Source organism: Lineus longissimus, chromosome 13 (genome assembly GCF_910592395.1).
Source record: "Lineus longissimus chromosome 13, tnLinLong1.2, whole genome shotgun sequence".
NCBI classification, from domain to species: domain Eukaryota; kingdom Metazoa; phylum Nemertea; class Pilidiophora; order Heteronemertea; family Lineidae; genus Lineus; species Lineus longissimus.
Genome location: NC_088320.1, coordinates 12264180 through 12336268, shown reverse-complemented (window position 1 = coordinate 12336268; position 72089 = coordinate 12264180). Strand labels below are relative to the sequence as shown.

General features: G+C 41.6%; 2 protein-coding genes and 2 long non-coding RNA genes across 4 annotated transcripts in view; all 4 read right to left on the bottom strand.

Annotated features, from left to right (window-relative positions):
• LOC135497576 (uncharacterized) overlaps window positions 1-6768 on the bottom strand; it is a 26753-nt gene extending 19985 nt beyond the window's left edge. Inside the window, exons 1-4 of the mRNA XM_064787329.1 lie at window positions 6708-6768; window positions 2540-2705; window positions 1674-1878; window positions 1-112 (exon numbers count right to left, since the gene is read on the bottom strand). The exon at window positions 1-112 is cut by the window's left edge and continues 78 nt beyond it. Of these exons, the coding sequence (XP_064643399.1) occupies window positions 1-112; window positions 1674-1878; window positions 2540-2574 (352 nt within the window). The 5' untranslated portion in view covers window positions 2575-2705; window positions 6708-6768. The remainder of the gene's footprint in view (window positions 113-1673; window positions 1879-2539; window positions 2706-6707) is intronic.
• Window positions 6769-18637: 11869 nt separating this feature from the next.
• On the bottom strand, window positions 18638-31292 carry LOC135497930 (uncharacterized). The gene is made up of 3 exons (XR_010448968.1): window positions 31207-31292; window positions 22165-22405; window positions 18638-20679 (listed from the first exon to the last, which is right to left on the bottom strand). It is a non-coding gene; the product is annotated as an uncharacterized LOC135497930 (long non-coding RNA).
• A 656-nt stretch (window positions 31293-31948) lies between these two features.
• On the bottom strand, window positions 31949-34731 carry LOC135497659 (uncharacterized). Its single transcript, XR_010448950.1, has 3 exons — window positions 34618-34731; window positions 32706-32798; window positions 31949-32006 (listed from the first exon to the last, which is right to left on the bottom strand). It is a non-coding gene; the product is annotated as an uncharacterized LOC135497659 (long non-coding RNA).
• Window positions 34732-57967: 23236 nt separating this feature from the next.
• Window positions 57968-59120, bottom strand: LOC135498250 (uncharacterized). The gene has a single exon (XM_064788465.1). The coding sequence runs from the start codon at window positions 58990-58992 to the stop codon at window positions 58264-58266; it is 729 nt and encodes a 242-aa protein (XP_064644535.1). The 5' UTR covers window positions 58993-59120; the 3' UTR covers window positions 57968-58263.
• Window positions 59121-72089: the final 12969 nt, after the last annotated feature.

Sequence of the window (72089 nt, the reverse complement as noted above, 5' to 3'; positions counted from 1 at the left end):
TGTTGACGTGTTGGCCAGTTGGCGTTCGGGGCATTTGGGTCTTTGACCTGCTTGATTGGTGATTTTTGTTTTTGGCTCTGGTTCCGTGCTGATCATTTTGTCCCGGTAATTTCTGAAAGTTAAATTTTTTTGCATATTACTCCACTTGGTTGTTTTAATATAAACTTTATAGCAAGAGCAGATAGTAGCCAACAGTGGAGATCAGTTCATTAATTCATCTGAAATAGAACTAGACGTACGTGTAATCAATTTTTTAAACACTACAGGATCAGTGTAATTATTTAACTAATTTACGATACCCCCAGTCAATTGCACTTTTTTTGACGGACGCCCACATTCAGCCTATGTCTCCTCATGGCATCTTGACCCTCAATGTATTGACATTGTTCAACTTCAAGACAACACACGTCAGTGTGGGCGAATGCTAATGGAGGCAATACCACAGAAATTCAGTATGCCCCATGATGATCAAGTTGCAACAGGCTTAATTAATCATATTATATTGCGAACACTAGCATGAAGAAGGATCATTAGACTGGTAGATTCAAAATCATTTGGCCCCTTAATACATAGTTATGGGGACATGTCCAGGAAGGGTTATATATCTCCATCAATGAAGGCATTCACAGTGTTAGAACTCTATCGTATCAAAGGGAGAACCCAGATACTGACAAACCATGACGAAGCCTGGCCTGTTTGCTCGAAAAACAACCAATTTGCATGCATGTATTCTGGCTTTAGGTGGACCAGCCTTCGACTTCTTAACGCAAGTGTGTCCACTTATAATAGAGTGAAGAGGACAGGGGTCCACTTACAGGGAAAATATGGTGAACTCTCACATTTCTTGAAAAAATGCACGTATGCTAACCATGTTGCTGGCTCCCCAGCCAAATCGCATTTTGATCTATGTTAGATCTCTTAATTCATAAATGAACTGCAGAAAAACATCAAATATCATGGGTTATCCAAAACCCAGTCGGTCATTGTACGATTTCTGCCAATTAAATTGTAATTTCCAGATCAACTGATATTCAGCTAGGTTGTAAAGTTGAAAGCAGAAGAGCTCCGAGCGGAGTAGTGACCAGATAACCTAAACACGATTCGGAAAAAGTTTCAGTTCTAGTAAGTGACAATGTTTGTTTAGCAGACACTTGAAAACATACACATTATTTTGTCTGTCTCGCTCCATGATCATGTTCTACCAATCATATTTCGGTGGGGGCACTTGCATGAAAAAATAACAACATTAGACTGGTAGTTTTAAAATCACTAATCACTTGGTCCTTCTTTATATCGAAAATGCCATAGTTATGGGGACATTTCTTTCAGAAAGAGGCATTTTCAACCTAATGTCGAACTGGAACTTTTTTAAGTGGACCGGTCTTCAGCATAGCCGATCGCACTTCGTGTCCACTTAAACGTAATTAGTTCAACGTTCAGAAAGTGCATACACAAAAAGGGGAGACCTCTCATATTCTTGGATTTTTATGCATCAATAATATCACCAGTTCTATGTATGCTAAAATGCACGAGTAGTCTGTTTAAAAGAACTTGAGTCTTCGTGACAATGAATTTGTCAGAGGTTAATTGAATCATCCAAGAACAACTGATTTTCCCTTGGTGTCATGCCACACTACGACAGGGTCTAATTATTGATAAAAAACAAAGCTTACTGGCTTGTCAGATGTTCGCCATGGTAGATCTGTAACACCATAATCGTATCGTAATTCCTCGCCAATGCCAATGTTCCTGCTGGCAAATAAAGCCAAATATGGCTTCCCTTCCTTCGCAACCATTCTCATTGAACAATTGTCCGACCCGTTCACGCCATCATTCACTAAGCGCCCAAGACTTCCATCGTCTCGTGTTGCATCGACACTGAAATTCAAACAAATAAATTAGCCATGCAAGGTAATTACCCTCAGCAATCAAACCTCGTATAAAAAAATGCATTACAATATAAAGTAATCGAAAGTTCAAAGTTCGGGTGGAACAAACTCTCCTATATAATTGATATATTGTCTGAAAGTTGTAGCATGCAAATATTCACGACATATGTTGGTAGTCCAGATTGTACCTGCCCCCTGACAAAGTCTCAGTGCATATTCAGAAGTAATTGTTTAACTCATAATATGTAGCTATGTCAGGAAGGAGCAACTGGATGACAATGGTCGAAGCGGGTGACGTTCTAGATCAAAAAACAATACAGATACTCTTTACTCATCTCCAACATTCGAATTCGAATTCGAATTCGTATGAGCAATGCATTGTCCCTCCCGCGTGTCAGTCGGTATCAAAGCAATTGATGCTTCATCAAGTCGTAAGCAAGTTCCTGAATGGCACCCTATTGCTTGCGGGCCTTATTGTCTTAATGTTTATTAGGTCTAATCTAGCTCACTGATCTGCGCCAGTTTTCAAACAGGGAATGAAAAGGTTCATTTTCACCGCCCAGGAACATGTAAAAAGGAGGCTGAATCGATTGTCGTGCGAAATTCCCTTTAACCGCATAATTTTTAAATGCAAACACATTAAAACTTACCACATCGTTTCACTTCCGAATTTGAAAAAATACATAAAGCTTCCTAAACCAGCCTCTTTGTAACGTTCTTCTCTAATTTCAGCTTCAGCTGTTTTTATCACCTCCCCCTTGTAAATCAAGAGGAAGTCACCCTTTTCAAAAGGGACTTCAGTGAAAACACCCCTACCTGAAATAAGAAAATATGATTTTTTGATAGGCCTAAAGATAAACGTGTGTTCGATGCAGCAGTGGAATGGTTGAAAATGGTTGCACCATCTAAACTATGGTTAATATAGGGCACAAGCACTCTTAGTCTTAGAAATAAATGTTGGTGAGGTTCTGAAAAAATCTTTAAAAGTCTTTTGGAAACAAAATACACACCCCGTAGAGGTTTTTGAGACTGTGGAAACCTTCTTACTCTGCTTTGTCGCGTCGCTGCACCTCCACGCAGGAGTGCATATTTGTGCTGGCCGAAAAACCAAGGTTTTCAAAAGGTCAAACATATTTACAAATATTTCAAAGAGTGTTCCTACGCTTCATTTCTCTGTTCACCAGAAAAACAATATGGGGAGGCTGACTCTCAATCATAAGATGCATTGTTAAGGGTTATCAGTCTGATTATAAAATGCCTCCCGATACAGATGTCAAGGACTGATATATTGGTAGTTGTGATGCACATCCGTTTTGGTAGGGACACATAAAAAAGTTCAGCCCATGCAACACGGACATGCAGAACAAGACAGGACGGACTGACTCAAGCACACAAATGGTGAAGTCTACACTGTTTGTATATAGACTGTAATACAATGTTCTGTTAGGGGGCATTCATTGGCTAAAATAAAAGGTCGGCCTCTGTCACAGCATGGTCACAGGAAGACCTGTATCGATAGCCCAATATCATGGGCATGGCGATCCTGCGGATTCTGCGGAATCTGGGCGGAATCAGCATAAAAACAGCTCGAGAATATCGATATTATGATAAATTATCCTTATAATAAATATTTGTAATATTCCATAACTGTTAAATTGTCTAAACCGCTAAGATATCAAGCATTTCGGAAAAACCCCAACATGCATGAAAAAAATGTCTGCATTCTATTATCGGACGATTTCCACATTGGTCTCGTTAGGGAGTTTTTCCCAAATGTACGCGATGATGACGTGCCCCATTAACAGGACGTAACATCTATTTTAAAATGCGTTTCCAAAGTGAATGCATGAGGACAACCCATTTGTGTCGTATATCACATATATGCCCCTGATTCTGCAGGATGTTAAATCGGGTATTTTATTTCTTTTAATAAATCATAAGCGTCACATTTGCTCCTAGCTCTGTTCACCATCCCAAATGGCAATATTGCGAATTGGGCCGGACAATCACGAAAACCCCCAAATATTATACATTTTTTCCTGGATAATTCTTACAGTGACCATTCTCCCATGAAAGACAGTTGCTTACGCTACACAAAAATCCAAAAAAATCGAGGGTCAACCATTGAACTTTTGAGATATGTTGAATTTTGCATAAATCAGCGAAAAGCGCACCAACTGGCACTGGACGGCATTTCAAGACGGGGCCGACGCACATCCCAAGTTCAGTGTACACATACGTCGGCAACAACAGTATAAATGCGTAGTTTCTTGTTAGCCGCCTGTTGAGTAGCGCTCTAGGTTTCAGAAACTCAAAAAAAACATATCTTTGCCAAAACAACTGCTGAATCAACACTGACATACTGTAAGGACCGAGAAATCAATGATTTTAGGAACTACGGGGGCGCAACCCAGGCCGAGTTGGTAATAAAATAATAGGCCGAGTCACACGTCATTTTCGCTCATTCGTTAATTTGTTAATATCGTGCAGAATACAATAGGGATGATGGACACTTTTTCCAGGGGACATTTTAAACTTCTACACTGGCCTGGTTGACACGTCTCTCTTTATTTTACAACATCGCAAAATCGTGCACGAGCAACATACGATTGCCTTGATGATCCATCATTAAGATATTCAAGTCACATGATGACTGATGATGTCCAGGACTCTCAGATGACAAATCAGTTTAAACAGAGAATTTCCCACTCTCATGATAATAAATAAAAGATTTTTCTAAAACGTCCACCGGAGTCAATCATCCCACTCTTGATGACCAAACAGCCAGCAAGATCATGCGATGACAGGTGACAAGCCCGAGATCCTGGCAACGATCCTTAAAACACCCAAGTCCCAGGAGGCGAAACGACTAATTTTTGGGTAGAGTGACTCTCGGACACTCTCTTGATTTTAGCTTGATTACATTACATCACGGCAGCGGCCACCGTGGGGCCTAATGGTTTTAGGCTAAGTTTGGGGGCGAAAATGCTGGGGGCGAAAACGTCAGGGAGCGAAACTACCGGATACCAATCCGCTGCAGACCAGATTCCGCAGAATCCGCAGGATCCGCTAAATCGCCATGCCCCAATATCATTCACATTTGTTAAATGCTTTTCCATATTTTAGAACTTCGCGAAAATTATTGTCACGTCTGTGTTTAAGCCTTCGATAAACAATGAGAGAAACACCGCATGATGGATGGATTTACATGTTTAAAGGCAGTCAGATTACCTCACGTTGGAGTCGTATAACTAACATCTATTGCGTGAACATGACTAACTTCGGAACTTTTGAACGCCTTGATTTTAATCTATATTTTAGCCCCACCCTCGCGGTTTTGGTGAGACAACCAATACCTCCATTTGATCTAACAAACGTTTCAGTGTCATCAATAATCCCTTGGCAGTTCGCAATACGGAGAAGGATTAAAATGGTGCAAGTTGTCAACCATATATATCATGTGAGTCGTTCGAATGTGCGATGACAAATAATTTTTCTATCCCTGCACTCGGGTGAAAGCTCACTGGCAGCCTCATAGGGTAATACAGGCTGTCCTTGCCTATAACGTCTTTGAGTGACATTACAATGAGGCCCGACGGGGTACATAATGATTATGTGTAGGCCTGACTTCGCATGTCACATGGATATGAAACCCAACGATATTGGTCAAATGTTCTTACGCCAGACTGCCACAGTCTGTGGACGGGGAAACTCATTCATTGAGTTGTACACATGTTTTGAAGATCGTTATTCGGGAGCGGTGCACAAACGACTCTTGGCGTCAACCATAAATTTGGCCTGCTTAATATCAATTGCTATCTTACTCAAATGATCCCTCACAAATGATTGAAGAGCAACCCAATAAACGTGAAATTGACTTCTCTCATACTAGATAGGAATGAATAGTGGTTCTTGAATAAAAAAGAGGGAGGAGTTTATACTAAAAAGATTTCTTGAATATTCACACCCACTCCTGGTGATAACCCATTGTGGGCCTAATTAAATGTATGGTACATCTTCAGTTGTACAAGAAGGTATAGAATACGTTATAGGCAAGGAAAACCTGTATTACAGGTCCGGCCCGCTGGTAAGAGCGTTCAGGATTTGGCATGCGTATCCATTTACCCCTGGGAGAGTCGAGGGGAGAAAATCTTGATCAAGTACACAAAGACGAATGAGCTCTCCTACCCAAGAGCCCAGAGCTCTAACCTCTATATGCCACATATTGCCCTTATTGAGAACCGTGAGGATGATCCACATCCTCTAACATGTAAAATCAGAACGTCATGAAACTAGAACACTGCATTAACGACTAAAAGAAGGCAGTAGCTGTTTCACAGGTGTACACACAACTGCTACCCCCCCCCGCACACAAACACAGACAGGCGACCGCAAATACCATTTCCCCTACCGGAAATGGTAACTAGCAATTAATCGGTCGACACAAATGGGATTTATGAGGATCTTACTAGAAATCGCTCAATCTTAAATTCAGTCCTGTTGCTCAGCATCATAAAAATGCAAACAGAGCACAGCAATTACCGCTTAAGACAATGGGTATAGGTCATTTATCTCAGTCAAAAATTTGTTGTCCTAAAAAAGGGGTGTAGTGTAATAATGCCTCGTGTCAAGAAGAAAAACATACACATTTAGTTCGAAGCAGGGGGGACACCATTCAAATTTAGCCTACATTTACAAGAGAGGTAAAATATGTGGCGGGGGGGGGAGCATTGCTAAGTAATTGGCTGTTGTTTTCAGAGCCAGGCCAAATGTAAACTAAAACTTTCTGGTGCAAAGTGTTTTTTTCTTAAAACTTACCGATATATTCATTGATGTATCTCTCCTGGAATCCTTGCAGATCACTTCCACTGTCAATAAATTCCTTCGCTTTGTCACAGGGAGGTATCCGTCGACGGCTGCGAAGACGGCTGCAATTTTTCATCTTGGTTATATCTGAAATGAAAATAAAGAGTTTTTAGCCTATACAATATCTTGGGGTGTTAGACGGACTTCATTAATCCATCATTGCCTTAACAAAGCTGTATAAGTTAGGCCACAAGTTAATCACACCTGGAGTTATGTATAAATAGCTGAAAACATATTATTGATAGTGTTAATAGTGTTCGGCTATTAAAGATCATTGTCATCTCTCCTAAAACTGCAGGCAAATGAAAGTATTTTGGCATTACGATATCAAACATGTTTAATTTAGTAGGGGTGTAAATTGTGCATTTTAAACTTCACAGATTAGAAAATATCGATATATGTGAAATTTATTTTGAACAGAAAAATATACACAGCGAAGTTAAGAGTACATCCCGCTATATGCAAAGTGTGAAAGGCTTGGGGGGGGGGGAATATATCATTGTTATATTGACTGCTTAATAGCGAATGTGATGGGTGCCCATCTACATATTTATCAAGGACATTTTTGTCGTCTGTTTAGTTTTACCTGCTCAGTTTTTGTTCCTTGTGACCCATGTTGTTAAGGGATAATATAACTCGTTGTGTTGTACAAGAGATATTCTTGGAGGGCATACTTATCATGGTTATGGGGACATTTTCCAGGACGCTGTATCTCCATCGATTAAGGCATTTTAAAGCGTTATGTCTCGACCGTATAAAGTGGACCAGCCTTTGGCAACTTAACGCACTTCGTGTCCACTTAATAGAGTAAAAAAACCATTGAAGTCAACTTAACTGAGGGTGAACAAAAGTATTTCAATTCATCCAAGATGTTGGCCTTATGAGAAAAAAGTCACAATCGGTAAAAGGGACACTTAATGATCACAAAACATCCGTCACTGAACCCTATCATGAACAGGTCTATGGAATAAAAATGGTACTAAGGATTGCAAGCACACACTTCAATTTAGTTTAGCAAGCGTTAGTTGCTTCTCTAAAATAGAAATGTACCGAAAAAGGAAAACGATATCCAAAAAATAACACTACATTTGATCTACATTACATAAGAACTGTATTGTGGGGACACTTTGCTCCAACCTTGCAGTGTCATGCGTCCCTGTAATGATATCTAACGCCCGCCAGACGGAGAAAATAGAAGAATATTTACCTCAGTCTCAAAATGAAAACGGCAAAGTCTAGTCCCTACTTCAAATTCATGCTGTTGAAGGAGGTATTCTGCTGACTGCTGTAGGCCTAGCAACTCAAGGGCCCGCGCTATACCACAACTTCTATTCTCCACCTGAAAATGTGCCGCTATATAGGCATGGTTGGGCGGTCCTATACGGCTTGAGCAGATATGAGTGGACATACGGGCCATAGCGCCGCCCCAAAAGTTCTACAAATGACAGCTAAGTGGCCATTTTTAATCAAAACTAATAACGAAATGCTGTGGGGACCTCCACGTGTACGTGGGCGTGAGTCAAATGAGCGCGTAGAGTTGTACACTGTGTACCGATTCCACAATCGGGGAGTCTGGCGGTTGTGGTTACCAATCTTATTCTAAATAGTCTTCAAAATTCGTCATAGATCGGTTTTGATATTTTCATGATACACTTTTTGCAAACAGTGACCGGGCGAAAAGCTAGGTTTGGCCTGCCTATATGGCTAGCTGTTTTACTATTCTCTTCCAACAACTTGGCTCAACAGCCAATTTTCTCACATAAACTAACGTTTATGTCTACAAAAACTGAGTGCTTCTGTAGAAACCTCTAATGTAATATGATTTCACACGCCCCCACTTCAAACGTTTCAAGCTTGGTGGACTTTTGATTCTCATCCTATAGGTTTAATACGCTAGTACATAATCATCTCTATGAATTGACTCTTTTCTACTAGAAAATAGTACAATCAAAGCATCCTTATCTCACATTAATCCACAACATTGTATTTTCGTGTGATAAGAAAGCAGACCAAACTACTTTCTGTTCCTTCAAAAACCTTATCATAGCTGTGTGACCCGCAGAATGCAGGGCTACATGTATGTTCACTTGAAAAGGAGGCAAAAATGGAACACTGTATTCCAGCCTGGGATTGCGTATAGCCCGCAGCACACTAGCCGCCAACTTCGGCGTTCACAGGCGTTTTTTGCCGCAAGAGTCCTGAACGCCTGAAAAATCCCTAGTCTGCTACGAACGGCGTCGGCGAACGCGACTTGCCGCCACTTGCCGCAACTAAACGCCAAATATCTAACATGTTTGATTTTTGACGCGTGTCGCCGCGTTTGAACGCAAGAAGAAGCCAGGTGTGCTACGGATTGCCGCCTGACTTGGCGTCGGCGGCGAGGCTATAGCCAATCAGCTTGCGTCTTGATGTCACATGATTTCGCGCTGCATGGCCCAGGATGGGTTAAAGTGGCGGAAAAGACGCTACTGGACGCCAATTCTGGGCAGGTGTGCTCTGACCGGGATCCACTGGCCGCCAACTTTGCCGTCGAGAGGCGTCATCCGAACGCTTCTTGTCGCCAAAGTTGGCGGCTGGTGTGCTGCGGGCTTATGCATATGGGGATCACACATGGGGTAGGGGGATGTCTAGCGTAAACGCCGAGTGCCATATTGTCTAAAGTATTGGGAAGACAGACTGACACTGTTTAGATACGACTGCATTGTTCAAAATTAGGGAAATAAATCTGACTTGGTCTTTGGGAAAAAAGCCTAAATTTCAACTTGGTTATATAAACTCCTCAGAACATAGGCTTAACGATAGTGCCGACTTGTAAAAATACAAAGTTAGGTGGACATCGATTGGTTCAGTGGACAAAAGAGTTGACAGGTGGTTAAATTTTACTACTCCAGATTTTTTGTCTTCAGCGGATGTGCAGATTTGGGAATGACTCATGACACTCAATGTATGACCCTGTTTTTTACGCTACTAATATTCACTTTAACCATTGGTTTCGAAGCTCCCACGAATAGTAACCTAAGAACAGTTTTGAGTTGAGTGCAGAGATTGATTATATCTTCAGAGCACTTCTATTCCCAATAAAAGTTCAAATTGACGCTGTGTTTGCAACTTGGTGTCAATATAATGTGATTTGTGAAAGGAAAACAAAACGCTTGCCACAAAAAGTGCACATCAAATCTAATTCTCGGACAGCCTGGCAAAGTTTTTACCCCTCAACCCAAATGGGCTAGAGGGGTATTGTCGAATTCATTTTTGGTATGTACGTTGGGGGTGACTAGAGGAAGGTTCCTTTCGAAAACCGGCTCGTTCTGAATCTCAATATGGTCACCAGGGCAACGTGCTTGAAATCGGTTTCCGTCAATTTCGAGGAGAACGGCTTGGAGGATGGAATCAATTTTAGTGGGCGTAGGCCTGATGCAGTTTTGTAAGGGGAAGGTTCCTTTCGAAAATCAGCGCGATTCGAAATTCAATATGGCCGCCACGCTCACATCCTCAAAATAGGTTTCCACAATTTTAATTTCCATATGCAAACTAGCCACTCCACTAAGCCAACTTCACCATTATCTCACCTTCAACCTTAATAGGCTGAGGGGTTATGCTCGCTTTGCGATTTTTTTTGTGATTGCGGCATGACGAATACTGACATATTTTATCTCGCTACTTTGCTGCCTTGAATTAATGATAACCATGTTGAAGGATCACTGACATCTAACTATGGTTCCTGTGAAATACCTCAAACTTATAAGTAATGTGACAGCATGACAGCTGGCCTTTGGGTTTTACCACACCGAAATTAGAAAAATTTATAAATTTCATAATCTAATGGCCCACCCATCTCTGCATGTTAAGTGAGTGCAACCATGTTTGCCTCCATGAGAACATTAAACCTGACGGTTCACAGCCTCCTTTTGCTCTTGTAATTTAGGCCACTGATAGACATACTTGAAAATGATGCGTGGGCTGAAGTTGTGAACAATGGACAGGATGTAGCCTACACATTTATGTCCCCGCTACCAAGATTGACAATTAATCTACAGACTGAAATGTCATCTCATAAGAATTATATCAAGAGCCAGATTTACATTCAGCTCGTTATTTAGCCCTTAGGTGAGACATTTTTGCCTGGATGTGCTGTAGTATTATTGCATTTTTGAAATATGAGACTCAGTCTGGTTCTTTCCCAACAAGCTCGTTCGGAAATCCGATTATTCAGTTCAGGGTGGTAACCATGTGCTTACATTCCACATTAAATGTTCGCGTCACAGTAGTTTTAGTCCAAAACATTGATAACTATATAAGCCCGTCAAGACATTATTATTGTCACCAGTGACCAGGAGTGGTCCTTACCAAACCCTATAATAAGGGTGTATGACACCCCCTATGTCAGAGAGACAATATAGGCGTTCAGTTGTTAATATTCGTAATCATTCAGTGATGAACGTAATCATTCAGTGATGATGAATGATCGTTTCGACGTAGTGTTTGATGTGTGCTGTGTACACAGCTCTTCTTTTGTACGGCGCGTCTTTTATGCTTCAGGACCTACATGTAAGCATCATGCTGAAACTTCGGCATAACTGTTGGCAGGACCCTTTCGTGGTCCAAGTTAAGTTATGTAGGCCATATATTTGGAAATACCGTTGTTAACCTTAAGCACAATTGAACTGTGGACAAAACAGGTGAAGTTTAGCCAGTTTTGTTATTTGAGAAGGCATAATTGTTCTTAAAAATGAGTTACGAGAGTTCCAACGCAACTACCACGTTTTTTTCGTATCATAGAACATGGTAGAAGCACGTTACCATGGTTACGTGGCCAAGCTCATTTATTCTGAAATTTGCAGAAAGTGTGCACTGGTTTAACATGTTTGAAGCGGTCTACTAACAGAAATGGATGAGCGATTTGGACGACTCTAACAATCGTGACCAAGGCATAATTAATAGATTTTCTCTTTGAATTCACCCGTTCTTGAGTATTCTGATACATACTTTTTTTACCTGTAACCATTGGCGAATGCTGTAGTTGACGAATTTGACGCAGATTAACAACCAAGCGGACTCGTCTTCGAAATTGTATCAGTTGAACTGAGCTCTAAACGAATTTCAGATATCGTAGATGGTTAGTTCCACCACACCATATTTTAAAATATTAGACGCTATCTTTAATCAAAAATAAGTAAGGGGGCTTTTTAATGGAGCTGCAGTTTTCGTATGTTTTGGAAGTTGTGGATAATTCTGTTTGGCACTTACATTGTATGTGCTCATGAAAGATGCATTTATAGGATAGACGTGTTATCAGATGTCTATGATAACCCCTGAAGAAAGGAACACCCTGTTTTCAAAAGTTATTGATCACACTCGTTTGAGGACGCAGTATCGAGTGCTCTACTGGATGCTTACATATGTATTCAGTTAATGATCTGTTACACCCCTCATTTCTTGAGTGAAAAGAGCCATTACATTTCCAGGGCTTCTTTGCCAATGGGTTGCGTTACGATAGCTCGCTCGGCCTCCCTCAGATTTTTGCTTACACATGGCTGAAGCGCCAATGAGGAAAATGCTTACTTACCAGTCTTGCCTCTAGGCTGCCACACGATCCTCTTGTGAATACTCGCATAATCTTTTCCAAACTCAGTGGGTTGACTTCTTGCTGTCTTTATCACATCAATTTATAGTTGGATGGCGAAAAAACCCGATTGTTTTGCTTTAAGCTTCGGTCGAAGCTAAACGATGCCAGATATGAGATCCATAATCCTTGGTAACGATGGTCGAGATGAAGCACAATCAGACATGCATAGCAAGTGTAAATTCACAAATCGATCCGTTAGCAGGCGGCCATGATCCTGCATCTTTTGGATAAGGAAACCAATAGAAAAAATATCGCTTGCAATAGAGTAAGTCCCAGTGCCATCAATTACCTCCCTTGCAACCCAAGGATATCGTTTCCTGTAATCTGATCTCTCTTTGCTGGGTATCACTCGCTTGGTGGCCTTACTTATTCTGCAACTTTTACCGAAGTCTATTATAACTACATTTAGTCTTGAACTATCATATTCTATGAGGATATTATCTTTTTTCAAATCATTATGTAGATATCCAATGCAATGAATTTCATTCAGACCAACACAAGTTTGCTCAAGCACGACACTCCATTCAGTTTTTTCAATTTCAATTTTGTTCAACAGTGCAGATTGTAAGGTAGTTGATTTGTAATTGATACCATGAAATGATGTCACGAGTAGGTATGGAAAATCCTCCAGTGATATGCCAATTAGATACGGAAGATGCGGTGATGCTGTAAGGTTTAAGAGAACCTTTGCCTCTTTGAGGACCTCATAACGCATACGACTTTCACATTGGGTAAACTGTTTAAATTGTTTAACAGATACTAGCATCCCTCTGAATGTTTGCAACACGCATTCACCAAAGGTTCCACTGCCAAGGATCACCTTAGAATGTGACTCAGGCTCTCCAAGTTGTTGTTTTTTAATGTATAACGATGCTGGTATCTCAGTTCGAGTCAGTTGAACCTTCTCCAATTCAACTAGCAGACGTTCTTTTTCGAGTCTTTCCCGCCTGTACATATTCAGTGTGGAACGACACCTCTTTTCTACCTCCTGTAGATTACGGGTGTTTGAGACCTTTTTATCAGAGTTACTTGGAGGCGGTGCGATATCAGGGTCTAGCAAACGTAAACCGTAGTACCAGGATTTCCCATCACGCCCAGTGTTTCTCCTTACACCGCTTTCTCTGAATACTTTGTTTAGAAGTCTTCCTAAAACAACGTTACTGATGCTGCCAACTTCAATCCGATGAAGCTCTTGAATTACCTGACTTTGTGTTTTAGATGACTTACTCGGAATGAACCTCGTTTTGAGCCTGAAAAAGAAAGGTTCAGTAAAACAAAGAGAAGACTCGTGATCTCCCTTTTGTTATAGACAAGTTCTATGAAGCATGGCCAGCCAAAACAGCTTTAACTACATCAAATGCATCACGCGCACAGGGTAACTCGAAAAAAAAACTTCATTCGAGTATATAAAAGATGAAGCTGCCAAAAAAAGTATCAAAAAGCTAGAATACTCGACCGGAATTTCTTTCCTCTGGTAAACAGATGATTCTGTTGTTATGGTTTTATTCAAGGTCATTGGTACAGGGGACGACAATTCCTGATAGTCATAGGATATAAGATATAAGATATAGAAAAATGTAATGCTTGTAATTTGTATGGACTGTTTGAAAAAGTCCCTTGCCGGCCCGGGCCATAGCGACTAGCTCTTTAAAGTTACACTTCCGAGCTACTCTTTGCCCCTTAGGCCAGCTCGGATTATGATATGATTTGAATAATTTTGTGGCCAATGAAAGGGTAGGATTTGCAAATCTTTGGGTAGTATTCTGCAGGAAATTGACGTAGGCCAGGCTAAATGCAATGGCATTGCAACTAGTGGGCCGACCTACTGCATCAAGACCAACTCGGATAATTTTCAGGGCCATTGGCTGAGCAACATACAATAGCACTAGTGAATAGTGATCTGACCCTTCCATGCGTCACACCTAGTAGCCTTTTGACCAACTCAGATTATAATAATATGTGCCTACTCACCATCTCAATGATTCTTTCTGAGGCTCCGACAGGTGAAGATGCGGTCGTTTTTTTGGCAGATCGTCCATTTTTGTAGCAGACAAGAAACTTTACAAAAATCGTGTCGCTTTAGCATAAAATTCCAAATGCGCATGATGCAGATATTCCTGACGATAGATATAATCGCCCTCGCCAAGGCCTATATTTGAGCATGAATATAAACATCCATCCTCCGCACATGACTCTTAACTTCTGAACGCCTCGTTCCATCCCTGGTTAGATAGACTGCCATATCCCCGAAATGGCGAAGATTGGGTCATTTCATTTTTTGACTTTTATTGCAGGTCTTTGATGCCTAATCCTGAGACATCGTTAGAATGGAGTAATAAAACATTAAAGTTGGCACAGCTGTGCACAATACAACATTGTGTTTTGTATTTCAACCCGAAATACTGTACGGAACTATGGCTGTGACCTAATCTCAGCACAGGCAGAGAGACGTGAATAACATTTCTGTTTGGAGAATGCTTAACCTCATGACAACCACATGACAGAGTCATTTTGTGTGGACATTGTATATAACGTCGATAAGCAGCAGGTAAAGCTGCAACTTGTCCATACGTTTATGAATGCCCGCCAACAATAAAGGGATACACGATCAGACAAAAAAAAACAATTACTAGGCCTATACTAATGATTAAGTTTTTCTGACCCTACCGAGTAATCTTTTAGGACTCAAAATAGTCCGTCAGTTTCCTGATATAATTCACTGAAGTGATACTGAATGGTTGGCAGTGATTATGATGTGATTTAATATCTTGCTGAAATGATGCGACATCGAGTAATAAATTGTTATGCAGTCTTAGAAGACATTACATATGGATCGGCAGCCACGGTATCTTGATATGATCATGTGAACACTGCTGGGACAGTCGTCGCCATCAGTACCGGCCAGCATGTGTTGCGATTGCTTTCCCAGCTTTCAAGAACACACTTGCATGAGGATGAAACACTGCTGGTTTCTATTTCATTCCATGTTCATCAGAAAACGACCGATAGCCGGTTTAATTTCTATCTTCGATGGTTAAACATACATTTACATGGTAATCGACAGGACTGGTTGACACATTAGCCGACAGCAGTTGTGATGCTGTCCCAATCAAATGGAAAGCACTTACATAAACACCAATAGGTTGTTACAATGTCCCCGTCTTAGCTTATGTTATACCTAAAGACCGATAAGTTGTTACTATGTCCCTGTCTTAGCTTACGCTATACATAAGGACCGAAAGGTTGTGACTATGTCCCCGTCTTAGGTTTCGCTAAAAATAATGACCGATAGGTTGTTGTGACTATGTCCCCATCTTAGCTTACACTATACACAATGACTGATATGTTGTGACTATGTCCCGACTTTAGCTTACACTATACACAATGACCGATATGTTGTGACTATGTCCCCATCTTAGGTTGCACTAAAACATAAGGACCGATATGTTGTGACTATGTCCCCATCATAGCTTACATTATACACAATGATCGATATGTTGTGATTATGTCCCCACGTTAGCTTACACTATACAATGTGACCGATATGTTGTGACTATGTCCCCACGTTAGCTTACACTACACAATGACCGATATGTTGTGACTATGTCCCCATCTTAGCTTACACTATACACAATGACTGATGTTGTGACTATGTCCCCACGTTAGCTTTCATTATACACAATGACCGATATGTTGTGACTATGTCCCCATCTTAGCTTACACTATACACAATGACTGATGTTGTGACTATGTCCCCATCTTAGCTTACACTATACACAATGACCGATATGTTGTGACTATGTCCCCATCTTAGCTTACACTTTACACAATGACCGATATGTTGTGACTATGTCCCCACCATAGCTTCCACTATACACAATGACCGATATGTTGTGACTATGTCCCCACCATAGCTTCCACTATACACAATGATCGATATGTTGTGACTATGTCCCCATCTTAGCTTACACTATACACAATGACCGATATGTTGTGACTATGTCCCCATCTTAGCTTACACTTTACACAATGACCGATATGTTGTGACTATGTCCCCATCTTAGCTTACACTATACACAATGACCGATGTTGTGACTATGTCCCCATCTTAGCTTACACTATACACATTGACCGATATGTTGTGACTATGTCCCCATGTTAGCTTACATTATAGACAATGACCGATATGTTGTGATTATGTCCCCACGTTAGCTTTCATTATAGACAATGACCGATATGTTGTGACTATGTCCCCATGTTAGCTTACATTATAGACAATGACCGATATGTTGTGATTATGTCCCCACGTTAGCTTTCATTATAGACAATGACCGATATGTTGTGACTATGTCCCCATCTTAGCTTACACTATACACACTGACCGGTATGTTGTAATTATGTCCCAACGTTAGCTTTCATTATACACAATGACCGATATGTTGTGATTATGTCCCCATCTTAGCTTTCATTATAGACAATGACCGATAGGTTGTGACTATGTCCCCATCTTAGCTTACACTATACATAATGACCGATATGTTGTGACTATGTCCCCATCTTAGCTTCCACTATACACAATGACCGATATGTTGTGACTATGTCCCCATCTTAGCTTCCACTATACACAATGACCGATATGTTGTGACTATGTCCCCGTCTTAGCTTACACTATACACCATGATCGATGTTGTGACTATGTCCCCATCTTAGCTAACACTATACACAATGACCGATGTTGTGACTATGTCCCCATCTTAGCTTTCATTATACACAATGACCGATGTTGTGACTATGTCCCCATCTTAGCTTACACTATACACACTGACCGATACGTTGTGACTATGTCCCCACCTCAGCTTTCATTATACACAATGACCGATATGTTGTGACTATGTCCCCATCTTAGCTTACACTATACACAATGACCGATATTGTGATTATGTCCCCATCTTAGCTTACATTATACACAATGACCGATATGTTGTGACTATGTCCCCATGTTAGCTTACACTATACACAATGACCGATGTTGTGACTATGTCCCCATCTTAGCTTACACTATACACACTGATCGATATGTTGTGACTATGTCCCCACCATAGCTTCCACTATACACAACGACCGATATGTTGTGACTATGTCCCCATCTTAGCTTACACTATACACAATGACCGATGTTGTGACTATGTCCCCATCTTAGCTTACACTATACGCACTGATCGATATGTTGTGACTATGTCCTCTCTAAGTTTACGCTAAAAATAAGGACCGGTTGATACCATGTTCCATCTTAGCTTACGCAATACATGGGAGCTGAAATGCTGTTGTGTCCCTTGCCCCACGCATGAAGACCGACGAGTCTAAAGTTAAGAAGCACTAACATAAGGGCTGAGATATTGTCTCGGGCCGTAGTTAGTAAGACATTAACATGAAGGTTGTGATATTATCTTTAGCTCAAGGCATATCATGAGGACCGAGAGGTTTGTTACTACGTCCCCATCGACATAAACTAACACTCGGACACGTGGGCTGACAGGTTGTTCTGTCTCCAATCACTTAGATATGAAGGTACCTAACACGATGACCGACGAGATGGCAGTTACAAGAAGGCACACATGAGGACCGAGGGTTGTTACTGTGTGTCCGTCGAAGCTTATAATTATGTACTTACATCATGAGGGTCGATCGAGAGGTGGTTTTGTCACCACCTGCTCAGACAAGTCACTGACGAAGGGGTCTCTTGTTATCAAAGATTAAGCACTGGAATGCTTGGTTTATATTATGGGAGGCAACCAAACAAGGCACTCGATCAGAACTGTCGATGGATTGTGATCATGTCATCAGCTGCATGAAAGACCATCACATAAATGCCGTTCGAAAGACAGGTTGTGGCCCATGTCTCGGCTTTATCATTGACCAGCCCATCAGGCTACAAGGATATGAGGTTCCGGCAGTACAGAAAACTATGTTGGACCAGGAAATTGTGACAATGCAGGAGTTGTGGGTCTATCCAAACTCCACTTCTTCTACATTACCACAGGTTGCTTCGATCCTCATGCCCGCAAGGTCGCAATATTCGTCGCACTGTCCAGTGAGGAAGACCACGATGGCATGAATCAGGCAAACCCGCCAAATTTTGAACTAATGACGGGGACCGCGAGAATGGAAGTACTAAAACATCACACATGTGTACACTTACCTAAATAAGTAAAACATGAATACAAATACATTGTTTATCCAATGAATTTATTCTCGTGTATAAAAATTTAACAGTTGACGTCAATATGAAAGTTAGCAATTTTTTGGAAAACCTCAAACACTACATTAAAAAATGTACTAGACCAATGTTTAAACCATACATTTTGAATTTCGAATGATCCTTCTGTGCCTTCGTAATATTGAATTCAGTCAACTGCATGGTATTCTACCCGAAGTTCCAGACGAATTCGGCAAATGTCTCGTCTTGAAAGCCAGAGTGCTCGAGACCTCACCTGGCCGATCACTGGTTCAGAGGTCACCAGGATATTGGCAAGCTTTTTGACATGTTTGGTCGGTTTGTAAACAGTTCTCTTCAGTAGGCCGATAAAGATTTGGATTATAAATGCCCCTGATCGAGATCTAATACAAAAGAGTCCCGGTTATTTTAAGGGTGCATTAAATGGCAGATGATCCTGTGTGATAAATCTCAATGCCTCTTTGTTCCTATCAAACATGTCAAATGCGCCCCGCACCTTCAAGTTGGGAAGGATCTCTAGTTACAGATTTACTGCTTTTCTATGTCATCAAAGCAATGCTAAAAGTATGCCCTTACAGTGAACTTATCCCAGCATACTCTAGATAATAAACCTGCTAGCAAAAGACGACTAATTTACGACAAATGGATTCCCTCTCCGTGCAATACAAAAAAACTAAAGGACTGTTCCTACTGCCTTTGTGGTCAATTTTACACTGGCTCTGTCTATATAACCCATTAACACACGACCAATGCGAATCCCCGCACCTCAACGATATACATGTACGACGATATATCATGAGTTCACGAAAAAACGATTTTGCTCGAGAAATAAACCATACAGAGTGGAAAATATCTGAATTAATTGCACTGCCTCAATATACACGACTACACGCAAAATCTGTATTTTCTCGAGTCCTACAAAAATGATAAACATTTAAGATGTCGGCTTTGGGAATATCACATTCCTCGGTTCAGGAAAAATTCCTTGCAAATATCTATATTTGATGGGATGGCAGACTATCTTTACTAAAGCACTAAACGATGGATGTTATATACCAGTAACATTCTAACATTAGTTTTGGGACCTGATACAACATGTACAAGGGAAGTAAAAAAAGCCTTGAGTGTTGTCGGGTGCACCCTGAATAACTTGATGGATTCGTCAGGTTAGGATTAGACTGTAGCCTGAACAACTGTAATGGGACACCTCTCTATAGAGACAGCAAGTGTCAGTCCCAGGAACCCGTTAATAGAGAGGTTCTGCTGCATTTAAAATGCAAGAATTGTCTTAAATCTTGTCCATGTACATCGGTTTTAACATGCCTAGTAACACAATCAAAGTTAACACAGAGTGACATTAGCGCTAGTGTTTAAAACAAACATTTAACTTGACTGATTTTCCCTCAAAAAAAGTGGTAAATGCAACAGTAAATATTGATAAATAACCTCCAAGTACTAAATGCTTAGATTTATTATAAATAGTTTCCCCATCAATAATTTTGAATGAATTTAAAACGCCGTGCTTCCAAAAAAGTCATCATACACGCTGAATTTCGATGGATTCTATTGCCTTGAATGGCTTTCCATTTCAATGCAGATAAATCAGGCAAAACCTATTCAGATTCTTTACATCAAATATTACATTGGAGGATTTCCATTCCCACAAATTAGTTTTATGATTCTGGGCGAGCCTGCATAGCTTTTTATCAGGCCCCTTTCGGTTTTGTAATCGACATTATGAACTGAATTTGGATGGCTTTCCATCACAATGATTTATAAACGTGTTGATTACAAAGTGACATACTAAGATTATCATTATTCTTTTTCGGTTTTAAAAACCCTCCTATGATATCAATTTAGTCAATTCGTAAATGGTATGTCCACATCGTTTTGGGCTATATGGAGCGCAAACTGTTCCTAGTTCCCGTAATTTTAGCGTTATCCAGGAGGGTATTCTCACGTATTCGAATCTTGGAAACCTTGCTGTCCAGGTCACTAGTGAAAAGACGAATGCAGCTGCCGACCACAGGTTAATGAGCCCTCGTAAGCTTTTCGTGTAGGGCCTGCAACAAAAAAACAGAACATTCACATTTCATATTTAGATAATTGTCATAATTATCAATGTAATATCTCCTCTTAGTGAAGTTGAACTCTGTTACACAATATCCCAACCGAAACTGTATTTGCGCCGTACGAAAACAAAATTTGCCACCGTTCATCCTGGGTCTTTCGCATTGGGAGAAAGCCTCTTTTCATGGCGCAACATTGATACTAGAGTGATCAGTGTGGAGATTCGGACAGTGTGAACAAATCACCGTCCACTATGGTTACCAAAGTTGTCAGCAGATGACAGCAAATAAATTGAAAGCACAGGCAGTTTCAACTGCGAATATATGAACATTATGGCCGAACTTGCTGAGTACAATGCTGCCACTGCTTTTATGCAACTCCCAGTTGCACAATGAAGAGGGTAGAGGTGACGAAGTTGATTACTTTCTTTGAGAGTCGGATATGCCTACATTTGGTCACTGAATACATTGTTCAAACGCTGCAAAATTGCAATATTATTCCACGATTTTCCCTCAGAAAAAGTGGTAAATGCAACAGTAAATATTGATAAATAACCTGCAAGTACTAAATGCTTAGATTTAGCATAAAAAGTTTCCCCATCGATAATTTTGAATGAATTTAAAACGCCATGCTTCCAAAAAAAGTCATCATACACGCTGAATTTCGATGGATTTTGTTGCCTTGAATGGCTTTCCATTTCAATGCAGATAAATCAGGCAAAACCTACTCAGATTCTTTACATCAAATATTACATTGGAGGATTTCCATTCCCACAAATTAGTTTTATGATTCTGGGCGAGCCTGTGGCCGAAATGACATCACTTCTTTCTATCACAAAACAAGTGGAGAGGTGGCGGATTACTTTCATTGAGAGTTAGATATATACCTTCACCAACAACATTCGTTCGTCACTTATAGTACATTGTTGAAACGCTGACCAATGCACTGAACCAGTCAATAAGTTGGGCTTCAGCGTCGCTCATCAGATGTGGAGTGCATTTAGCACATTCCTGTGCAGGCATATAATTTCGATGTAGCCTCTGATCAAAGTGAGTGGCAGAATATGTACGCGAGCATGATCTACTCGCGAAAATATCCTAATACCGGACAATTTTCTAGACTAGTCAGATCTGAGGTAAATTGTGGAATGATCATTGGGTATACCAGAATGATTGTACCCCTTCATAGAAAATCTTTATTACACGCATTATAATATTGATTATATTACTCGAACATTATCAAAAGAGACAACCGATCATGCTTACCGTCGGTTTTAGTTGATTACTTTCCAAGATACCCCGTGCCTTCATGTAGATGTGTAGTGTTCAGGCGTTTTTTGCATTTTTTAGTTTGTATCAGAGTCATGGTTTCAATGCTTTTCACATGCTCCCAGAAGAGAAATGTGTCGACCTGTTGTAAATTATTGTTTGGAATACTTAAAGATGGGGGATGGGGGGTCATTTCATCTTAACACCTACCTGAATATCGTCATTCCTTCACAACTCTAACAAAAAATTCTCCAACCTTGTATATAAGGTGTTCTATGACCTCGACACATTCTTGAAGGCAATAGCACCTTATGGCATCCATTCTGTCTATGATGCAATCCTCCACATCGAAGTCCCTATTTGCACAATACTCAAGTGCAACGATGAATGTGTACGGAGATACGAAGCATATCGTCCAAATTTGACTCATCTTGCTGTCTGTTTCCTGATTCTGAAGAAAAGAAATACAATATAAGTTGACTTCTTTCCTATGAAACCAATCGAATTCATGTTCAAGATGCAGTGGAAAATGCTTTAACGGGTTTCTACAATTCAATTTATTTCTTGGAGACGGCCTCACTCTGCCATGGGGACACCAGGGGGACACCATGGAACTCCGGTATTCTGTATACCTTCCTGGTGCGAACCATGGTGATATATGAATATGATGTGATATGATATGTTCAAAACCGTTTTAACGTTATTTTCCTTATTTCTAGTTGAACATGTTCGAAGTCCCAGTAGGTCTGTCTCATTATAGAACGTTAGGGACGGACGGGAACCAAAATCAACGTCCATGGACGCGTAGTAGGATTAATCTAATAGGCCTTCACATGTCACGTGGAGCACGTTTGCGTTCCAAGTTCTGAATGGAGGCCGGCCATGTAACAATGATCTTTGCACTGGATAATTGCATTCAATGGCAATAGACCGCCCATATGGGAAGGTTCATGTAATTTTCCTTTATCATGCATCTAGCTTTATCCCTGTGGTGACATGATTAGACACGCATTGAAAATGGTCAATAAAATATCATTCCTTTGTCCGAAATTGAATTGATTATTGATAACATTTAATTGCCATGGTTTGTGTTGGCCAGCAGTCGCTTGGCCTCACGCTACTTTCATCATGGAGAGAATTAGGATGATTTTGTTCGCTGCTCCGCCGCCCATACCACCGCCCATACCACCGCCCATACCACCGCCCATACCACCGCCACCAGTTTTGCTTACACCAGCATTTCATAATTTAGAAGTGCGTCCGCCTCCGTTGCCTCAAAGACTTGATGAAGTTCTCACCAATCAACCAAATGGTCCATACGGTGGTAACGACGTCTTTACTGACCAGATTTATAAACCACCAGATGGACTTTTGGTGTCTATCAGGTGAGACAGTGGCCTCTTTCCAGCACCTCGTAGAGGACATTACTCCCCTTCTGGAAAACAGGCCAGGACGGTACCGAGATCATTTGCTGTCGGTGGAGAACCGTTCACTACTTTTTTTCTATTGGATCAAGAAATATCCGGACATTGCTGCGATGAGTGCAATGTTTGATATCAGCAAGCAATCTGTTTGCAGGGAACTTTATTTTATGACAGATGTTTTGTGGACTTATTTTCAAGACGGTATAACATGGCCGACCGATGAAGAGTGGGAACAACTGCGGGGCAACTGGGATACTCTTCCAGATGCTGTTGGGGCGATAGATGGAACGGTACACGCAATCGAGATCCCAGAGACTGAGGATCCCCACCTGTTCTACAGTGGCCATGTCCACAAATATTGTATCAGCACTCAGGTCATTATCGACAATTGTGGAATGAGTTGTGCTCCCCTTGAATAATCGGTATATGGAAGTGGCCCCTTTGTTACTGTGCTACTGTTGTGTGGGGTGCGGGTGCATTTGTGGAGGGGGGGGGGGGGGTATACGATACATGTACTAACTCAGCAATTTATCTTGCAATAACTTCTCTTATCCTTCGTCGGAGTTGTTTTGCGGTTCGCCTAGCGTATAATGCCCTTGTGCGTTCCGGCAAACGGTTGACATTTTGCCGGATGTGGCCTAGAATGCGAACATAATTATTTCTATGTCGCTGGTACCCTTCCCGGAGAAGGGCCATCTCCTCCATGCGAACAAGCACTCTATCACACATGACTGTTCGTTCACTTCGACAACACTGTACTAAAAATCGCGCTAAAACTAGACCCATATCATAGTCATAACTTGTTACTGTTACTCAGCCACTGTCCAACAATGGACCGGTTTCTTTTGCATAGTAACTGCTTAGATAATAAAAAGGCACTCAATTTGGTTAATACGAGCCAACCAGGCTTTTATCAATAATTTATCGCTTGTCTATAACAAGGCCTATTCGGTAACATCGGTAACATCGATTTCCCTTCATTGACAGTTAACCAACGCTGGTTGTCAAAAAGCTATTGTATGTATAGGTGGGCGTTCCTAGTGTGCTTTGATGACCACCAATCAGAAGAAGGACCTTACATATGTATTCATCACAGCAGCGCAGCCCTGGTGGTAATGCTCGTGTAACCAATAGCATCAAAGTTAACAAGCATGGTACGTTGAATTAGGTACTTCTTAGGTTCCCGTCTGTCCCTAACGTTCTATCATGAGACAGACCTAGGTCTGTCTCATGATAGAACGTTAGGGACAGACGGGAACCTAAGAAGTACCTAATTCAACGTACCATGCTTGTTAACTTTGATGCTATTGGTTACACGAGCATTACCACCAGGGCTGCGCTGCTGTGATGAATACATATGTAAGGTCCTTCTTCTGATTGGTGGTCACCAAAGCACACTAGGAACGCCCACCTATACATACAATAGCTTTTTGACAACGTGCGTTGGTTAACTGTCAATGAAGGGAAATCGATGTTACCGATGTTACCGAATAGGCCTTGTTATAGACAAGCGGTCAATTATTGATAAAAGCCTGGTTGGCTCGTATTAACCAAATTGAGTGTCTTTTTATTATCTAAGCAGTTACTATGCAAAAGAAACCGGCCCATTGTTGGACTGTGGCTGAGTAACAGTAACAAGTTATGACTATGATATGGGTCTAGTTTTAGCGCGGTTTTTAGTACAGTGTTGTCGAAGTGAACGAACAGTCATGTGTGATAGAGTGCTTGTTGGCATGGAGGAGATGGCCCTTCTCCGGGAAGGGTACCAGCGACATAGAAATAATTATGTTCGCATTCTAGGCCACATCCGGCAAAATGTCAACTGTTTGCCGAAACGCACAAGGGCATTATACGCTAAGCGAACCGCAAAACAACTCCGACAAAGGATAAGAGAAGTCGTTGCAAGAGAAATTGCTGAGTTAGTACATGTATCGTATACCCCCCCTCCACAAACGCACCCGCACCCCACACAACAATAGCACAGTAACAAAGGGGCCACTTCCATATACCGATTTTTCAAGGGGAGCACAACTCATTCCACAATTGTCGATAATGACCTGAGTGCTGATACAAGTGTGGACATGGCCACTGTAGAACAGGTGGGGATCCTCAGTTTCTGGGATCTCGATTGCATGTACCGTTCCATCTATCGCCCCAACAGCATCTGGAATAGTATCCCAGTTGCCCCGCAGTTGTTCCCACTCTTCATCGGTCGGCCATGTTATACCGTCTTGAAAATAAGTCCACAAAACATCTGTCATAAAATAAAGTTCCCTGCAAACAGATTGCTTGCTGATATCAAACATTGCACTCATCGCAACAATGTCCGGATATTTCTTGATCCAATAGAAAAAAAGGAGCAAACGGTTCTCCACCGACAGCAAATGATCTCGGTACCGTCCTGGCCTGTTTTTCAGAAGGGGCGTAATGTCCTCTACGAGGTGCTGGAAAGAGGCCACTGTCTCACCTGCTAGATACCAAAAGTCCATCTGGTGGTTTCTAATCCTGGTAAAGACGTCGTTACCACCGTATGGACCATTTGGTTGATTGGTGAGAACTTCATCAAGTCTTGGAGGCAACGGAGGCGGACGCACTTCTAAATTATGAAATGCTGGTGTAAGCAAAACTGGTGGCGGTGGTATGGGCGGCGGAGCAGCGAACAAAAACATCCTAATTCTCTCCATGGTGAAAGTAGCGTGAGGCCAAGCGACTGCTGGCCAACACAAACCATGGCAATTAAATGTTATCAATAATCAATTCAATTTCGGACAAAGGAATGATATTTTATTGACCATTTTCAATGCGTGTCTAATCATGTCACCACAGGGATAAGGCTAGACGCATAATAAAGGAAATTACATGAACCTTCCCATATGGGCGGTCTATTGCCATTGAATGCAATTATTCAGTGCAAAGATCATTGTTATATGGCCGGCCTCCATTCAGAACTTGGAACGCAAACGTACTCCACGTGACATGTGAAGGCCTATTAGATTAATCCAACTACGCGTCCATGGACGTTGATTTTGGTTCCCGTCCGTCCCTTACGTTCTGTTATGAGACAGACCTACTAAAACTCTTTGTACAGACGTGCGTTATGTGTACACACTGCACGTTGTTAACCTGCACAATGTCTCTTTCAAGTCAGGTAACGTGGGAAAACCAGTCAAAACATTAGGCCTATACATCGCGTTTTTGGGTTAGGTGGCCATAGGGGAGGTTAATTCTCTTGATTGCCCCTCTACCAGCCAGGGAGGGCCTTATATCATCTTTGAGTTTACATTAGTAGCCTGCCTAAGTACAGTTTAGTCAAGTTAACGAAAGATGAGAGTACATTTTGACTTAAGCTCGATGTTGTAAACCTCGCAAAACCCTTCAAACGCCAGTGATTTAGCATAAAAAAAACGTTTTCTTCGTACGCAATTTTGCTTGCTCATGCTATATAGTTGCGTTGGCTACTTTTGCAATTGTACAGGGAAATACAAGGGGTGACAGCTTATTATGTAATCGCCCGTCATATACCTTCATACAACTTGATCAACTGCGAATGATACAAGTGCAATGAATTATGTATGACAGATTTTGCCTACGAATGATGCTTGAATTCACAGGAACGACATATCATAGCAAAAGAAAGTCGGTAGACGTTTTTTAACCTCAGGCCAATGTGGGGCTCTATGCGGATGATCGTTAGGGGTACACACTGTTCGTTTCACCGCATCATAGGAAAAATAACCTGCATTTAAAAAAAATTAAAAATAATCTCAGTTGGGACAGAGACGTAATTTTCGTGGACAGACCCATCTCTCACCAGGGTCTGACCACATTCCTGAATTTATGTTTGTCACTACAATTAGGTCAAAGAAAGACAAGACATGTGGAAAACCTCAAGATCAGCGAAAAGCCATATATGTGTTAGGTGTACATAAATGTACTGTACTTTTTTACCAAGTTTACCGGAATGTTTTTCTTTCACAATAGCACCGTAACGTAGGAAAATTACCTAAGTATATATATTGCAATTTTGCTGGCTGCGTGGACCCAGGCCCACGGTCATACAGCGCTCATGCTCATGAGTAGTACTTGAAGTCAAAGATGGATATGAAGACTAAATAACCTTTATACAGATGTACGCTATGTTTACGCGCTGTCCGTTTTGACCGAGTTTAATAGGACGTCAAACTGAGATATCAGTCCTTATACAACGTAGGATAGGGTCAGGGGGAGGCAACTTCTGTGGACGCACGGACCCTCACTCATCATTTTCTTCCACACTCGACCCTATAATAGGGTGTCATGAAACTCAAAGATATGACATCTTTTGGTACATGCATGCATGCAGGTTGAAAAACATCGGTGTCAACGTAATACTCTTAATACTGATGCACGTTAGGTGTACAAACTGTACACTTTTACCGCGTTAGTTCATTTTTGATAAGACTCTCTCTCTCATGGATGAAACTAGTCATTCGCACGGCGGTTAGATTTCCGTGCATCAAAGGGTTAAATGTCAGCGTTACAAAAGGAAAATACTAGGCCTACAAATATTTTTTAAGATGGGGTATGAGGAAATATCAGTGAAAAAGCCCTATATTCGGGTGCAGGTTGTGTGGCCACACTGTACGTTTTTACCGTGTTAGTTCATTTTTGAAGATATATACTAATTCTCTCTCACGAAAGAAACTAATAATTCGCTTGGCATCTAGATCTCCGTGCTTGAAGGGTTAAATGTCCACGTAACGATGGGAAAATAATACATTTGTCAAAAAACACCTCAAAGATTTTCTAAGATGGGGTATGAGGAAATATTATTGGGAGGGCCCTAAGTGCAGGTTATCTGGACACACTGTTCGTTTTAACATCGTTTGTTCATTTTGATTATCTCTCACAAAAGAAACTGATCATTCGCTTGGCGGCTAGATCTCCGATAAGACATATTGTGGAAAACCTCAAGATCAGCGAAAAGCCATATACATAAATGTACTGCACATTTTTACCGAGTTAACAGGAATGTTTTTCTTTCACAATGTCACCGTAACGTAGGAAAATTACCTAAGTATGTATATTGCAATTTTGCTGGCTGCGTGGACCCAGGCCCACGGTCATACAGCGCTCATGCTCATGAGTAGTACTTGACGTCAAAGATGGATATGAAGACCAAATAACCTTTATACAGATGTACGCTATGTTCACGCGCTGTCCGTTTTGACCGAGTCAGGACGTCAATTGAGATATCAGTCCTTATACAATGTAGGATACGCAACGAAATGAAGATGTACAGGGTCAAAAAATACACGAACACATTTTTTACCTGAGGCCTAATGAGAAAAACTCGAGGTGAGCAGAGAGCCCTTCCTTAGGATGTTACATACAGCTTTTTCGCTGTATGTAAAACAAAGGGTCAGGGGTAGGCACGTTCTGTGGACGCACGGACCCTCACCCATCATTTTCTTCCACACTCGACCCAATAATAGGGTGTCATGAAACTCAAAGATATGACATCTTTTGGTACATGCATGCATGCAGGTTGAAAAACATCGGTGTCAACGTAATACTCCTTATACTGATGCACGTTAGGTGTACAAACTGTACACTTTTACCGCGTTATTTCATTTTTGATAAGACTCTCTCTCTCATGGATGAAACTAATCATTCGCACGGCGGTTAGGTTTCCGTGCATCAAAGGGTTAAATGTCAGCGTTACAAAAGGAAAATACTAGGCCTACAAATATTTTTTAAGATGGGGTATGAGGAAATATCAGTGAAAAAGCCCTATGTTCGGGTACAGGTTGTGTGGCCTCACTGTACGTTTTTACCGCGTTAGTTCATTTTGAAGAAATATACTAATTCTCACTCATAAAAGAAAGAAATATACTAATTCTCACTCATAAAAGAAAGTGATCAGACGCTTGGCATCTTGATCTCAGTGCTTAAAGGGTTAAATGTCCACGTAACGAAGGGAAAATAATACAATTTGTCAAAAAACACCTCAAAGATTTTCTAAGATGGGGTATGAGGAAATATTATTGGGAGGGCCCTAAGTGCAGGTTATCTGGACACACTGTTCGTTTTAACATCGTTTGTTTATTTTGATTATCTCTCACAAAAGAAACTGATCATTCGCTTGGCGGCTAGATCTCCGATAAGACATGTGGAAAACCTCAAGATCAGCGAAAAGCCATATACATGTATGTGTTAGGTGTACAAAAATGTACTGTACTTTTTTACCGAGTTAACCGGAATGTTTTTCTTTCACAATGTCACCGTAACGTAGGAAAATTACCTAAGTATGTATATTGCAATTTTGCTGGCTGCGTGGACCCAGGCCCACGGTCATACAGCGCTCATGCTCATGAGTAGTACTTGACGTCAAAGATGGAAATGAAGACCAAATAACCTTTATACAGATGTACGCCATGTTCACGCGCTGTCCGTTTTGACCGAGTCAGGACGTCAATTGAGATATCAGTCCTTATACAATGTAGGATACGTAACGAAATAAAGATGTACAGGGTCAAAAAATACACGAACGCATTTTTTACCTGAGCCCTAATGAGAAAAACTCGAGGTCAACAGAGAGCCCTTCCTTAGGATGTTACATACAGCTTTTTCGCTGTATGTAAAACAAAGGGTCAGGGGGAGGCACGTTCTGTGGACGCACGGACCCTCACCCATCATTTTCTTCCACACTCGACCCAATAATAGGGTGTCATGAAACTCAAAGATATGACATCTTTTGGTACATGCATGCATGCAGGTAGAAAAACATCGGTGTCAACGTAATACTCCTTATACTGATGCACGTTAGGTGTACAAACTGTACACTTTTACCGCGTTATTTCATTTTTGATAAGACTCTCTCTCTCATGGATGAAACTAGTCATTCGCACGGCGGTTAGATTTCCGTGCATCAAAGGGTTAAATGTCAGCGTTACAAAAGGAAAATACTAGGCCTACAAATATTTTTTAAGATGGGGTATGAGGCAATATCAGTGAAAAAGCCCTATATTCAGGTGCAGGTTGTGTGGCCACACTGTATTTACGTTTTTACTGCGTTAGTTCATTTTTGAAGATATATACTAATTCTCTCTCACGAAAGAAAGTGATCAGTCGCTTGGCATCTTGATCACAGTGCTTAAAGGGTTAAATGTCCACGTAACGAAAGGAAAATAATACAATTTGTCAAAAAACACCTCAAAGATTTTCTAAGATGGGGTATGAGGAAATATTATTGGGAGGGCCCTAAGTGCAGGTTATCTGGACACACTGTTCGTTTTAACATCGTTTGTTCATTTTGATTATCTCTCACAAAAGAAACTGATCATTAGCTTGGCGGCTAGATCTCCGGCTTAAAGTGTTATTATGTCAATGTTCGAAAGATAAATCCAATGTATATCTGTCAAAAACACTACAAGGATTTTCTAAAGATGAGGCATCAGTGGCCACTCTACCCTACGCTCACTTGCACAAGGGCCACGGAGAGACTGTCATTGTGTGGAATGATTTTTATATCTAAGTGGTAGCGATATTTATTTGTGAACCAAGAAATTTGTTTTGCTCTCTTCCCAATCACTGCGTATGACGACGGGGTGTTAAAATGAAAAGCTTGTAACCGAAGATATCTACTGATCGACCTAATTGTCTGAACCATCGAATCTGAACCATGGGAGAAGAAAGGACCTGATGAAAAAGGCCCGAGTAGCCTATCCTTATGTTGATGTTGAAGTGAAAAAGTAGACCGGATTTCATAGAGGACTTCAAATCCAAAAATGTAGGCCTGCATTGTAAGATTCCTTAATAGAAAACTTTATTATAAACGATTACAAACCTGTGCTGTTTTGATGATAATATCCACTGTAATTCCAATAAAATGCTTTTACGAAGAACTCATGAAATACACGACTGCTAACACTCATCACCATTGAAAAGTGCGCGAAATCGATGGAATGTGACCTACTCCTGATTCTAGGCCATCTCTATTGTTTTACTTCGGTCCAGGCACTCGGCTCATGACACAGGAAAAAAGCGTAACTTCGTCACTCCCGGGAAGTCCTCGATATAGGGCAAACCTGCAGAGACCGCCACTGGACAGTGCCCGTTGTATATTGGGATAGAGGGGACACTTACCATGGTTATGGGGACACTTTCCAGGACGCTGTATCTCCATTGATTAAGGCATTTTAAAGCGTTATGTCTCGACCGTATAAAGTGGACCAGCCTTTGGCAACTTAACGCACTTCGTGTCCACTTAATAGAGTAAAAAAACCATTGAAGTCAACTTAACTGAGGGTGAACAAAAGTACACATATAATACGCACTTGCGTATATATATATATATATCAAGGATGCATTGATCAAGCTGTAACAGTCATGACTACCGTAGTTTGATTGGCAGCGGGGGGGGGGGGGGCAAATAGCTAATTCTGGTTCAAGGTAGGAGGAACCTTGGTGGACTGATTACGGAGGATGCTGTTTGAAATCTTTTTTTTTGTATGACCAAAAGCCATTTTCACTCTGACGCCACCAATAGAACAAGCGAGAGAGAGGAACCCAAAGGCTGTGTAACCTACCCTTTTTCCAGATCCGTTTCTTCATTCAATCCTTCCACGACATTATCTCCTGCATGTGCTAGATAGACGGGATATGATAATTCAGGTGTTCGGTAAGGGATGTAAATTTGGGGTAAGGTAATTGCGATTGCGACCGGGCATACACTGCTTTGTCATTTTGCGCCGCACTGCACCGAGGCAATGCGAAAAATCGGATGAGTTGTGAAATACATGGGAGCTGAATCGCGTCACCAAATTCATTTAGACTTGGTCCCATGAATTTCAACACGCATGCGGTTTTTGCATTGTTTGAATACAGTGTCAGCTGAAAAAGCCCTGTGAAATAACAAATGCACTGTCGCATGCCTTGTCACAATCGCCTGCCAAGTAATTAATCAATCCTATACCCCGCCCAAAAGCACTGTCTCTCGCCTCCCGGTAAATAAAGTCAGCGCGCAATTTCGGTCCACCTTTCGACGAGCCTGAGCCGATATTGGAGGCAGAATTCGCCCCGATCAGGCTAGGGGGCATTATTAGAAAAAAAACCGATTTCCGCAAGATAAGGCAGTTATGATGTTGGGCTCTAAGATCACAAAGATTAAAATCTGTACTCTTTCATGAAATTGATATCATGATGAAGAAAATTATCACAAACCCAGCGATTCAGTAGCCGTTTTACCCGCAGGCGTGAGATCTTTTTGTCGCACATATAGCAGCGATTATAATCATAGGTACAGCGCTTAAATCGCTCATTGCGGGGCGTTGTATGTATACCTACCAAGGACCAAGGAGAAGATCACCACCAGAACGAACAGGACACAAATGGTCTTCATCTTTCAGTCAGAAATCTTTGCTAGAGAGACGTAACTTCCTGGAATGTAGCAAAAAGAGGAAACTGAGATTTTTCAGCTTCTTGCAGGCCAACACTCGACACTAACAACCGAATGTGTGCGAGGGTAGGAGGATACGAATGAGTCTGGTTTTTCGTTGATGTCTATAACAAGGTATCTCCCTGCTTTAACTGTCGACACAATGTACCAGTATACACCATAGGCACGTAGTTATAAGAGCTCAATAACTCCCCCGCCCCTCGACTGAAAAACACACCCTCAATGACAGCACACATAAAACTGTACGAGTGTTGACACTGTTGTCAGTTGGGCTGGAGCCTTTATCGTCATATACCTGTCGATGTCCAGAGATAAGGTAGGTGTTACAAAATATTCCAATGCAATAATTATTTCTGAATTGTATATGGTGCATTGCCACTTGCGATGTCGCAAAGCAAAAGCTTTTGCTGGTCTCGGTTTGTGTGCATAGAAGCATGATAGAGCAAAGGCGTGAACGTGCGTTCTCGCAATCGTATTCAGTGGTAAACTACCATATAAGGGTGTAGGTTAAGGTCGGTCCCCGCCGAACGCGAGTTTGCTTGAAACGCAGAACAAACTCGTTTGTCTTGGTGTATTCGGGCGAGAGGTGGGGGGGAAAATAGCAAAGTCGCATGAATTGCGTGCGTTATTGCAATCGTAATAACATGTGGTGGAAATCTCAATGAATGCAAATGCCTCTAGGCTTGGTCATTCTACGCCCCCTGCAAAAAAACGAACGAACAAAAGCTCTTGCGCGGATTACGACAAAGCATGGAACGCTTTTTCATTTCACGCCACACTGCACTGCCCTAAAACAAATCCAAAATTTCAATACGTAAAAATTAATACATATATACTTGATCAGTTTGCTTCCATCGCCGCAGCAAACAGGAGATCTTAAGCAGTATGTGGTGTGTTTACGAGCGATTAACGAATATAGAGTCACATGAAGAATTCCGCAAAGCTGAAGAACTTCGAGTGCGCGAACATGAAACTCTATAGTCCTCCAAAAGGATGGATGGTGTTTCGAGCTATTCTCGAAGGTTTGGTTAAACCAGCGATCATACCTCAACCATTCTCCAAAACAGACATACCTTCTCTCCTTGCCTTTGTGATTGACTTTTCACGCATCGTAGAGCGTGGCCAAAAAGTGACCAAAAAATAGGAAGAACAAAGACACCTCTTTTCGACGTATGAAACAACATGTCGAATGAGGAATGGAAAGAGCACACATATGGAAAAGAAGATGTTTGTGGCGTCCATAGTAACAGTAGGTTAACACTGATTGGACAAGGCGTGAGGCGGTGGTTTTTTTTGCTTTTACGCTGCACCCCAATGACTTACACGAAAACAACCCTAAAATCGCATGCGTTGTGAATTTCATCTGAAACAGCGTCAAATATCATTCACCGATGTCAGGAGGCAATAACTGAGGATTAAGATTATTTTGATATATATAGGGCCCCGGTATATAGAGCCTACATGTAGGTAGCATTAGCAAGGTCGCAATCAGTAACCTCTCCAAAGGTAACGGGTTAGAACTCAAATGGAGGCGGTTAAATGCTGATTTTGTGCCTAACATAATCGCATTCTTGACTGTTTTCGCCACAATCACGGCATTGTGGATGTGATGATTTTTAAACCAATTCGGCAATGTAAACCGATTTTGAAGTGGGCGGCCAACCACACCACGACGTACACGTTTGTTAACTTTTTAAGAGAAATGGCTTGATGGCGACAACTTGGTCAGGGACAACCACCCTCCTACGTGGTTATCCTCTGCTGATGTCAATGAGATAATATTTGGCAGAATTCACTTACCTTTTGAAAAAATGCTACTGCACTACGCTTGGAGTCCAACGACTGAAATGGTTGTTGGTTCGGGCAAGGTTTAATATTTGTAGCCAGGTCTAGTAGGGCTTATTCTGGATGTGCGTCGGGTTATTGAGCACAAAGCTCTCATGAATGCTTGGAAATTCTGCTTCGTCACTGCACTGGTTACAAAATTCCATTGACACTCGACTTCAACTTCAGCCTGTTACTCCTACTCACTTGATATTTTTTCAAGTGGTAAGGATGGTATGCACTCTAGATGACAGGGCCCGGATTTGAGAAGCCAGGATTTGTATTCTGGATGAACTGGCATGGATTTAGGACTAGAATTCCTCACATGCATTTGTGATGGACTGCATTTATGATTTAGAATAGCATAGTGCACGCCTCTGGAATTTTATCCTTAATCTCTTTAAGGATCCTAGCGTTCATTTCGTCAACCGGGATTCTTGTCTGGTTTATTCAAGTTCGTAAGTCTTGCTTACTTCCTCTACCTTGAAAACTATATCATTAATTTCCCCCAGGTTGTGCGGTTTGGACATTGGCATGTTGGACAATTCTTCCTTCGTGAAAACACGATTATGCGTTTTTAATCTCTTAGGTCCAGATGAGATTCACCAAGATAATAACAGGAATGAGGGATCTTACGTATACAGTGAAAGGCTAGAGGCACTGGATCTCTTCAGCCTCAGACATAGGTGAGAGGTGATTTGATAAGCTTGTTCCAAATATTACATGAAACGGATTTGGCGAACCATCTGTGTGGCGGCGACGCATTACTCTCCGTATATAGGATCATGAATTTAAAGACAGACGACGTATCTGTACTCTGATATTTCCTTTAATTAATCATGCATTGCGTGAAAGATATTGTAAAACATCAGCAGCTTCAGGGTAGGGTTCATATCATTCAGCGGTTTCACAACGCAGCTAGACTCCCTGACCGGGGCAATCCATTGCGTCATCATAATTTGGTCTCCTTATGGACTGCCACAAATAGCGGGAATTCGTGCAACTGGACGATTAGCCAATGGACAATGCTGCATCTCTCCCATGGTTTAGATGGTACACGCACGCACTGCGCTGTATCGTTAGTTGACGTACAATGTACCTGTGAATAAACATCAAACAACACGATTAAATGCAAAAATATTTGTACTATAAAATCTCAGGTTACATCAGCTAACTGGGAATAAGACTACTTTATTTGTGCTAATGTAAAGCCATAGAATTTAATTGACTCGTGGGTATCATCATCCTTTTTAATAGTAGCAGGAGTAACAACATCAGTAATAGATCTACTGGCAGTACTAGTATTAACATCATTCGGTCTAAAAGCTCCAGTCGCACTTTGTCCCGAGAGCGTAGCCGCAGTAGGGCTTTGTCCTGAGGGCGTAGCTCGAGTAGGAGTTTCAACAGGAGCAGGCCACGAGTCACAATCTGGTAACTCTTTGTCTCACATATAAAGTTTGGCAGTGGTCATGGGTCGGGGTCCCATCATTCCCAGCCGCAAGTCACAATCAGGTACTTTTTGTCTCACATATAAAGTTTGGCAGTAATCAGGGGTCGGGGTCCTATCATTCACAGCCGTAAGTCACAATCTGGTAACTTTTTGTCTCGCATGGCAATGACTCATAGGCAGTGAAAGTCAGGTTATTTCATGTTTAGAACCGGTTTGAGATTTTGTGCGGAAGTACCATCAACTGGGACAATTCCTCCTAATAACAATTACAGAACTGAACAGCCCATGACGGGCGGCAACTCAGGGGTCAATCAAGTGAGAAAATTTCAATATAGGCTAGGCAACGTATAATGAAGCTTGATCATTAATCCAACAAGTCTGACGTAACGCGCGGAAGCACACTTCTCAGGTTGTTGTCGGCGACACTTCCCAGGTGTCTGGTCGTGACGCTTTTTATTAGACTATACCATTTAAATTTTGCAGAGTGACTTTATAGGTGACCTCAGTTACCGATTTTGACGCTTGAGGAATGGGTAGGCGATGCCGCGAAAGAGTGGAGACGAGGTCAATATTTCACAGTAATACAGGAAATCAACGTCTAAAATTAAAAAAAAACAACAACCGGGGAAAAACATAAATTGTTGATAACCAAAAAAAAAAACTAATGGAAATTAGTGGAGTAGAGTTTGTTAAAACTGTTTGACGTTTAATGAATACTCTGTGAGCGTGTGTGTGTGTGCGCCACCGAACTAAATTGTTCTTAGTAGTCAATATCATACTGGAAAATCAACACATCGAAGTTTAATTTTATTGCGATAATTCTTTTCCAAATTGCCCAAGAAAAATGCGTTGGCAGCTTTAAAAGCTTTAGTAATTACTGGTGGCTAAAAAGGGCAAGACCACTCATTGTTAGTTCAGGAAGCGGATAATAGACGGCGAATGTATCTGACCAACTGTGAACTGTCTACTGTGTAAGAAAATGGAGACAGTGAAGAGTTCACTGTTTTGTGCGGAGCATGCTCTAAAAGTATAGCCTGGTTCATTGGCCAATTCAATGCGTAGAATACAACTGCGCAACTATACGTCATAACCCGGGCTTTTGAACCGTCAAAAAATCAGTCAAATGTGCCTGTAGCGCCAACTGGCGGTGAAAACTAAACTAATTCCATTACAAGTCAAAATGAAAAATTATTAAAAAATATTCGGCCAGATTTGAAAACAAGGTATAAAGGTATAAAGGTATAAAGGAAAGAAGTTAAAACTTCCCGATGACCTCATTCGCCGAGTGTAGGTCGGATCGCGCTGATTTTTGGTTTCTGAGTTCCCCTTGGGCTACTCCTAATTTAACAGCGTCAACAAAGCGCCTAGGTCTTACGGTTACAAATGCCCAAAAGTGACACGGACGGAAGGAAGGAAGGACAGACACCATTCCCTCAGTAATATTGCTAGCTTCGCTGACTTTGTCAGCTGAGCTAAAAATGAAGCCTGTATGTGCCATAGTATTAGAGACATTTAAAAAAAACGTAATTATGGCGGCCATCTTGAAATCCAAGATGGCGAACATTTTACGGAATTTTCGGTGGGTCCACTGGATTCGTCACACCCAAAAACCTAGGGTATGCCACAAAAAGCAAGTCCGTATCACCCATAGTATTTGAGATATTCAAGAAAAACGCAAATCATGGCGGCCATCTTGGCGGAAATCCAATATGGTGGCCATTTTATGAAATTTTTCGTTGGTTCCATTCGATTCGTCATACCTGAAAACCTAGGGTAAGGCATAAAATCATACATGCAATAGTGTCAGAGATATTCAGGGAGAAAGCCCAAAATATGGCGGCCATTTTGAAATTCAAGATGGCTGCCACTAGGGGGCGTTTCACGTTGGGGTCTTAATCGATTAGTGATCCTTAGGGGTCCAGTCACCTATATGCCAAATTTCATGTCGCCATCGATAACCAGTATGTATATATGGGGTGACAAATAATAATATTATAGGCCCTCACGGTGGCGGCAATCTTTGAATCCAGTATGGCGGCCATGCTACGGCATTTCCACTGGTTCCGTTGAATTCGCCATACCTAAAAACGTAGGGTGAGCCGTCAAAATTATACCCGTACGTGCAATAGATTCCGAGATATTGCAGGAAACTGGCCAAACATGGCGGCCATATTGGATTTTAAGATGGCGACCGCCAGATGGCGTAAAAAATTAGGGTCTTAATCGATAAATGACTCCTAGGGGCTGTTCTACCACCACAGAATTAATGTTGTTCCCTTTCCCTTTCCAATGTCTCAACCTCAAGCCTACGAAAGCCCAAAAGGCTCATTCCAAATTCCAAAATCCAAATGCGAAATTCCAAATCTGATCCGACCAATTTGATCAGATTTTGCTTTTGACTAATCAGATAGAGTATAATAACAATATTCCAGTTCCGGTTTGCTTCGGCAGATGTGAACAGTTTGGTGATCGGTTGCATATCAGCGTTGGTTAAAGCGGATGGGGCAAAATTCCTCTGTTGCAGTGAGCTACTCTGCTACTCGGTATCCTAGGACTGGCGTTGTCTATTGCTACAGCAGTTGCTAAAAATGACAGGTTAGTGTACTTACGCTGCTAAATGGGTGAACGTCGTCAACGTGGAGGTTACTCTCACTGGTGGCTGTCCCAGATTGCTTGCGGCTGGTGTCTTATGAAAGTGGAGGATCGAATTTAACTATATGCGCTTTTTGTGACTTGAAATCATGTATATAAATATGACCAGTGTCATTTAGGTTCGTAAAATCATCAACTGCCTATCCGTGTCCTGAATCTGAGTCAGCATTGACAATCATTGAACATGATTTATTTATAGGCCTAAATTTTTTAATTCGATTTTCTTGCGTTCTTTTTTCAGCAATATGGTCCTTCCTCCATACACCCCAGCCCTGCTGATGACAAATGTCAACAACCAGCCGCAAGCAATCTGGGACAGCCACCAGTGAGAGTAACCTCCACGTTGACGACGTTCACCCATTTAGCAGCGTAAGTACACTATTGTGACACTATTGCAGGTATAATTTCATGCCTTACCCTAGGTTTTCAGGTATGACGAATCGAATGGAACCGACGAAAAATTTCATAAAATGGCCACCATATTGGATTTCCGCCAAGATGGCCGCCATGATTTGCGTTTTTCTTGAATATCTCAAATACTATGGGTGATACGGACTTGCTTTTTGTGGCATACCCTAGGATTTTGGGTGTGACGAATCCAGTGGACCCACTGAAAATTCCGTAAAATGTTCGCCATCTTGGATTTCAAGATGGCCACCATAATTACGTTTTTTTTAAATGTCTCTAATACTATGGCACATACAGGTTTCATTTTTAGCTCAGCTGACAAAGTCAGCGAAGCTAGCAATATTACTGGGAATGGTGTCTGTCCTTCCTTCCTTCCATCCGTGTCACTTTTGGGCATTTTGTAACCGTAAGACCTAGGCACTTTGTTGACGCTGTTAAATTAGGAGTAGCCCAAGGGGAACTCAGAAACCAAAAATCAGCGCGATCCGACCTACACTCGGCGAATGAGGTCATCGGGAAGTTTTAACTTCTTTCCTTTATACCTCGGTCCACAGAGGAAATATTGTTTCAAATCTGGCCGAATATTTTTTAATAATTTTTCATTTTGACTTGTAATGGAATTAGTTTAGTTTTCACCGCCAGTTGGCGCTACAGGCACATTTGACTGATTTTTTGACGATTCAAAAGCCCGGGTTATGACGTATAGTTGCGCAGTTGTATTCTGCGCATTGAATTGGCCAAGGAACCAGGCTATATTTCCAGAGTATGCTCCGCACAAAACAGTGAACTCTTCACTGTCTCCATTTTCTTACACAGTAGACAGTTCACAGTTGGCCAGATGCATTTGCCGTCTATTATCCGCTTCTTGAACTAACAATGAGTGGTCTTGCTCTTTTTAGCCACCAGTAATTACTAAAGCTTTTAAAGCTGCCAACGCATTTTTCTTGGGCAATTTGGAAAAGAATTATCGCAATAAAATTAAACTTCGATGTGTTGATTTTCCAGTATGATATTGACTACTAAGAACAATTTAGTTCGGTGGCGCACACACACACACGCTCACAGAGTATTCATTAAACGTCAAACAGTTTTAACAAACTCTACTCCACTAATTTCCATTAGTTTGTTTTTTTGGTTATCAACAATTTATGTTTTTCCCCCGTTGTTTTTTTTTAAATTTTAGACGTTGATTTCCTGTATTACTGTGAAATATTGACCTCGTCTCCACTCTTTCGCGGCATCGCCTACCCATTCCCCAAGCGTCAAAATCGGTAACTGAGGCCACCTATAAAGTCACTCTGCAAAATTTAAATGGTATAGTCTAATAAAAAGCGTCACGACCAGACACCTGGGAAGTGTCGCCGACAACAACCTGAGAAGTGTGCTTCCGCGCGTTACGTCAGACTTGTTGGATTAATGATCAAGCTTCATTATACGTTGCCTAGCCTATACTGAAATTTTCTCACTTGATTGACCCCTGAGTTGCCGCCCGTCATGGGCTGTTCAGTTCTGTAATTGTTATTAGGAAGAATTGTCCCAGTTAATGGTACTTCCGCACAAAATCTCAAACCGGTTCTTAACATGAAATAACCTGACTTTCACTACCTATGTGTCATTGCCATGCGAGACAAAAAGTTACCAGATTGTGACTTACGGCTGGGAATGATAGGACCCCGACCCCTGATCACTGCCAAACTTCACATGTGAGACAAAAAGTTACCTGATTGTGACTTACGGCTGGGAATGATGGGACCCCGACCCATGATCACTGCCAAACTTCATACGGGAGACAAAAAGTTACCAGAATGTGACTCGTGGCTGTGAATGATAGGACCCCGACCCCTGATTACTGCCAAACTTTATATGTGAGACAAAAAGTACCTGATTGTGACTTGCGGCTGGGAATGATGGGACCCCGACCCATGACCACTGCCAAACTTTATATGTGAGACAAAGAGTTACCAGATTGTGACTCGTGGCCTGCTCCTGTTGAAACTCCTACTCGAGCTACGCCCTCAGGACAAAGCCCTACTGCGGCTACGCTCTCAGGACAAAGTGCGACTGGAGCTTTTAGACCGAATGATGTTAATACTAGTACTGCCAGTAGATCTATTACTGATGTTGTTACTCCTGCTACTATTAAAAAGGATGATGATACCCACGAGTCAATTAAATACTATGGCTTTACATTAGCACAAATAAAGTAGTCTTATTCCCAGTTAGCTGATGTAACCTGAGATTTTATAGTACAGATATTTGTGCATTTAATCGTGTTGTTTGATGTTTATTCACAGGTACATTGTACGTCAACTAACGATACAGCGCAGTGCGTGCGTGTACCATCTAAACCATGGGAGAGATGCAGCATTGTCCATTGGCTAATCGTCCAGTTGCACGAATTCCCGCTATTTGTGGCAGTCCATAAGGAGACCAAATTATGATGACGCAATGGATTGCCCCGGTCAGGGAGTCTAGCTGCGTTGTGAAACCGCTGAATGATATGAACCCTACCCTGAAGCTGCTGATGTTTTACAATATCTTTCACGCAATGCATGATTAATTAAAGGAAATATCAGAGTACAGATACGTCGTCTGTCTTTAAATTCATGATCCTATATACGGAGAGTAATGCGTCGCCGCCACACAGATGGTTCGCCAAATCCGTTTCATGTAATATTTGGAACAAGCTTATCAAATCACCTCTCTCCTATGTCTGAGGCTGAAGAGATCTAGTGCCTCTAGCCTTCCACTGTATACGTAAGATCCCTCATTCCTGTTATTAATTTGGTGAATCTCCTCTGGACCTAAGAGATTAAAACGCATAATCGTGTTTTCACGAAGGAAGAATTGTCCAACATGCCCATGTCCAAACCGCATAACCTGGGGGAAATTAATGATACAGTTTTCAAGGTAGAGGAAGTAAGCAAGACTTACGAACTTGAATAAACCAGACAAGAATCCCGGTTGACGAAATGAACGCTAGGATCCTTAAAGAGATTAAGGATAAAATACCAGAGGCGTGCACTATGCTATTCTAAATCATAGAGTCCATCACAAATGCATGTGAGGAATTCTAGTCCTAAATCCATGCCAGTTCATCCAGAATACAAATCCTGGCTTCTCAAATCCGGGCCCTGTCATCTAGAGTGCATACCTATCCTTACAACTTGAAAAATATCAAGTGAGTAGGAGTAACAGGTTGAAGTTGAAGTCGAGTGTCAATGGAATTTTGAAACCAGTGCAGTGACGAAGCAGAATTTCCAAGCATTCATGAGAGCTTTGTGCTCAATAACCCGACGCACATCCAGAATAAGCCCTACTAGACCTGGCTACAAATATTAAACCTTGCTCGAACCAACAACCATTTCAGTCGTTGGACTCCAAGCGTAGTGCAGTAGCATTATTTCAAAAGGTAAGTGAATTCTGCCAAATATTATATCATTGACATCAGCAGAGGGTAACCACGTAGGAGGGTGGTTCTCCCTGACCAAGTTGTCGCCATCAAGCCATTTCTCTTAAAAAGTTAACAAACGTGTACGTCGTGGTGTGGTTGGCCGCCCACTTCAAAATCGGTTTACATTGCTGAATTGGTTTAAAAATCATCACATCCACAATGCCGTGATTGTGGCGCAAACAGTCAAGAATGCGATTATGTTAGGCACAAAATCAGCATTTCACCGCCTCCATTTGAGTTCATACCCGTAACCTTTGGAGAGGTTACTGATTGCGACCTTGCTAATGCTACCTTCATGTAGGCTCTATATACCGGGGCCCTGTATATATCACAATAATCTTAATCCTCAGTTATTGCCTCCTGACATCGGTGAATGATATTTGACGCTGTTTCAGATGAAATTCACAACGCATGCGATTTTAGGGTTGTTTTCGTGCAAGTCATTGGGGTGCAGCGTAAAAGCAAAAAATTCCACCGCCTCACGCCTTGTCCAATCAGTGTTAACCTACTGTTACTATGGACGCCACAAACATCTTCTTTTCCATATGTGTGCTCTTTTCATTCCTCATTCGACATGTTGTTTCATACGTCGAAAAGTGGTGTCTTCGTTCTTCCTATTTTTTGGTCACTTTTTGGCCACGCTCTACGATGCGTGAAAAGTCAATCACAAAGGCAAGGAGAGAAGGTATGTCTGTTTTGGAGAATGGTTGAGGTATGATCGCTGGTTTAACCAAACCTTCGAGAATAGCTCGAAACACCATCCATCCTTTGGGAGGACTATAGAGTTTCATGTTCGCGCACTCGGTTCTTCAGCTTTGCGGAATTCTTCATGTGACTCTATATTCGTTGATCGCTCGTAAAGACACCACATACTGCTTAAGATCTCCTGTTTGCTGCGGCGATGGAAGCAAACTGGTCTAGTATACATGTATTAATTTTTACGTATTGAGATTTTGGATTTGTTTTAGGGCAGTGCAGTATGGCCTGAAATGAAAAAGCGTTCCATGCTTTGTCGTAATCCGCGCAAGAGCTTTTGTTCGTTCGTTTTTTTGCAGGGGGCGTAGAATGACCAAGCCCAGAGGCATTTGCAATTCATGCGACTTTGCTATTTTACACCCCACCGCTCGCCAATACACCCAGACAAACGAGTTTGTTCTGCGATTCAAGCAAACTCGCGTTCGGCGGGGACCGACCTTAACCTACACCCTTATATGGTCGTTTACCACTGAATACGATTGCGAGAACGCACGTTCACGCCTTTGCTATATCATGCTTCTATGCACCCAAACCGAGACCAGCAAAAGCTTTTGCTTTGCGACATCGCAAGTGGCAATGCACCATATACAATTCAGAAATAATTATTGCATTGGAATATTTTGTAACACCTACCTTATCTCTGGACATCGACAGGTATATGACGATAAAGGCTCCAGCCCAACTGACAACAGTGTCAACACTCGTACAGTTTTATGTGTGCTGTCATTGAGGGTGAGTTTTTCAGTCGAGGGGCGGGGGAGTTATTGAGCTCTTATAACTACGTGCCTATGGTGTATACTGGTACATTGTGTCGACAGTTAAAGCAGGGAGATACCTTGTTATAGACATCAACGAAAAACCAGACTCATTCGTATCCTTCACCCTCGCACACATTCGGTTGTTAGTGTCGAGTGTTGGCCTGCAAGAAGCTCAAAAATCTCAGTTTCCTCTTTTTGCTACATTCCAGGAAGTTACGTCTCTCTAGCAAAGATTTCTGACTGAAAAGGTGAAGACCATTTGTGTCCTGTTCGTTCTGGTGGTGATATTCTCCTTGGTCCTTGGTAGGTATACATAGAACGTCCCGCAATGAGCGATTTAAGCGCTGTACCTATGATTATAATCGCTGCTATATGTGCGACAAAAAGATCTCACGCCTGCGGGTAAAACGGCTACTGAATCGCTGGGTTTGAGATAATTTTCTTCATCATGATATCAATTTCATGAAAGAGTACAGATTTTAATCTTTGTGATCTTAGAGCCCAACATCATAACTGCCTTATCCTGCGGAAATCGGTTTTTTTTCTAATAATGCCCCCTAGCCTGATCGGGGCGAATTCTTCCTCCAATATCGGCTCAGGCTCGTCGAAAGGTGGACCGAAATTGCGCGCTGACTTTATTTACCGGGAGGCGAGAGACAGTGCTTTTGGGCGGGGTATAGGATTGATTAATTACTTGGCATGCGATTGTGACAAGGCATGCGACAGTGCATTTGTTATTTCACAGGGCTTTTTCAGCTGACACTGTATTCAAACAATGCAAAAACCGCATGCGTGTTGAAATTCATGGGACCAAGTCTAAATGAATTTGGTGACGCGATTCAGCTCCCATGTATTTCACAACTCATCCGATTTTTCGCATTGCCTCGGTGCAGTGCGGCGCAAAATGACAAAGCAGTGTATGCCCGGTCGCAATCGCAATTACCTTACCCCAAATTTATATCCCTTACCGAACACCTGAATTATCATATCCCGTCTATCTAGCACAAGCAGGAGATAATGTCGAGGAAGGATTGAATGAAGAAATGGATCTGGAAAAAGGGTAGGTTACAAAGCCTTTGGGTTCCTCTCTCTCGCTTGTTCTATTGGTGGCGTCAGAGTGAAAATGGCTTTTGGTCATACACAAAAAGATTTCAAACAGCATCCTCCGTACGGTAATCAGTCCACCAAGGTTCCTCCTACCTTGAACCAGAATTAGCTGTTTGCCCCCCCCCCCCCCCCCCCCGCTACCAATCAAACTACGGTAGTCATGACTGTTACAGCTTGATCAATGCATCATTGATATATATATATATATATATACACTTTCAAATCTAACACCTTGTCGCGTGACACTTCCGTTTTAGAGTTAAAACAGATTTTTACCTGGAGTCACATAAACAGGCCTAGAAACAAGTAATTTTACCGAGAAACTCATTGGAAACTAGTCCCATATTTTAATTCAAGACCGTCAGGTGCTGCCACCTACACAACGGTGGACGAACTACAAAATCAGAGAACTCACATTTTCACTCTCTGTCATGAAAAGTACAGAAAAATTATAGTTCCCAACCAAATACCTCGATCAAACTAAGATCAAATACAACAGTTCACCAGCTACCAGCAATGGCGTTTAAAATACAATGGGAACTCACATATATTGCAAACAGAGACTTCGCCCTGCACATAATCACACTCACACGTGGATATTCCTACATGCACATCAGCGTATTCCTGACCTGTCCGGGACCAAATTAAAATGACAGCCATGGCTTCAAAGTACATTTCTGAGCCTTTTTACTCAATTGCTATCTATATGATAGAGGTATGGGGGATTCTGTGCATTCTCCCTTTTTACCTGGAGTTGCTACAGTCCAGTTTCTCGGACAGATAATTAAGGGAGAAAATCTCTTCAACGAAAAGAAAAATCTGCAACGACTTTTCACCGAAATAAAAATGGCGACAAAGTAAGAATCGCGACGTCACGGAGAAAGTTGGCGCAAGTTGAATAGCGCGGAATTCAAATCACAGTGTACTAGAATCGAAGAGCCCCTCAATTAAATTGAAAATAAAAGATTTGAAGCGAAATATTAGCGGGGTAACCTCGGAGGGCCTGGGGTAGACAGGCATCTCTCCATTTTTCGTCCATGTCACCTCCAGCCAATTCAGTTGTGAGGAGAGGAATCTTATCAAGGCTGGATATTATTGTGACTCGTGGCTCTTGGGCTCTTGGAATTAGGCACTCCCGTGGTCAAAGGGGCTTTGTGAATTAATCTTAGCGTAATCTTATCATCCACGTAAACGTAGCGTAAGTTCACGCTCAGTATAGTATGTTATGGGCGCTTCGTGACCCAGGCCAACATCTACATCCGGGGTCTACTTGATTAGCATTCAAAATGACCGCACTACTAGACCGTGGATACTCGTGTACGTCATATCACTCGTCACCGCCATAATCTGGGGGTGACGTATAGCATGTTTGACCTATGACCCGTCTATTCGGGCACTACTTGTCAGCACCGTTTCATCATGACCAAAACCGTTTATAGTCGACCAAATAATTGCAAAATTGTGCAATTGTCTCAAGGTGAATACAGATCAAGAAGCCGTTTAATTAAATAAAAAAAATAATCATCAAAAGGGACTTTGAAAGAATAATTTCACGTGCTTTTTCGTTTTTATTTTTGCTCGGAGTGCCCGCATGCATGGCCCGACTAAATGATGCAATTTTCTTGTAGAGGCAATTAATGTGTTATGGCATTAATTTCATATATGATCCGTGTCCATTAAGTTATATTATGCCGTCAATTGATTTGTGATCACATTAGGGTAAATGGTTATGTAGACTGATAATGCCGCCCTTTTCGCCAATTCAATATGCTACGAATATGCTAAGGGTCAAAACATTATTTATGTCTTATTTGCATGTCAGACGATATTCGTTGACCAATCAAATATGGTTTAACTCAAAATGATATTAGGGGAGTGTAAATTACCATAGGAGCGCCCAATGACCCCTGGGTAAACGAGGTTGGAATCAGGCCCCTGTTCGACCATATTGGAACGGCATACCGCACACCACTTTGCGCTTTAACCTCATCGACGGGAAAATAAACCGTTTTCTGATCTTAAGAATCAAGAAACTTGGCTTCCAAATCACAAAACTATCAAATATCCATTACATATTAGACAGATGTGATTTTTAAACATGTTAACCCTTGACTACAAGTTGAAAGTCGGGACATTTTTTGCAGTTTTTCATACTTTTCCCTTTTTTACCGCGAACGCAAAGTTAAACATGCTATAAAACTCGTTGATATCGGCCAAAATTTATAAGATATGAATATCCTAGTGAATGACAAAAAATAAAAAAATACATGATATCCGAAGATCGCCAATTAAGCACCGACAACATAGTAAACTGCCAACCACGAAAAGATGTGATGATGTGGAGTAGAAAAACGCATTTCGAAAATTATTCTCAAATCAGTGCCATCACTACTTCTCAAAACAGTCGAAAAGTAAAAGTCGAAACAGATCGCTGTTTATATCAATGTTGTCTTTGACACTATATTTAAATAGTTTTATAGAAATCAGTGACTTTGAAGCTGGCATTTACTTTAAAAAGGAGCGTTTGTAATGGCTTAAGAATTGTTCGAGTTCCAGTTAATGTGCAGAATTGGCTTAGGTCCACGCGTGACACAATAGCGCTCTGTCCCAAGGCGCGTCTTTGAAACTGGCGGTGTTTTTTTTATGTTGAAACCATACAGTAGGTTCGCTAGTTGCCTGACTCTTTATATGAAAGACTCTGGTGCAGGTCATCCACACTTGGAGAAGACCAACAGTAATTAACATTTCTCCATACCGATGTGGGCTTCCTGCTGAGACAGATTCATGCAAGATACCTCACATTCTGTAACGTCCATAAGCATTTCTCTTCAAAGGCTCAAGTCTCAACCACTAAGCTTGGAATCCTGAAGACAAATGGTGGTTGAGGCTTTGATTTTGGCTAACAGAATCTGCGCGGCATGACCCACATGCTTCCAGCGGGATTGTCGGCTGTTCTATAACATCGAAACACTCACGCCAATCGAATAAAAATGTCTACCATTTAATTGTGCAGTCTGCTTGCTATCCACGAGACAAACTGTCAATCAATTTTCCTTTCGGGATGCGAGGCAAATCGGGCTTGAAGAACCATATTATCTGATGAACACAATGTTATCTCGTTGGACGACACCAATAACACCAAGGTGATTCTAACTCACCAATGCTTTCCTCCTCCCTCTGCACGGCGTAGGCATACTGAGTGAGACATGTCAAAATGATAAGTATTTGCATTAGCATCATCATCATCATCATGGTCATCATCATTTCGTTTCGTAACCATGTCATGATTGTAGCGACTATTTAGGTTTTGCGTGCGGGCGTCTTAACTTCAAACGAGAATTAGCATGGGAGATGTGGTGCCTTAATTCTAAATTAAAAAAAAAATGAACTTGTGTTATTCAAATTCGTTGATGTTAATTGCAGCGGCTCTCCCACGGCCTCGACAGTAATTATGGTTTCGTCTCGATTGCCACAAAATGGCCCGCTCTCTCTCTGCTTTAGTTCAACAAACTATCATCATCTTATCCGTTGAAATGGCAACACATCGTAGGGAACTATTGCGCCAATATGTTCCTCTTGGAAGCCAAATGCCTAATCGAACACATTCCTTTTTTATCAAGTGAAAAGATATTAAAGCCGAATTCGTAGGATCAGTGCAATGCCCATACTGCTGCCGAACCGGTAGATGTCGTCCTGGGTATAACTAAACACTACCCAGGACCAACCTTTTAGGACACCAAACATTACCCAGTATGAAATTCGCACATTTTTTTCAACCTGCGGGCGAGGTTGAGATTGGTTTGTTTTTAGTTCAGGAAGACACGAAATCATGTGCTCTGGCGACATTCAGGACATTGATCTGTTTTGCCCCTTCGCGGATCTTAAATTCACCATTTACGACTTCAATCATTTAAAAAAAATTCTCTGCCTTACGAAATTAGCCTCTCTTAACGACGGGGTTGATGCTGAATACGCTTTTAAACGATCAACAAAAACTTTGACAGCCATTTCGATAAATGTCATAAATTCGTGCACTGCAAAAAGCTAAAGTACCGTTTTCAAGAACCTCGCCCGCAGGTTGAAAAAATGCGCGAATTTCAAACTGGGTAATGTTCAGTGTCCATCCTGGGTAACTTTTAGGACTACCCAGTTTGGTCCCGGGTAATACCTAGGTATAGGACGACATCTACCGATTCGGTGGCCATACTGCCCCTCAGTCGGTGTCAAGGCAATTGATGCATTGTCAAGTCGTACACAGGTTTCTGAATGGATTACATGTATTACATGCCCTATGCTCACCATGCTTATCATTCTAATTGATCATGATATGCGGCGGACTTAAAAACAGGAATTGAGAAGGTTGATTTTCACCGCCCGAGACGTAAAAACTAGGCCGAAGCGATGGTCGTTCAAAATCCCCTTTACCTTTTTCTTGTCGACCTGCATAGTTCATGCACTGTGTTGCAAAATACAACTAATGCAGCCATATAAAATCCATATCATTGTATGTGCCGATTGTCACAAACGAATTATAAGTATATGACAGCAATAAAGCCATGCACCCGTAAAGTATTGAATAACTCCACTCGACATGTAGGCATAACGCTGGATAGTTTGGTGGAGAAATTGAAATTGCCACTTTTCAACCCCTACCAAGCGTTCGCAGTTTTTAGAGGATTGTAATGGTTATATGGTCTCAAAATGACGCTAATTTTCTCCTCTTACAACCGAACAGGCATTAGTTAAGAAACAGTATCACATTATATGCACACCTGTTTTTGGCCAAAACTGCCTGTCATGAGTGAGTGTGATGGTCATGAGGAGTACAAAGTGCCAAATATTGGATCCTCTTGCCGGAGAGGTCCGTCTGTCAAATTGTATAGTGTACACTCTGGGTACCGCGATGGACATAAAGGCCTACCGTGGGTAGGCGTCATTTGTGGAGTAGCGATTATTTACATGGCAATACCTTTCTATTCCTGTTGTGGGACTTCACCCAACAAACTGGCAGTCTCGGCCTTGTGGTCACTGACCTATCGTATTCTATTGTTCAGCCAGACGTCGCTGGACACTATGGTGATGGGTGAATCGGCACGAGTGCATGGCTCACGCTGGTTTTTGTTTACAAAGGGTGACACAAAAAAACGAAGACGACTTTATACAAATATAAATAATTGTGGGTGCAGATTATCATTGACAACTGATAAACTTGCGTTTATGACGTTTTCCGAAAACATATTTTCGCAGGCCGCACGACGTGCATGGTTATCATACTTCTGATGTATGATTTGCTACCTCAGGAATGTGGTTATTGCGGTAGGGATAAAGGGGGGGGGGGGGGTGTCAAATATCGTGAGAAGGGAAGCGAGAAGTGTGAGCACAGAGTAACGAGGGGTGGTGGATAGAGAAGTTTTTACATGCGTGCCAATACTTGAGAAAATCTTGAAAGAATCATCCCACTTACGTGAACATTCTCAGGGGGGTCTGTCTCTATCTCCGCCGTTGCAGCTCTAGTGGGGGTTTTGAATGTAATGTGAACCGCCATCTTCCTTCCATCGCTAGTAATGCCAAGTGTCACCGAACAGCCGAGACGTGGATTTCCTCGTGAAGATGTGATGTTCACTTGCCTATTTCCTCTGTCGTCTAAGGTGTAGTTTGGAACTGCATCAAACAAGGCAAATGTTTCGTCGAAATTAAGGATGAACTCGGGCCGGAAAGCCAACAAAACAGCAATATCAGCGTGAAAAGTGTCGATTACCTCTTGTTGATTATCCGGAAGCTGGCGATCATCCTTGGTTTTCCGTCTCCTAGAAATGCCATACCTGAAACAAACGTGAGACACAAAGTTTTAGAGCAGAGAAACTGCAAAATGATGTCCCAGAATAATCCCTCCATTAGCTAGAACTAGTAATTTGTAAACTTGGTGTGCGTGCGTGTGTGTGTGTGTGTGTCTTGTTTTTGGTCCCAAATGGAGACACTCCCCTGTAATAGAGCATGCAAATGCAACAGTTTCTTTTTTTATACTGGAACCATCATGGATACTTGCCTTTGATAAAAGCCAGATCGCCATTCTGGGGAAGCAGTAAAGACGGTAAGCTGGGGATGTTCTCTAACTATCACACCCTGACGCTCCATCCCCAAGGTCATTCCACCACACGAGGTACATCTGTCGTGCTGTTTCGGATACGTCCTTTGCCAAAACTGGAACACCAAGTCCGCGCTTCTCCGAAAACCAGTAGTAGAGGTTCGCTTCGACATCGGGGAAGAGTCCTGAAATTTGTTACATTCTTAAGTAAACTCATTCTATTGAGAAAAGAGGTAAATCGCCCTGTGAATACCCCCTCCCCCTCTCCGCTGCAGTGGCGTAAAGATGCAAGTTCCAAGGAGGACAAGTCCCATAGATCGTCTCTAGGACATCCTGCCGAAAGAAAGACCTGAGCTCTGGTCAAGCTGAGGTGACAGAAACAATGATTCCTTGACCTTGTAAAAATTTCCATTTCTATTGTGCAATGAAGGAAACTGCAACGAGGTGGTAACAGATGACACTCTTTTCTTTCATACCTGCAAACGGCCCCCCCCCCCCCCCCACCCCATTCAGGTTCACCTTTCGGATAGGCCTACCCCTGCCCACGTCAACAGGACAATTGACCCAAAGACATCAGTTTCCACAACCTTCTTTTGAAAGTGATGAATGATAAAAAGTAGGAGAAAATCATTTTGGGTCAGGCGGTACGCAAGTTGTCATAGAAGAGAATTTTCGAAACTCACCTACGCCTCTCACACCACATGCTTGCTCGGAACCCTTTCGTGTTGACTGACCCCAGTTTGCAAGGATTTCGTCTTCCTTTTGCAGCCAATTTTGAAATGTACTCTCTGGGAGATGGACGCTCCTAGCGAACTCTTTGGCGGATGTTTCAGGGTCGACTTCCTGTAGCACTCGAAAATCTGATATCCGCTTAACTTTCTCGTTTAGGCTGTACCGCCTTTTCCGTATTGGAGGAGCAACCTCCTGATCAGGCGCCAGCGCTTCACCTTCATCCATGTCGTATGTTTGAAAAATACTAAAATTGTGTCTGCGTCACCGTGTATGGGCAAACTGGTCACGTCCGATCATCTTTTCCGATCGAGAATGTTATTGGCAAAAGGGTTTTACGATGACGCGCAGCGCTATTCAAAGACAGCAGCTCTCTTTTGTATTCCGCCATTCCGACAATAGGGAAGCGCCTGAATAAAAAAAAACCCAATTTTGGTTTGTCCATTATCACTCCCCGTGCCGTGAATGACTTGCTTACCTCTAACATGTGACCGAAAAGGCCCAATGGAAGCGCACCCTTTGATCAGCATTGTGATAATGCATAGGGGTAGATTACAGACCCGCTCTGACCATGCCCACTGCTATTGAACGAAAGTTAACTGCGCCTTATTCAAGGTGAATCACTCCTCGACATTGATTTCGATGTCCAATGACAAACAGGCAAATCCCTTATCTCTTTCTATAGTATCCTACAGGGCCTCATACAATGTACTAAGCACAGGGAATGCATAGTGGACCTCTCTTGGAAGAGGACCCAGTATATACGTAGGCCTTCGTTGGGCCAAGCTGTATGCACTGCCTCTGTGTAAACATGACAACAATGACATGGATTTCAAGTCCTAGCTTCACTAAACAATGGTATGTGTATTAAGCACAGTAAAACTGGCAATTAATCTCTACCTGGGTTGACACAGGATGCATTGTTAAGAATCAGGCTTGTTTTACACTAGACAATGTATTTTGTAGATTTATGCAAAGAGAGTGCTTACAAACCCTCTTTTTTGTAAGACGAGACGTTTTGCTTCAAAAACTGCTCATATATTCATGTAGTCACAGACCTAATAATCAGTTTGTCAAAGCTCTAAAAAAATCGGCCCAAATATAAAGCGTCCGAAGAACAAAATAACTTTTACAATCTTTATAAAATTTTTGTTCATCAAAGTCACTATTTTCAAAAAATCAACTATGTTGTTCCTGTCAGAGTAGTCCAAGCTACACTAAACAATGATACATATATATATTAAGCATAGTACATATACTGGTAATTTATCTCTACCGAGGATGACACAGACTGCATTGTTTAGAACAAGCATATACCCATGGAGCGGGCAAAGTTGAAATGTAATATACCTTAGTTAAATGGGCACGATGATTGAACTACATTAAAGATCTAACGTTACTGAAGTTTTATTAAAGGTTAAACACGAAATGAACTGCATTTAGGGACTTATTGCTGCTATCTACATGCAACCCCAATAGATTGATTGGAGTACGCTATTTTGCACAATGCATTGAGACCAGTGACAGCAGGTCCTGTTCCAAATAAGGCCCTCACATATTAGGCATATCACCTACCCACTTCCGTACCCAATGCCACTGTCGGACCAAAGCCAGGCGCATGGAGAGATGCAGAACGCAATTCAAACTGACAACATCAGTCAGTGAAGAATAAATCAAAGAGCAAGCGCTGGCCACTGTACATATTTTGTCCATCCTGGCATAACTGTTTATTGATGCCCACTGCATGTTCCGGCAGGCCACTCTGCAGAATTTGCCTTATCACTCAGGTCAGTGTTTCTCGAATAGAACTAAAATAGAATAGGCTAATTATTAATCTCCCTGCTAATAACCTGCACCATGGACCAGGTCGTATAGCACTACATACGTGCTGGAAGCTAATACTGATGTGGCAGGGAGAATATGCGTGAAGTTTGTGTATGCTTTTGAGAATGAGCGGAGCTCCCCAGTCGACGTGCTCTCTGAAAAGTTGTTATTTATTCTAAAACCACGAAGATATTCGACGTATGACACCCTCAGTGACACTCTTACGTATGATCCAGACCTACGAAGCCAAAGGTTGCAAGAATTCGACGCATTTCCAAGGCCCAATTTTGAAACAAAAATTACCTCCTAAATAGCGGCCACAACGCGCATTATAGTATAGATTAGGCTTGTTTGTACACATCTGGTTATGTAATAATCACACAAAGCAGCATTGACCCATATCCTCAACTCAAAGGAGATGTTAAGCCCTGCTGCCCTATGTTGGATTAATAATAGGGAGGGCGGCTGTTCTATGAAACAGCCTCCTTGCTATTGTTTGGGGTTGAGGAATAAGGCTCAAGCTCAATCTTGAGGGAAGATAGAATAAAATCCGAATCAGGATCAAAACGGGCTTTAGATACGTAATGTAGGTGCAGACAAATTTCGCGGGAAAAAATTCGCGGAAAAAACATTTTTGAAAACTAATGAAAATGTTTCCCCCCTTCATATGAAAGTCCTGCTCCCTCCGCGTTCAGTTAAGAACGCCGTGTGATATGTGATGTATCCTTTCTACCAAGCAGTTTCTTGCATGCCTGGGTACTCGGATGGGCTCTGCAATTAAAGGACATAGAATATACCATGGAAATCAAGAATATACTACAAATTGGTCCGCAGAAGATAGAAATCTTAGTAAACGATGATGCAAATATGTGTCGATACTGAATATCTATTTCCACTACAACAGGGAACAAAATGTATAAAATTCATAAAGCCTTCTCACATGTGAGGGTGTCAGTTAGAGACATGCAGTTAACAAGATTTTTCCAGGCGTAGAGGTCAAGTTTCTGAGAAACAACAACTCCATTGAAATAATGCACTCCAAGTGGAAGGAATACTTCGCTCATACTTCATGTGGCGTGAACAAACATTTATATATCAGCTCAACTTGCTAACTGAACATGCATGGTCCAAGGGCATACATGTTGCTTTGACATGCATGGCGCCTGGACATACATGTTGCTTGGACATGCATGGCGCCTTGACATGCGTGGTGCCTGGACATGCATGTTGCTTTGACAAGCATGAGCCCTGGGTATGCGTGGTGCCTGGACATACATGATGCCTGGACATACATGATCCCTGGGCATGAATTGTGCCTGGACGTACCTTGACTAGCATGGTGCTTGGACATGCTTGGTGACTGGCCATGCGTGGTGCCGGACATATGAAAGTCCTGCCCCCTCCACGTCCAGTTAAGAACGCCGTGTGATATGTGATGTATCCTTTCTACCAAGCAGTTCCTTGCATGCCTGGGTACACGGATGGGCTCTGCAATTAAAAGACATAAAATATATCATGGAAATCAAGAATATACTACAAATTGGTCCGCAGAAGATAGATATCTTAGTAAACGATGATGCAAATATGTGTCGATACTGAATATCTATTTCCACCACAGCATGGAACAAAAAGTATGAAATTCATAAATCCTTCTCACATATGAGGCTGTCGGTTAGAGCCATGCTGCTGACAAGATTTTTCCAGGCGTAGTGGTCAAGTATCTGAGAAACAACAACTCCTTTGAAATATCTGCACTCCATGCTGATGGAATACTTCGCTCATACTTCATGTGGCGTGAACAAACAATCATTTATCACCTCCACTTACTAACCGAACATGCATGGTCCAAGGGCAAACGTGTTGCTTGGACATGCATGGAAATACGTGGTGCCTGGAAATACATGATCCCTTGGTATGAATGGTGCCTTGACATACATGGTGCCTTGACAATCATGGTACTTGGACATGCTTGGTGCCTGGACATGCGTGATGCCTGGACATCCATGGTGCCTGGACATGCATGGTGCCTTGACTAGCATGGTGCCTTGACCAGCATGTTGCCTGGATATGCATTGTGGCCTGACAAGCTTGGTGCCTGCACATGCGTGGTACCTGGACATGCATGCTGTCTGGATTATTATTAAAACCCTGTTTATAGTAACATCATTCATCAACGTGGTCGACGCTGAGTTTGAAGAAAATAGGCAGTGATAATCGTATTGATCGCAATTCACAATGAGTATAGTACAATCGATATTGTTTGATTCAGATCGTGGTTCAAATAACATCTTTGCCTTCAATTATTTCAACAAGTTTAAGCGTATGATATGCTGCTCTCTAGACCTACGGTAATGCAACACTTCTCACTCACCGTGGGCAGGATGTCGATCGAACTCTGCAGTTTTAACTTGGAATAGCAGAAACCAATGCTATGAATAGTTTCAAGCGTCTGAAGAAAGTACAAACCAGGGCTTGATACTTAATAGCTAAATGTCTATTCGGTTATAGGCATGATGTTATCTTACTTCGCTGAGCACATCTGTACATAGAACAAGAAAAGTTTTTTAAAACATATGGCGGTCAGGTTAGTTTGGCCTTTTTAATAGGATTATTGCAAGAGTGGCATGTGGGATATGGATCAATGTGGACAAACGACAGTATACAATGCCAGGAGAGGAGTCAGTTGGTCAGTTCTTTGTTATGTGGGGCACGTTTTTGTATTGTCTGAACCACGTTGGCATTAGAATGTGCACTTGTCCACCCTTAGTAACAAAACATGTGACCATGAGGCTATTTTTCCTGTGGTATAGCAATGGGTGAGGTCAAGTCTTGAGTAAAACCGGATTGAGTTAACTTTGAGTTTACATTGAGTTAACCTGAGCTCTTTACCCCAGATACAGGTAAACTCTGAGTAAACTCTTAGTATACCTTAGGGTAACTCTAAAGTAACTATAAGATAACTCCTTAGTAACCCTTGGGAATTCCCCATTTCTACACACAGATTCCTTGAATCTTTACTCTGATAAGCACATGCTTCATGTGCATGCTCTATGTCATAAGCAGTGCTACTTGTATTATTCCGAAGTACAGACACACAGAAAGAAGTATGACTGCCTCCAGTATGGACCAAGGGAAGAAAAGATTTCGTTGGAATGAACAGAAAATGATCGAGGCTCTAAGTTACCTCACTGATAATCATGAACGGTTCAAGCAGGCCAAAAGAAATCAAACAGTTAGTGAGTTTTTCAATGAGGTAGGAGATCTTTTTTCTGTGGCAGGAACTGTTGTTGAAAACATGGTCAAAAACCTGGCTAAAGAGTTCCGTACGGTCATCAAGGAGAACATGAAGTCGGGGACTGGCACTGATGAACTACGGCCAAGTCTGAAATTGAGGGACTCGGAGGAACTTTTTGATTGCTTTCAGACTTACTATGACTTGTACTTTCCAAAAGGGGGAGCAGCACGTCCAGATGTCGTCATTACACCAACATCTGGTGTAGTCAGACCAGTCCAACTTTTCAAGGTGGGAAAGAAACGGTCCATCAGCCCATGCCCATCATCAGTAGATTTGGGAGACGAAGATTTGGAGATTGACGAGGGGCCTGTTGCATGTAGTAGCCGCAGTTCTACCCCCACAGCCTCTGGATCTGCACGTGTGACAACTCAAGGTCGTGAAAAAGCTACAACAAGTTCAGGATCAAAGAAAGCAAAGCCTGATCTCCTGGATTCAGCTGTTAATGCGCAAGAGAAATACCTGGAGATACTGCAGAAACAAAATGCAATCCTTCAATCCCTTGTTGGGGAAGTTCGCTTGATCAGGGAAGCATTTGCTCACTCCACTGGAATCCAGTTTGAAACGTTGTCTTGGATAACGTTTCGGATATGGATTAAAACATTTCGATTGATCGAGAGAAACTTCTTTGAAAGAACAAGTTATTTTCTCGTTTATGATACATAACTGTGCTAAATACAGGATACTTACAGGACATTCCTACATTCCGATAAAGACGCGTCTCATTCATAAAACTGGTAAAAACACAAACTGATGGTGTGTAACATTTAGCAAGAGTATTTGCGATTGGACATGTTTCTGTTCACTGGCGTATCCATGAGTAATTATCAATATCATGATTAATTAAGAATGATTCTTGATTCTATCCACTGATTAGCACTTGCCTTAATCATATTTTGTACCGGCATATTTTAGTTGTTTCTCGTGTAGAGGTAAGAAATGAAAGCAAAAATATTTTTTGATGGAAGATAATCACCGTCTTTAGAGTACAGGTTGTGCATTTTGCTTAGAGTTTTTATTGAACAAAGTTCAGAGTTAATACAAACTATTATCTTTGTTTTCTATAACTTAGTAATTAGGTTCATCTTGGGGTTGTGACCACAGATGTTACCCCAAGAAATTGGTGTATCGATTATGTAACACACAAGTTGCAATGGTACATTTGGCAGCAAATAAGGGGCCATACTTGGCACGATACCTATTCTCCTTCATTTGATTCATGCGCCATTTGAGTTCAGATGCCCCAATGGTACGTTCAACAATTTGACGAATTCTGGTACAGCGATTGTTGAAAGCGAACTGGTCTGGTTGAAGGTTATTTCCTATAAATGGGACCAAAACAGCAGGATGCAAATTCCGGTAAGCAGCATCACCAAGCACAACATCATCGTCCGGAAGTTGATCCAAGTATCTCATGAAGTCATCACCCCATTCTGTAGCAGTCTTGTCATGTGTTGCTCCTGGAAGCCCTGTGATGAGATGACGTACTCTGCCAAACTTGTCAACAATATACTGGGTGTTTATAGAGTCACAGCTTTTACCAGGCCGGCCACAGTAGTAAGCGTCTCCAGCATGATCTGGACGCTGAATTTTTATGATTACACCATCCAAATACATGACAACATGTTTTTCAACACCATCTATATCCCGAAGGCTAGTGCTTAACTGGTCAAGTTCTTCCCTCCGTGGAAATGCAATGTGCTCGCCAGCTATATCCATAAAGAAGTCTGAAACTTCCCTACTGTGTAATATGGCTGTTGATTTGGCTATACCCTGTGTGTATCCAATTTGTCGGTGGTAGCCACCAGAGGCCAAATACAGCAAAAATGTCTCCATTCTCTTCACAGAGAATAAATACCTCCTGTTTCCTCCTCCTTGTTGTTGTCTCCAATTATGGTATTCCGCACATATTTCATCGAATTGTCCATCTGTTAGCCGTAAATGTCTGTGCACCGGTTCTTCACTATAAGCTGGCCTCCTAAAATAATTATCATGCCTTTGTTGGGCAAGAGCATGAACATAGACTGGCATAAAAAACATGTCTGACAGGTTCTTTCTTGCCTCCAAATGGTTACCCCAAACTTGACTTCTTTCCGAGTAAACTATGAGTTAACACCCATAGTGTAAAGATTACCCTAATGCATTTTTCCTTCTACTTTTAACAAAGGTGGCTGCTTTGCTCAGGTAGACTTTACCCTGGGGTATAATTTGAGTAAAACTTACCAACTTACCAGCGTTTACTCCGGGTTAACTCAAGGTAAACTTTACCCTCGGAGAGAAGTCAAGTTTTGAGTTTATTAGGGGTTATCTTTACCCTAGGGTAAAAATCTGAGGGTTATCTTTACTTTACTCAAAACTTGACCTCACCCATTGTATGATTGTCCACAGTGAGGATTAGGAAGTTAGTTTGCCGTCATTTTTGACGGGTGTCGGATATTCGTGGGTGTTATGAGCCGTGTTCAGACATGATCTGTAACTCATGAATTCCATTCATAAATTGAAGCAGGTAGGCCTACGGTATATGTTATGGGTGGGGCATCTCACAGCCGATAATAAAGTAGAAGTGCGTGTATGGGGAGAGCGGGGGGGGGGGGGGGGGGGCGTTGTGATGTCATTATAGTAGTTGTTGTCTATATCCGACACTGTGACGAAATCGTATAATTGTCTTCCAAGTTGTGACTTTAGTGTCAGTAACTTCGGATAGGTGGCACCACTGTTCGTGGTCATTCGCCGCCATCTCCGAACCGGTCAACACCAACAATTTTTCCTCTCCTGTACTTTTGTAAATTATCATCCTTTATATTCAAGTTGTGTTCATTAAATTATTATTATTCTATTTCTATGGTTTCGTGCATCATTTAGAGGCCACAATACTCCTGTGAGCCACATTATTGTGACAGACACAGGTGGATCACAATATTTGAAATGCGTCAGAGCTGATGCTATGGTAATTGATCCAGATTGCAAGTTGCCGTCTGAAATGCATGGACATTAGTATCTGAAATAACTGAAGGTATTCATGAGTTACAGATCATGTCTGAACACGGCTCATAACACCCACGAATATCCGACACCCGTCAAAAATGACGGCAAACTACCTTCCTAATCCTCACTGTGGACAATCATACAATGGGTGAGGTCATCTGAAATAACTGAAGGTAAGTATTGAGTAATAAAACTTATAATTATAGAAGAATAAAATGTAATTTTTCTTTGAATCAGCAGTACATGTATCTAGATTTATCAATCTCAGGTGATAATTAATATTAATTACAATGTTAATTACGACAGTGTGCCCTGAATGAATTTCCTCCAAGAGAGTGCAGAACCTCCATATTAAGAGTACAGTAACCTATTTCAAAATGTTTGTGTTAGAGTTGAGGAGATAATGAAAGCATTCATGTATGGTGCGCACAGGATACTGTAATCAGGTAGACTTTGTTTGCATGTCTTCAATGTAGTAGTTAATATGGAGTTTCTATAATGTAACTGAATTCTGATTTAACAACTACGTTTATAAAGGAACTGTCCAAAGTTTCGCCTGCTCCCATTCATTCATACTATAGCTGAATTCTTAGCATATGCCACGGAAGTACTTGTATATTTCCGTTCCGTCCTCTTGCTTCTCAGCTTGATCTAATTAACGACGCTCATGTAATTATCGTATATTGTCTTTTAATCACATAAAGAGGTCGATAAATGTGTTGCGACCCCGCAGTCGAACATTACAAGACGTTTTTATCATAACTAACAACAAATCTGATTCTGTCTTCGAGGACAACATGCGTGGGATAAACTCTTACAGTCCAATTCCGAAGACGCCGTATGCACATCCAGACGGTCTTGTCTTCGAGACTCCTGAAACTTACAGTACTATTTTAACATACTTCCGTGATCAGGCAGACTCGAAGTAAATGTCTTCTTTGCTAATTTAGTGTTTTAACAAGAACATTATTTTGAGTAGCCTTTAGAAAGCATTATCATCTATATATCAATACTAGAACTGGTAAAAGTCTCTTTATGTCCACCACCGTCTCAACCACTTGATGAAATCTCCTAATTTTTCGTATGGTTATGTAGATTTTACCTGTGAAACCATTCAGCTATGTCTCCAATCCATATTTTCAGCGCAAAATGTGTTTTTCGTGTGTTTCTTTTCGTATGAACATCCTGATATCGTATGTTTTTTCGTATGACTAACATACCAGGCTAAAATGCCAAACAATAGTCGGTGCTACCATCTAAGCCCGACACCTGAGTTATAAATGCAAGATCACCCAGCAGTTCTAGGAATTCTGGTTAACGATTGGTGAAGACGCTGGCCTGCGACACGCCAGCAACCCGACTTCGAAGCCCGCAGCGGTCGATTTTTTCCCAGTGATTCTTATAATTCTAAAGTGAATATATACATATATTAGTGAATTGCACTTTCTGTAATAAGCAAAAACTTGCAAAATATGGCTGTTCTGATAGCGCAGTTTTTTTTTCTTTATATGTACTGTTACATTAAATTTGAGGATGGAATTCAACCGCGTTTAAGGTGCACAAGTGCTCATAAAACCAGATGAATTTTACTTTAAGGACGAGAGAAAACGACAAAGCCAGGACATGACTCGCTCGCGCCGCCTGTTTTTAGTTTTTATAAACTAATGTAATATATATTCCGAGGCTCAACCAACACCAATATATACCTCAAGTTGTTACTACAACTCCGAAAGGGACGACGTAAGAACAAATACAATATAACGGCAACTGCATTGTCCCACCATGTTCACAAATTCTATTCAAATCCCATCGGAATGTCACATCATACTAGAAAATGCCAAGATTGTCGAGGCAGTCATTACAGATTTGTCGTTAAGATTTAATCGCCCATAGGCCTACCCCAAAACAATCGCCAACGCACAACTTGATCTGCAAAATCAACGACATGCTCATACTTGCAAGGCTCCACCAAAACGTAATCGAGTGCATACAGGCCACTTTCTAAAGATGAAACGTGACACGACTATCCCATTGGATTTCCTACATTTAATTTAATGTCTCCGACGGCATGCCAACCGTTCGTCTCATCTTGAAATTGGGTGCAATTGTTATGCTTCTCCGAACCTTAACATCCCAATGGACTCTATATCCAACACGCTTTGAAACTTTTAGTTAAATTTTCAGGGAGAAGTTGTTTCAGTTAAAGGTATCTATTAAAATCAGCATATTTGTAAATAGCCAGAATTGTTCTTTTGAAGGGGCAGATAAAGGCCAAACTACAATCAATATGAAATACAAATGTGTTTTCTCTGTTGGTTATTCCGATCCCTCCACCAAATCCCCCCCCCCCCCCCCCACGCCCCCACACATTCACACACAAACACAAATATTAAGCAGTTTTACCGAACACTCCATGCCCCAAACTCCGTGCGGAACACGGGTAATTGCTTGTAACTATCATACAATGTCAATATATAATGTATATGAATCAGTAATTTGTTTCTTTATGCCATATCTAACTACAACTCTTTTAGGAATTAAGACATTAGATAATATTTTAAAGACAAAAAGAACTACAGTTTGATATTCGCTGTAGTGGCGTCATGACATAAATGACATATACATCTGTTAGTAAGCATGAATAAAGACAATTTGTACAAGAGTATTTCTGGTCATGGATAAAGCCATGGAAATGGGACGTTGATGAACGTGTATATACACTAGAGTATGATTTGGATAGGTTTCATTATTCCGGGAGATAGATTCAGATAGTTTCAAAATGTCGACCTGGGTAGAGGTGCTTTTGGACGTGGTAATTGCAAAATACATGCATGTTTTATGCTACAATAGGGCAATGAATCTGCCTGCCCGAAAAAGAGAAATATGTTGCAAATGCTCTCTCGGACCATGGAAGGACTATTTTATTACTTCCACCAGCATAACACCCGTGGCGCGGGTTGTTTTAGGGTGATGGCTTACTGTGGTGTCGGTGCAATTTGGGTGAAATGAAATGATTTGTCTGGGGGTTGTGATGTTGTCTTGATTTTGATATGCTTAAAATAGGTCGATGTGTGATGTGGAGCACTCCGCGCCGACCCAAGTGTTTACAATTCGAACATGAGGATTTGGGGGGATGATTTTCCTCCAAATTACTTACACTAAACGCGTTTTTGGCCAAAACGACCGGAAAAATCAAACTCCACCACTCTTCAAAGTGGTCTCGACTTATTTTGACGAACTATTTCGCGAATGGTGAAGAGTTGGCGTGTTACGAACTTAGTACAACAAATGCCGCTAGCATAGTGGGTGGCAGCACCAGACGGAGGAAGTATTACGCCTGGGGTTTTTTCGACACCCTCCGCACGGACTCCACTCGTTTAGGAACGCTCACTCACTTGTTAGTCTGCAGTGGTTAGCCTGTTTTTATCGCAGTAAAGAAATGTTAATCGGGATTTTATATCATATTTTATATTCGCCCCGGGTATTCATATAGGGAGCTGTGCGCTACTTTGCGCCCAGTGCTTGGGTCGGATGAGACGTGTATCACGTGATAAATTCCCATACGGTACTTAGAAAAATTAAGAGCGATTAACAACGTAAGGTGAAAGAGTACGATCAAAATTAAAGGGGGAAAATTGCGGAAATGGATGAATGTTTTAAACATATAGTGGCCCCAATACTTTCCAGGCTTATTTTTGTATAATCCCACACTTTTGATTTAACAGATGGCCCCATATGCAAATCAGACCTGCTGAAAAGGCCCCCTATGTTCATGAGTATGCCCATATATAGAAAGAACAAAAATGCTGTTTCTCCGAGATCGCTGCAAATTTTACCAATTTAACCCGGCGAGGTGCATATCCATATCAACCACGACTTTCAGGAAAAGTTTTGAGGTCATCCGATCTGAACTGACAGAGGAGATGTGTGACAAACTATTTCAGCTCTACGTCCATTATAGTAGTGATGATCAAATGCAACATTACAGTAGTCACAGGTATGGTGCCTCAATTGTGACTTTAGGACAAAATTTGACAAAAGTCGCATGTTTGGTAAAGCGGTAACGGTTCAATAAAATGTCTGTTGCATAGAAAACAGACTGGTGAAGTGATTGCCGTGTCTTGGTGTGACGTCTTTAGCCAGGTTTTGCTATAGGGAGTGACAAATTATCAAATTCAGATTATACATAATAAAACTGTTACATCATGTTTCAAGTGAACAATTATATTTACTGTAGGGTTAGCTCTAAGTAATTATTTGATGAAAAACTTGGGTGGTCTTCTTGAACTTTTCAGTCAATTTAACTGTGGTATTGTATAAGAGGCTGTTGTTGGATAATGCATGTCTCTTGGAAATGCATTAATCTTGACTCTTATATAATTGGGTGCAGGATGGATGGCTTAGAGATGACAATACAGTACTGTTATACAGTAATGACAGTAATACACATTCATATGTATTGATAATACACATGCAGTTGTATTGTGTTCTCTCAGACTTATAATGAAACGGCCAGGGGCCATTGTGCTCGCCGTATGATACTTAGTAGACATTTCATGCATCCATACAATCTTTATCAAAAGCGATTCAGCAATAAGCAATACATCACAGTTTTTTTTGGGTTTTGGCCCCCTGGTGACCGAGTCAAGACTCCGACTGGGCCGAAATTCAGTAACGGAAGTAATGTGACATGGTGTCATGTGTACCAAGTTTGAAGTTAATAGCTTTACCAGTTGGGAAACTTGTCACTATTTCTGAAACAGGATACGGACCATAACGGACCAAGACGCCGGATGACGCCGGACACTGCGGTAATGTATATATTCCCCAACGGTGAGCCGAAAAGTTATATAATGCATGTAAGTGCTAAAGCAAAAACATGGAAAATTAGTACATATGCTACTCAGCAGTGGCACTGTTGTCAGTTTTGAACATTGATAAGTACAAGTATACTAAATTGGCCTCATCGGTAGTATCAACAGCCTTATAATTAGGTTAGTGCCAAATGTACCAAATGTGCAGGCTGAGGTTATCAAAATAGATGTGTTTTTACATTGTACATCGTATAAAATACAGGATTTGCATATTTTAATTGTGTGTAAATTACTTCAACTGAAAAGGAACTGTGGAATTAGGTGTCCAGAGTGATACATACATGTGGTACAATGAATAACAATTAGTGGTTAATTGTGATTGGATGGCAGACAATTAGAATATGAAAATCCTGCATTTTCTTTCCCACACTCATGATTGACAGAAGGGGACGACAACATGCTGCTAGTGGAAATCAGTAAGTCTGACCAAGTAAATTATGCAGTGTGGTCCAGAAAAAAGGCAACCTAATACTTCCACTACCAGGGGGTTAAAACCATTGATATTAGTGGATGGGGAATATTGTTAGGAGAGGAATGATACCAAGGAATGATACCACTATTTCGATGGGTTTTTGAGTGCTGCACCTGGCCGACGAGAGACGCGGTATTCTGGGCTCGATCGGGTCTCCGTCAAAAGAACCCGAACTCGGCTAGGCGACCGGAGTCTCTCGTCTTGTGCACCTGTTCTTTGGAACGCCCTCCCTGGCCACGTCAAGGCATGCCAAAATATCACCAGTTTCAAACTTCAGCTAAAGACGTGGCTTTTTAAGAAGCACTTCTCTGAATGATGTTTTCGGTTTTGAACGGGGTGGCGCCTTGATCAGGCTCTTGGAAAGGCGCCGCCTATAAATGCTTTTCATTCATTCATTCAAGATCCTCCCGATTTGGTTCTGGAATCAGTATTTTTGTTTTAGAGCCTATTTTGAGAAGCCCTGACAGGCTTCATTCGCCCACAGGAAAAATCGAACTGTGCCGGTGAATTGAACTTAGTAAGTAGGTGGATTAAATGTTAGGGAATAATATTGACATGATATAATGTTGACAAGGTTCCAAGTGAGCATTTGCAACTAAGTAAAGGTCGTGTTAGCACAGCCAGGCCTCAGCACACCACCGAGATGTATAATACCTACAAAAGAAGCGTTCTGTTTTTCTGCATTGTACCTGGCCAAGGGACTCCAACCTTGCTTCACTAAAACGTATCTACAACAAAAACTCCTGAACGGAATCGGTCGATCTTGGTATCATTCTTCTGCTAGAAAGATTCCCAATCTACTGGTATCAATGGTTTTAACCGCCTGGTAGTGGAAGTATCCGGTTGCGTTTTTTCTGGGCCACCCTGTGTAAGCCTTTTACACCCTGAAGTGGATATTTGTCCAGATTACAATCAGAACAATTCTAGGTACATTTTGGTTGGTGGCCAGTCTGTCGTAGATAGTGACTGAGTGATTTGTGATGTTGTTCCATACACAGATACTGTGTGCTGGATGATAACCGAAGGAGTCCTCGTTTATAAGTGTTGATTAGAGGTGGTTGTTGTCAATGGTTATTTTAGGTTTTTTGTCGAAGTCGGAACATTTCTGACACAGGATATATTGACGTTGCGAAACATTTGGATTTTGAATCAAGACCTTTGATTACTATGCCTGTAATGCGTTTGTACTAGAGAGTGCTACATATGCCATTCCACTTGTGAAAAGATGCGAGCTCAAGTCAATGACAGCAGTGTTTAAGGTAGTCCCTTGCATTTTATGTATGGTTGTGACGAAGCATATAGTTTCAGTGGGAACTGTGTCCTTGATATATGCATGTGTCATATTTTTTGCATAAAATGTTGCTGCTATGGTTGTAGTGTTTTAGATATAAGGTAATCTCGATTTGTTTTGTATATTGTTCCAATAGTTTGGTTGTCGAAGGTGAGAAATACCTTACAGTGATGGTATCGTCAGTTGCTAGATGGACAATGTTGTCAAGTTTGTTTAGTTTTTGTTCAATGTGTTGTTGACATTGTTTGTTTGTGGGTTAAATGTGAATAGCATCACTGAATGGTTGGCTGCTCAGTTCAGTCGCAGGTAGTTGGCGGGTTTTCAACATCAGTATGTTGAACTGCACACCCCATTTCTTTGCCCAGATCTCAATGTTTCTTAAGTCATGTTGCAGAGTGTGCTGGTCCTCGATCGAATGTATGGCTTTTGTCACAAAGTGACATAGGGTTTGTATGGATGTGTGTGTGTGCTTGGTTGTATGTTAGTTTAGTGTGGTTGTGATAGATAGAGGTGGAGTGCTGTGTGATGTGTGTTTGGTTTGTGTGATTGTTGTGTGTGGTGCTAGTGGTAGTATTTCCTGTTTTTTGGAGGGAGAACTGTGAGAGAAGAGGAGTTTTAAATGTGAACTTGTGAATCATATTTCAAGTTAGAAGTGAATGTGGTTATATATGCCTTTAATATTTGACTGGTGGCTGGGGTAAGTGTATAGGAGTTTAGTGGCCAGTGCGCCGGAGAACAGGGTAGTTTGATGTAGATTTGGATAAAGGATTTTGGCCCTTTGGCTTTTGTAGCCTGTGACCTGGATGCGGTCAATATGTATTTGTATGCATTCATGTTTAGCCGATGCATGGCGGGTGCACAGTGCAGTGTGCACCAGTGCTGTAGTACTTTGGTACCTAGTTGTGTTATTGTGGCTTAGTCAGGCCCGTGGTGCAAGCTTTTCTGCTAATTAATGTTAGTTCCTTTTGTATGTTCTACTAAGTATTAGACTAGCTGTCTGCTCATTTTGTATTTGCATTCCTCGTCCTTGGCAAGACTTGCCAAGTTATAGAAATAAAGAATTCATGGAGGGAGTCGATATTGTATTGTGTACTCTGTTAGTCGAAGGCCATCGAGCTTGGTGACAGCTTTGTACAGCAGGCAGTCGTCCGCAAATAACCATACCATGCAGGCAACTACATCCGGAAGATCGTTCGTATGAATGAGGGAGAGGAGTGGACCCAACCAAACGCGGTCCCCTATTGCACCCCCGAGTCTACTGATACAGCACTCGACTTATCTCCCTTCGCATACAACATGTTGCGAACGCCCGATCAAGAATGCTGCAATCCATTTTAGGGTCCTCTGATCTCTTGGTGGTCTAGCTTTACCAATAACTTGCGATGGGGGACTGTATCAAAGGATTTACTGAAGTATAAGATGGCAATATCAACATGTGTTCGAAACTCGGAAACCTAGGAGGTCATGCACGATAAGAGGGACGCGTTTCGCTAGAGAAGCCTCTCCTGAACCCATGTTGCACTGGTGTTAATGTCTTAAATGTTAGCTTGTCTATATGTCTTCGTATGTGGCTGCAGAACACGCGTTCTAGGAGCTTGCAGCATACACAGGTTATCGATACGGGTCTGTATTAGTTGGCTGCACTGTATCGATTACCCTTCTTAAAAACTGGTGTGACTAATTTTAAGCCTTGTTCCAGTCCTTGGGGAGTTGCGTCCAGTGACCGTGGCCGTTAGGGGTGGTGCTATATCTGCCGCTGCCTCCTTCAGTACACGGTTGTCGATGTTATCCGGGCCACAGGCCTTGCCGGGGTTCATGCTTTCCAGCAGTTTCTTAATGCCCCCTTCACTGGTGTTGAGCTCTGGTATATGTCCGGTTTCCTGTCGCCGTCTGGTTTGGGGAGATCCTCTGCCTTGTCAACTTGGGTGAACGTTGACTTGAATTGTTCATTGAGGATTACTGCTTTTTCTTTCGCTGTTACCACGACTAGTTTGCTTTTTCGTTCAGGGGGAGATACCAGTGTTATCTGATTTCTCTGGTTTAACATAGCGCCAGAAGACATTCCTGCTGTTGTAATCAAGGCTTAGACTAAGAATGCTTGTCAAGTAGTTCCGATGAGTTAGGTACAGGACTTTCCTGGCTTTCTTCTTTTGATTCTTATACTTCGTCTTGTTAGCTTCGGTAGGGTGTTTCTTCAGCTTCTTGAAAATACGGTTCTTTTTCTTGATCGATCTTCTTGTCTCATCATTCACCCGCGGAATGCTGTTATTGGTCTTGATCATCTTATTCGGATGTGTCGATCGATCACACCTTGTATGTTAGCTTTGAGGACGGACCAGTTTTCATCCACTAAGTCCCCACTAAGGTGGACTGTTCAATATGCGCACTTGCAGAAGTGCGCTATGAATTTGTATTAATCAATTTTGCATGCACTGCCTTTGGACGCCCTTAAATCCATGCTTTTTACAGGAAGCCAGGTAGGTCAGGCAAAGCCCTTAATTTCCCAGTACCGCAGGTTACTAAAATCACGGAGACAAAATCCAGACATACACTGGAAATAATTAACGATTAATACATCTTTAGATCTTGTTCTAGCGCCCGAACTACTTTCCCGCCCCCAGAAGCCGGGGGAATTCTGTGACGTAATTTAGATTTTTCCTCGTCAGCAGGGTCACTGAGGGCAGTGATGGCAGTGTTTTAACCGCGATTTTGGGAGGCTGAAGCCTTGCAAATTACTTATTTTCTTTCCCATTTCTCTTATTTTCGAGGCAACGTTAGGAAAAGAAGTCGAATGTGCGCAGTGTATATTCAAGTGTTCGAAAAACAGCAAGTAATATCATCTGCCACCGATGTTGATTTGGGCTCCCCTCGATTCGCTTAACAACAAGGAAAATACATATCTACAGCAAGACGTCACAGTACTGTTTAGATCAATGACCCCAGGCAGCGCCATAAGGTACATCCATCTACTAGTAGGAGATCGACCCATGAAGAGCTAACTCGGATCAAATCGGAGTCAACATCGGAATAGCGTGATAATTTAATGATAATATAGAATAGGAGGTGACTGGGCAGTCGACAGCTTGGTAATATTGCCCTTAATAATACCAAAGGTTCTTGAAGTCCAAGGCCAGGATCAAGTTGAGAGCGCTAAAAATAACGAACAACGCGTTTTTTACGATGTTCGATGCGAAACAAAATTGGAAAAAACGTGTAATACCTTAATATTGAAGGAATAATGCGCCTTGTTCTTTAAAGAAAAGCGAAATCAGATGTTTCAATATTGGTCCAACACTCAACTTAATAACGCAAGTTCAGGTTTTTAAAGTAACTTCGCTGAGTCAAAAATGAAGAAATATATGGAGCTTTTCTTAACCTTAGCAATTTTGAAATAATCAGAGAAATCATGTGACAACCCTTCCATTAGACCATGGCTCATCACGTGTCTCCACTGCTCAGCAGAGCATTATATGTACACATATTTATGTATTGTATATTGTCATTCCATATGATCAATTCTTTGAGAATCTTTGAGCGAGTGCGTTGGGAAGGTTGTCCCACCGAGAAGGACGTATCTCTGACGAGATCTCTACTGCAGTGCTCTATTTTTCTACGATCGGGAAAACATGTGGTAGGTTTTAGTGTTGAATTCAAAGCACAAACCACTTGCACGATACATTCATCACAGAATGATGATGCGGCGGGTACAAAATTAAACAAAAAAGGAACTGACATCTGGATGGAAAGGGTAGGTAGAGGTAAGGACCAAAAAGTTATCATATATCCTCGGTGACCATACTGACTATACCTTTTCGTATTTGAATCCGAAGCGTCAAATCCTATCATCATTCAGATCGGAAAATTGCATCGCATGAGGCACAAGTGTGCATGGGCAGTGCATTCTCCGCAGGCAATAGTGGCATATCTACGATTGGTATTTGTGGCTTAAGACGTACATGTCCAACGATCCAAATCAGGCTGGCCCAGCTGGTAGCTAAGCATGAAACCAGAATCCATTGCGCGCACTGTGGGATAATGAAGAACTACCGTGTGTGGTATTGACAGGTTATCTGCAACCTTAGTTTCGTATTCAACCTGGGTTTCGGCGGGACGGCTCCGAACACCGTTGTAAGACTGTCTTACTAGAGGCGACCGCGACTCCCTTAATTCGCTTGGTATTGTTTGGTCACGTGAATGTTGCGAGAATTCTTTTCAAAATGTTGCCATGTTTTTTTCAATGGTTACACCTAAAGTCCAACGGGGAGCCATATGCGATATTAGAGACTTTCAGCCCGTCGAATCCGTATCCCTATCAATTTTGCATACGACGTCATCAGTTTGTGTACTTTGGACGACAAGCGGTACCGCATAAGTATAAGAACTGTATTCCATACGGGAGGCAGTACGTATGATATTGAACGATTTAGCTTGCATTTGCCGCTAAATTGAGTCTTCTATCATAAGCCCCCCTTTAGGAGGGGCTCTTAAGATACACGTGTGTGCGGGAGTATATAATGATGAGAAATAAAGAGAGTAACTATTGTATATCCTACAAACAATTTTTTTTTGGTTTTTCAAAATGGCGCTGAATTAATAAATCAGACCAGTTGTAGCGCTGAATTAATAAATCAGACCAGTTGTAACAGGTTAAAGAACATCTAATTTAAATCTTCATGGGAATTCGCTACATATGCCTAAGAAATTGGCCAATTATATTATTATTTTTATTAGAGAAATATCCGTCCTAAATAATGACAGAAAAGGGTGGTTTATTTCAATTTTGTGTCGACAATTTTGTGTCGACATGGTCGAGGTCACGTGACATAAACAAAACAATCGCACACACCCGTCCAAAAAAGGCACTTTAAGAAAAAAAAATGTTTTTCCAGCTTAAAACCACACTGACGACTAAGTTATATTGGTCTACTGCCCAAATCTGAAGTATCAAAATGAATCACAAATTAGAACTAGCTCTATTTAGCAAAAGTTGCGTGAAAAATTCGGGTGAGCGACATACTGCACCCTAGCGGCCAATAATTAAACTACTTTCAGCCGTCTGCTCGTTAGGGAGTTTTTCCCAAATGTACGCGATGATGACGTGCCCCATTAACAGGACCTAACATCTATTTTAAAATGCGTTTCCAAAGTGAATGCATGAGGACAACCCATTTGTGTCGTATATCACTGGAAACCGATTCCCGTGAATAAGGACAATCACAATGTATTACATTACCAAAACAAAAATGTGTCGGAAGGAACTATGGATGGTCCCAACATGGGGGCTTTGGGGGGGGGGGGGCTTGGGGGGGTT

Coding starts and splice junctions, on each gene's coding strand:
- LOC135498250 (XM_064788465.1), bottom strand. CDS start 58,992: ATGGAGACATTTTTGCTGTATTTGGCCTCTGGTGGCTACCACCGACAA.